The 68,247-nt window shown below is 52.8% G+C and overlaps 2 protein-coding genes and 2 long non-coding RNA genes across 9 annotated transcripts in view; 3 read left to right on the top strand and 1 right to left on the bottom strand.

The window, feature by feature from the left end:
• Positions 1-10,444, top strand: part of LOC121673699 — an 11,248-nt gene extending 804 nt beyond the window's left edge. Inside the window, exons 1-3 of the long non-coding RNA XR_006019287.1 lie at positions 1-434; positions 5,622-5,809; positions 9,586-10,444. The exon at positions 1-434 is cut by the window's left edge and continues 804 nt beyond it. This is a non-coding gene — a long non-coding RNA (uncharacterized LOC121673699). The remainder of the gene's footprint in view (positions 435-5,621; positions 5,810-9,585) is intronic.
• Positions 10,445-13,092: 2,648 nt separating this feature from the next.
• TCEA2 (transcription elongation factor A2) lies at positions 13,093-28,401 on the top strand. Of its 4 annotated transcripts, XM_042047274.1 has the most exons (11): positions 14,404-14,495; positions 14,585-14,758; positions 15,700-15,762; positions 16,385-16,490; positions 17,582-17,672; positions 22,734-22,867; positions 24,281-24,337; positions 25,025-25,179; positions 25,525-25,671; positions 27,498-27,569; positions 28,103-28,401. In XM_042047274.1, the coding sequence occupies exons 3-11, from the start codon at positions 15,709-15,711 to the stop codon at positions 28,109-28,111; spliced, it is 825 nt and encodes a 274-aa protein (XP_041903208.1). In that variant the 5' UTR covers positions 14,404-14,495; positions 14,585-14,758; positions 15,700-15,708; the 3' UTR covers positions 28,112-28,401. The 4 variants fall into 4 exon arrangements, with proteins under 4 accessions (XP_041903181.1, XP_041903191.1, XP_041903199.1 ...); XM_042047257.1 differs by lacking the exons at positions 14,404-14,495; positions 14,585-14,758 and adding an exon at positions 13,095-13,295; XM_042047265.1 differs by lacking the exons at positions 14,404-14,495; positions 14,585-14,758 and adding an exon at positions 13,909-14,120.
• Positions 28,402-30,477: 2,076 nt separating this feature from the next.
• RGS19 (regulator of G protein signaling 19) lies at positions 30,478-46,701 on the bottom strand. 2 transcript variants are annotated; one of them, XM_042047294.1, is made up of 6 exons: positions 46,603-46,701; positions 35,401-35,537; positions 35,102-35,238; positions 33,128-33,202; positions 32,441-32,675; positions 30,478-31,881 (listed from the first exon to the last, which is right to left on the bottom strand). In XM_042047294.1, exons 3-6 carry the CDS (start codon positions 35,200-35,202, stop codon positions 31,693-31,695), a joined length of 600 nt encoding a protein of 199 aa, XP_041903228.1. In that variant the 5' UTR covers positions 35,203-35,238; positions 35,401-35,537; positions 46,603-46,701; the 3' UTR covers positions 30,478-31,692. The 2 variants fall into 2 exon arrangements, with proteins under 2 accessions (XP_041903228.1, XP_041903222.1); XM_042047288.1 differs by lacking the exon at positions 46,603-46,701 and adding an exon at positions 38,005-45,837.
• Positions 46,702-60,506: 13,805 nt separating this feature from the next.
• Positions 60,507-65,151, top strand: LOC121673663. 2 transcript variants are annotated; one of them, XR_006019271.1, is made up of 4 exons: positions 60,507-60,741; positions 60,897-61,096; positions 61,507-61,973; positions 64,421-65,151. It is a non-coding gene; the product is annotated as an uncharacterized LOC121673663 (long non-coding RNA). The 2 variants fall into 2 exon arrangements; XR_006019270.1 differs by lacking the exon at positions 61,507-61,973.
• The last annotated feature ends 3,096 nt before the right edge of the window (positions 65,152-68,247 follow it).

Raw genomic sequence — 68,247 nt, 5'->3', positions numbered from 1 at the left:
ACTGGGTTGCGGAAGAGCCCAGCTCCAGCCTCTCACAGCCGTGCGGTATTGCATGCCATGGTTTCTGTGTGTCTGGAAGTGATTTGGACAAGCCAATCTGCTGTTAACCCTAAACAAAACAAAGGCCTCCAAAAAAAAAAAATTAAAAAAAATCATGTCTCACTTATTCTTCAATCATCAGCCAGGAGCGACAGAGGTTTCGGGCGAGATTTCCTTCACGTTCCTGGAGCTTCTTATTAAAATTCTGAAAGTGCAAATCAGCACCAGTCCACAGGAGAGCCCACACAGCTGCAAGGAGTCTCCTCTCCTCTCTCCCCCATCCAGAGGGAGCCAGAGCACTGCTCTGCCGGAGAAGCAGTCCCTGCCGCCATCCGCCATCCGGAGCAGAGCCCCTGGAGGCTTTGGCTCTTTGCCCCTGCCCTGGGAGAAGCAAGGTGGGTGCTGGGAGAACTGGGGACCCTCAAGCCAGGGCCTGTGGCTGCGTGTGGAGTGAAGTGAGCAGCCTTTGGGGCAGACAGTCTGGGCAGCTGGTGGGGACATCCCCCTTCTCCCAGGCTTCAGCCAAGCATGCGGTGCTTTCCCTGATCACATCCTCTCTGTGGCCTCCTCCATGGCCCTGGCAGAATTCATGGCCTCCAGGTGGGCTCAGAGTTGTCCTGGAGCTGGGGTTGGACTTGGTGCCACCAGCTGGCATTGGGGATGTGGTGGGTATGAGCTGCAGCAGGGTGGGAGTGGGGGCAACTCTGATTTTCCTAGCCCTGGAATGATGTTAAGTGCTGGGGCAAACCTTCCCCAGGGGAGGCAGAGCCTCGTGTCCTCCACGCTTGCTCTGTGCAGCCACTCCAGCCCTGGGCCTCCTCCACATGGCATGACCATGGGCTCAGGATGCTCTCCCTGTTGCAGGGGGCAGAGATCAGGATGGTGCTGCTGTCCCTGCTACAGTGGGATAGTTTGGGAACTCCTGACCATGGAGCACAGCTGGGCACTTTGACCCTCAAGTTCACATGAAACCCAGCCTCACACTGGGTCTGCAAACCTGGTCTCACAGTGCATTTGCTGTTGGTTCTGCATCATTATGAAATCATTAAGAAAATAAAAAGGAAAAAAAAAAGGAAAAAGATAGATAAAAGGGAGCAAATAGAAAGGAAAAAAAGGAATGGGGGGAAGAGCCATGGAGTGTGGCATGGTTTTTGGAGGAGACAGAGCAGAGAGGTGAAGGAGAGCTGCGAGGAGGATGGAGCAGTATGCAAAGCACTCAAAAATGCCTGGATGCAGAAATGCCTGGGTGCAAAGCACCCAACATATCCCTGGGCCAGCCTGGGAGGAGCCTGACTTCAAGCACAGTGCCACCCCACTGTGCTGCCCTCCCCCTCCCCACAGCCAGCACTGCAGAGCTTCACTCCAGAGAGCGAAAGCCCCCTCACCCAGGGGTGGGGTGAAGTTAGAGGGTCTGTGCCCGGCTCAGCTCTCCTGGGAGGTGGAAAAAGCACTCCTTCCGCCCTGCTGCCCACAGGGCTGGAACGTGTGGTGCTGGTGACCCACTGGCTCCTCACCAGCCACATCTGCAGCCACACGCAGGGAAGAAGCTCTGGGCATCCCTGGGCAGAGCCAGGATTGGTGCATGCCAGCTGAATGACCTCTCCCCATGCCCTCCTCGATGGCCTTGTAATCAGGCAAGCTGGACCCCAGTCCAGCAGACAGCCTCGGGAGTTGTGTATTTTTTAATTTATTTTTTTTCATTCCCTCCCCAGTTTTATTGAGCTGGCAGCTGGCTGACCCCACCTCGGCCCCTCGTTTCCCTTCCTAGCATCCCGCGCAGCCCAGCACCACACCTAGCAGAGGAAGCGTGGCGGGACGGCCGCCTCTGCTCCCCAGCACAAAGGCATTTTCCCTCCCCGCCCCCAGCCCGCCCGCTCCCAATTATTTCTCCCAACCAGGTCCAATGCCGAGCTCCCATCCAGCTAAAAATAGATGTGGCACCACCTGGATCATCCCAAGGGGCGTTGGGGATTTGAGGGCTCGAAGAGGGGCTGGTGGGGATGGGAAGAAGGGAAGACCGTGTTGTCAGCTGAGCTTGATGGTTATTGCTGCTGCTGCTGGCTGCGGGTTGGAGCAGTAGCCCCAGGCTGAGGCTGTGTGACCAAATCCAAGGGACTTGCCCCCAAAATTTGCATCCAGGTGACAGAGGTGGCGGGTGGATGCTGGCAGGACCCTTCAGCACAGCAGAAGCCAGGCTCCAAGCTGTGGTGGGAAAATTGCTTTGTATCCTCATTTTGCAGAGGGTGCAGGGCAGGGGCAGGGCCAGGATGGGTCTTTGGGCCTGGGTGCAAGTGCTGCACCCTCCTCTGGTGCCCAGCACTGCCCTCCCTCGCTCACACAGACCAGCCTTGCCTCTAGATGTGTTCACACCACTAACTGATTAATCACCATACAATTACCAGCAGTGTGTGGCTGGTGCCGTTGTGTGTCCAACTGGATGAATGAGGTATTTCACAGGAAGGGATTTGTTATTAATTATAGCGAATAATTATCATTAGGCCACACCGGACATGCCCCCGGAGCAGTGCAGCCAGGTGGGATGTATGTGACCTACACCCACACCTGCCAAAGGAGATGGGGATCCTCGGGGTGGCCACGGGGAGTAGGGATGTTCCTCACACAGTTTGGGGGGACCTGTGGGGCATGGCCCAGGCTGGTGGCTCCCCCAGTGCCTTGAGAGGTGCCCCTGCACTGGCGGGTCCCGTGGGCTCCCTTGGGACTGGGGCTGCTCCAGCCTTGCTGGAACAAAGGCTTCCCAAAGAAAGGCGCTTCCTGGAGAGCAAAGGACTCAGGGTTGGGGCTGTCTGTGAGACCTGCTGGGAGGCTGAAGTCATCAGCTGGGAAATGCTGTGTTCTCCGGAGCCTCCCTTTCTCCAGGGTCCAACTCAGTGCTCAGTTTCCTCAGGCACAAATAGTTCAGTGGGTCAGGCAGAGCTGGAAAGTGCCGAGCAAGGCTGCTGGGGTTCAGCATCCGTGTCAGGAGCATCCTGGCTGCAGCCATGTGCCTGTACAAGGGTGGCAAATCCCCCGTGTCCCCAGGCAGGGACCAGACTCCCACCCAAGTGGGGGAGAGTGGGAGGTTGTGCCACTCCCAGTCCAGGGAATGCCCAGCTCAGCTGTTTTCTGCTCATGTGCTTTTTTTTTTGGCTACCAGCTCCCTCTGACAAGTGAAGGGCACTGGGGACAGCAGGAAGGTGTCCTGGGCTACAGTGGCTCTCTGTCTGGGTGCTCACTACCACTCTGCCTCGCTGCCAACTGCACCAGCAGGTCCCCAACAGCTGCGGGAGCTGAGCTGGGATTGCGGTGTGGGCTCAGTTGGCCGAGCCTGGCAATCAGACACCGCATCTGAGGAAGCAGAGAAAGTTGTCTTTATTTTCAGCTCTTTTCAATAACCAGAGGTCAGCCTTGTTTATACAGGATTATAACTGGAATGACAACAGCGATATCCATTGTGCGAGCAGCAAAACCCACAGCTAACCTGAAAAAGCTGTTTGCTCTGCATGGGTGCAGCCACTGCAGCCTCCTGGGCAATGGCCAGAGACCTTGGGCCTCCCCAGGGCTGTCCTGCCTCACCTTCCTCTGCTTTTGCTCTGCCACAGCTCCTTCTGGCCCAGCCGACTCCCTGGTGATGCTCTCGCCATCAGCTCGGGGTGCTGCAGTTCCAGCCACATCACCCTGTGTTTGCTCCCCAGGCTGCTCTCTGTGAAACCCCAGGTGAAGCCCTCACATCCCAAACATGAGTCGAACTGTTGCAAATCCCACCCATGGTGCTTATGGACACTAAATCCAGGGAAAGGCTTCGGCACAAGGAGATCAGAGCATGCTGGAATGCGCAGGGCACACGCTGCCCGGGGTCGCTTCCCTGGCAGCTGATTGCAGGAGCACTCGTCGCTTTAATACTGAGTTCCCATCACAGAGAGAGCCCATGCTTTTAGGAAGGAAAGTCTTACACTTCTACCAACTATTTCAAGACTCCCATAAACACATTTTTGGTTGAGCATTAATGAATTACCTCAATGCAGAGCTACTCATGCCAAATACATGAATACAGAGTGTAGAAAAGCCGCTGAGAAGCAGATTTGGCTGCCATTCAGCTGCTCCGATCGGCACAATTTCTCTTCTTGATTATAGCAAGAAAATGCTCCCTGCCTGTGGCACTGCATCCTCCCAGGAACAGGCAGCTGGCTGACAGTTGGGCTGTGCAGAGCGTGGGCATGCGGGGGTTATTCGCTGCTTCCATCGCTTGAGTTGGCAGAAAACACTGCTTGCTGGTGTCTGTGCAGGAGATGCAGCCAAGAACCGGGATCCTGCTCCCTCTGCATGCCCAGGCTGGCTGCCTCGGGATGCCTGACCTCTTTTCGGGTGCTGAGGAAAGGAAAACTGCAATTAGAAGGATTTCTGAGCCTGGATTTTTTGGGAGGTAGGTTGGAGCTGCCCATCTGTGGCCCTGCAGCATCACCACAACCAGGCCTGGAGGAGGAGGAGCCCTTTGCAGCATCCCTGGAAGTGACAACCTTCGCCAAAGCTTGCAGCCCACCCCATTGCACACAGGATCTTGTGGCCACTCCTGTGCTTCACCAAGGCTTTTGCCGCCCAGCAGAAAGAATGAGGATGTTGCTGAGAGAACCTCACCTCACACAGACAGGGAAATGCATGTGGAAGAGAGGAATTTTTGCTCAGAGTGGGGTAGATGCTGCTGTGGCTCCATGCCTCAGTTTCCCCATGTGTTGCACAGGGCATGGGGTGACCCAGCTTCTCCTTGGGCCCTTTAGAGACAACAATCTTCCCAGCAATGGGCAGGATGTATCTCTGATTGAGTGCTTCTATCTTCGGAGAGAATTATAATAATAATTACAATAATAATAATAATAATAACAACAACAATAACAACTAATAATAATTACAATAGTAACATTAAGAATAAAGAGAAGGACCTGAGAGCTTTCCCTCCTTGCCAGCAGAGGAACAACTTTTGCTTTTAGGTGCTGCATTGGGGACATTAAGGGAAGGGAAAAGGGATGTGCTGCATTTGCAGCTGAAAACCCCAAGAACAGTGACATCCCTCCCATAAATTGGCCTAAAAATGAGATTTTAAAGCTTGCCACAGGCAGCATCGTTTTCTTTGCTTTCTGATTTCAGAGCATCCTTTGTGCTGCAGCTCGGAAAGTGGCAGTGAAATCCCCCAGCAGCAGAGCTGGGGCTCAGGGATGCTGGGAGCAGTCATGGAGGGGTTCGGCACAGGGATGCAGGCTGGGATGGGGAGGACGGTGCAGACCCCCACGGCTGTGCCGATGCTGGGGATCCCCGCGGCTGGCGGAGCGCAGGGGGCCGGGGCAGGAGGGAGGCGGCAGGGAAGGGCTCCAAGGGAAAGGCTTTGTTCGCGGGCCAGCCGGGAGCGTGCGAGGGCCTCCGGGCTCCAGCGTTTCTCCTCCACTTCGCTCCTGCTGTGTGCGGGAGCCGAGCCAAGGTGGAGCACGGCGGGGTGGAGCGGGTCCCTGAGGAAGGCAGGGGACAAGGGATGGCCGTGCATTTGGCCCTTAAATTGCCTGGGAAAACAGCTCTGTCTTTCCATCTCCCCGCAGGGCTCTTCTCTCACCCAAGCTGAGGCTGTTTCCCAGGCTGCTTGCCCTGAACACCTCCACCTCTGCCCTTTGCCAACGACCCCTCTTCTTGGCCCATGGAGCCTGCGGATCTGGAAGCTCAGGGGAAGGATAAGGAAAGGCTCACGACAGAATGGCCCTTCGTGGAGCGCTCGAGCTGGAGAAATAAGGTTAAAGGCTCTTATCTGATGGAGCTGCAGCCTTGCCAAAGCCTGTTGCTATCAGCTCGGGACACATGTACTATTGGCAAAGCTTCGGGGACACAATAATACAAACAGTTTTCATTGTCGAGTCAACAATGATGGGAGAAGGAGCCTGGTGCTATTACCGGTATAAAAGGCACTGTAGGAAAGCTCAGGACAGGAGGATGCAGTCAGGATCAACAGCAGGGTTTAGCAGATTACAGTTATATTTGTATTCGGGAATGAGAAACCTTCCATCCCCAGTGGGCTGGAGCCAGAAGGATGGAGCCAGCGGTGGGGGTTTAGGCTGCAAGGAAAAACTCTTAGAGCAGCACTGGAAGCAGCTGCAGCAAAGTGCTGATGGCAGCGGGTTTGGACAAGGGCAGGTTTGCAGCTCCTCAGCCCAAGGTTGTGCTCTACTCGTGAAGAGTCACTCAGGGAAAAAACTCACGGCTGCAAGGCAAGGGAGGCGGGGCAGCAACAGCCCGAGGCTTGCACGATCCTCCACATATTCACTACAAAGTCTGTTTATTTGGAAAAGCCAGAGTGTGCAGGGTGTATGGGTGACATGGCACACACTGTACCCAGACCCTGCTGTCGCTTGGGTAGATTTGAGGATGGTGAGGAGAAGGTTGGTGCCTCCACAGGGCTGGTGCATGGAGGCCAGGCAGTACCTGTGTGTTTCACAGCCATCCTTCCAGTACCTGTGTTGCTTCCCTCCACATTCATTCTCCTCAGCCTTCCTGGCCCCTGTCAATCTAAATAGGGCATTTTTGGAGAACACACACTCCCATGCCATCCCATACCCTCAGATGTGGATGGCGAGGTGATGGGGAGCATGACCTCTGTTGTGCCCATGGTAGTGAGGAAGAGGATGCAGGTTTGCCACCTGTTGTGCCATGGTGGCAGGAGTCAAGCATCTATCTATCTATCTATCTATCTATCTATCTATCTATCTATCTCAGGCACAAAAGTCTCCCCACCATGGGGGGCCGTGGGAGGCTGAAAAGCTGGACAGGAGGTCAGGAAATTGTTGGCTAATGTCAGGGACCGAGTGGGGCCAGGGTGGTCATTCCCACCGGGAGCAATGATGTCAGGCGGTGGCCAGGGCCAGGAGGCAGGAAGCCCAACGCAGCCAGCGAGTCTGTCCTCCTTGGACTTCCCCATGTGTTTTCATGAACAATGCACCTCGTGTCAGGGACACTGTGAGGCAGGTCCTCCGTCACTTGGGTCACTGCAAGGCTCATCCTCTTGCACTGGGGACACCGTTGTGCTGTTCCAGGTGCTGCTCTTCGCTCATGTGGGCTCTGGGATGGTGCTGGCATTGCACCTTTTGCACAGGGATTTGGTGTGTCTGCTGCATCGCTGTGAGGTCTGGAGGTGATAGCTCTGCTGCTGTGCCCCGCTGCTTCCCTGGATGGCACATCTGGCCTTATGTGAAGGGCAGACAGGCTGGTGAGATCCAGAGGACGTGCTTGGAGAGAGAATGGCCATGCCAGCTGCTGGCCTTCTCCCACTTCCAGCTCAGCTGGGACAGGTTACATACGCTGCTTCAAGCATCCAGCCATGCCTGCTTGGGTGTCCAGATATTCCATCTGGAAGTTGAAAGAGCAATTACCCAAATGTGACAGGAAAGGCTCTGGCAGACTGAGACACTTAGGCAAGCTGTGAGATGTGGAAAAGCCTCTCCAGGCTGTGGGTCCCCACTGAGGTGAGGAGTATCCATGGCCCTGTCTCTACCCTCCCAGCCCAGGCAGCTGGGACTCAGTTTTGCATCTTGGCCCCTTTGTGAACTGAGAGGGCATTTAGAGCAGACAGGGGCTGCAAACAGGGTGGCTGGGACAGGGCATGACACCTGGTCACAAACACCAAGAGGGAGAGGGACTTCCTGAGAACAGCGACCTCATGGGTGGCCCCAAGGACTCGAGCTCGGCCTCTCCCTCCACCCCACCCAGCACAGGCTTGTTTTCACAGAGGTGCCTTCGCGCTGGGGCTGCCGCAGGCTGCGTTTGCCAGCGGCTGGCAGCGATGGCTGTGCTGGTGCCGACAGGCCGGCTGGCATGCTTTCCCCCAGGGAGGCTTTAGCAGAAGGCTGTGCATTTCTGGGAATTGTGTTGGTTATTGTTCGAGCTGCAAGTGTGCGGCGTGCTGATGAGATCAGGGCTCGGTGCTCAGCGCTGGGGCAGTGGAGCCGCTGCAGAGCCGCTGATGGGGCGATAAGCGGGAGAAGGTTCTTTTCTGTGCTCCCATCGCTGCGGGGAGCAGAGGGCACGGCACAGCCCCGTGACCTGGCTCTGCTCGATGAAGGCAGTGAGGATGAAGGCAGTGAGGAGGGAACACGCTGCCTTCGCCCTCCGGCAAACCACGACTGAACTGCTGAGGTTATTTCAGAGAAAAGGCCCCAGCCCTCCTCGCTGAGCCTCTCCTTCCTCCCTCTCTACCCATCAATCCGTGTCTCCAGCCCCTCTGAGGTCTAGACCCCAATCCTGTCTGCTCTGCCGCATGCTTACTCCTTTGCTGACAGGACACAGGTCCTGTTGATCCCGAACTCTGTGGGAGAAAGTATCAGAGCTCTGCTTGCAAAAGCACTGAGAGGAAGGGGCTGGGGGTTCGAATCCTTTGCAATCCTTTGCTGTGGCTGAGCTGAGAGGTGCCATGTTTGCCCATGAGAAGCCAACCATCCTCCTCCTCCTCAGGAGGATGTCTCCTTCCACACACAGTGGCTTTTGACACAGAGCAAGTCACGAGATCCCAAGGAGGTCAGACCTGCTGCCACAGAGGGGCACTGCCATCTGGAGAGCTTCCCACTGCCTGGGTCTGGAGATCGCACGGGTGAGCAGGGACAGCATAGGAAATGCTACATGGGAAAGCCCTGTGTGGGAGCCCAGGAGCCCCTGCCTTCCCACAGCAGACTTATCAAGGCACCAGTTCAGCGTGGTGCTTTCCATGGGCCAAAAGGGAAGTGCATACACACCAGACTTCTCGGGGTCAAGGATGCTGGGCAAGCAGTGAGAGGAGAGGCTGCAGGGGGCAAGGGAGGGAACCAGGGCGTGGGGAAGGAGACACAAATAGCAAAATGAATGGCTTGAACTTCCTATGTTTTATGGAGGTGAATAAAAGGAGACAGAGAGGGGGAGAGAAAGGAGACCCGAGTGCCTGCACAGACTCTCACGCTCACACATGCCAGCCCAGACCCCAGAAACTGCTGGTGGCTAGTGTGGGGTGGCAGCCTGCACCCACTTGGCTGGCACAGCTCTGGGCTGGCTGCTTGTCTGGCCCAGTGTCCCCTGGGGGCATCTCATGAAGCGTGACAGACTGCAGCTTAGCATTTATTCCTCTCCCTGTCATTATTATTTTGAACAGCTGCCAGTATAATTAAAATTGTTAGGAGGAAGAGGTTTAGGGAAAATCCAAAGTGTCTCAGAAGAGCATCTGCAAAGCTGGAGGTCCAAACTCCACCCTGGCACTCGCGATGAGCAGGGCTCATGGGAGCCATCATCTCCTCCGCATCCTCCCTTCCATGCTCCCCGCTTCTCAGGGTGGCAGAGGCTGGGCTACCACACAGGGTGGTCCTAGCCACATTCCCCTTGCAGCTGCTGCCTACTGTAGCCAAATCCTGCAGCCTTTCCTGGTGTAGGACTTGTCCCGGGAGGTCCAGATGGCAGTGTCCCCAGGCACGGGTGCTCACCTGCAGCTCCAGGACAGATGCAGTGGGGGGATGTAGGGAGTAAAGGACACGGAGCGTCTGTGGGCTGCTCTTCCAGAATGGCACGGATGGATCCTGCAGTATCTCCTGGGAACCATGATGCTTTCTGCTGCGTTAGGAAGGCCTGTGCCACAAGACGAGGTACGGAGAGGCCCCTTGGCTCCTCAAAGGAGAAAACAGGATGGTGTGGAAGACAGAAATGTAAGTCACCATTCATGCCACATTCCCCAGGTTTCCTAAGTGTTTGAATGGAGGATTTGACTGCTTCAGGGTCAAATGTCCCCAGTGCTAGGGCTAGGAGATTAAGGACATCAGACAGCTGCAGCAAGGAGGGGAAGAAAAGGCAGATCCCTGCCTCCATTGCAGGGCTGGCGCAAGTGCATAGTTAGAGGATCCAAGTCAGGAGACCTCCAGCCAAGGCAGGCTCATGAGGGTGAAAAGGAGGGGAGACACATCAAAACCCCTCCCCCAAATTAGTGCTGCTCTGGCAAAGCCTATGGCAGCTGCTCCCACCTCCTGCCTCAGGGTCTTCCAGCTACTGATTGTTCTTCTCTGGATAGGGTCACTCATTACCAGCTCAGAGTCCAGTGTGTCACCCAGGACAGCCAGTCGTCCAAGCAGTCACCCAAGACTGAAGTCCTGGAGACCTGAGCACCCCTGAAGTTATGGGGTGTCTCAGGACAGAGCTTCCCTGGGGGTTTTGTGGTGGGTGGATGGACAAGGCAGGCCCAGGAGGGCCTCTCATCTCTGCTTTTTCCAAAAGTGGACCAGACCAAGCCTCTGGTGGTTGGGAGCAGAGAAAGGGTGGGGTTTGGTGGCTGATCTCCAAATGACTTGAACTTACTGGGGATACTGGAAGCAGGGAAAGCTCATCCAACTTGATCCAGCCCATTTGCTGTGTACAAATCTGCTGAGAGGCCCTTGGGAAATACAGTAGCCCAGTGGAAAAAACAGGTGAGATTTTGTAGGGTTTTATTTTGCAGGAAACTTCTCCTGGCTCTCCCAGCTCTGCCTGCCAAGGGCAGCTGCCAGCAAGGCACCACATACAGAGACTTTCAGGGTGTCTCTTGGTGTGCAGGGGTCAGCAAAAGCCCCCTCCCAGCCTCTCCCTGATGGACTCGCCCCTGCTCTGTTTTTAGCACATTCAAGTAGCTGCTTTCACAAGAGGTAAAAGAAAGTTCATGGATCCGTTGACAGATCACCCCAAGCGGGAATTTCTCTGGGAATTCCTGCAATAGCAGGTTGGCTCCCGCGGAGGTGGAGTTTCCTCTGGATCTACCTCCACCCAGGCTTGGGGAGCGCTCCGGCCACCGGCTCCACACTCGGAGGGCTGGGCTGAGCGACGCCACCGCTGCTTCCCAGCCAAGGTCAGCCAGAAACCCTCCCTGCTCTGCAAATGCCTGGCCTGTTGTGTCCTGTTAACCCTTGGGAAGAGCGGAGCCGCAGGCCAGCAGGGCACACAGGGGCAGGGGACATGCCTGGCAGGCACATGGGGCTGCAGGCGTGAGGATTTCGTGCCATTCTGTCCCTCGGGGACCCCCTGCCAAGCAGGCAGTGGTGGGGCCTGGGCGAGGCTGGTTGCCACCACAGGAGGCCAGGGCTGGCGGGGTGATGGCTCCTGCTCGAGGCAGGGAGCGACGGGGTGACGGCGCTCGGCATCAGTGACTCTGTGCTCTGGAATCTGAGACACGTCCTCGGCCATACTTGTGGTCAGGAACCATCTTTGCATTGCAGCGACACAAACCACACTCACAGTGGCAGCAGTGCTGCTCGAGCGTGTCTCTGACGCCAAGGACTGGCGGGACCCGACCCCACACACAGGACAGGCAGCTTCCCACTTCCAAGGACCTTCAGAAGGTCCCCTTGTTGGGACTTGTTTCCTCCTCCCTCACAGAGGTGGGCCTCTCCAAAATGGCACCCCCTGACTCCACAGCCAGACCCTGCCAAGGGCTGGAGGATTTCCAGGTGCTGCACAGACTCCAGACTGTGGGGTGGAGGGAACTCGCGTTGGCAAACATGGAGCCAAGCCAAAAAGTTTCAAGGTATCATGCCAGGGAGAGGGCCTGCGGCTCACATTTGGTCTGCGGCCACTTCTGCTGATTCAGGGATGAACTGATGCGTCTCACACATCCAGGGAGCAGCTCTTGCTCAAAGGGATCCCAGAGTTCCACGGTACTGCTATACAGAACAGCAAGCTGGCAGCTGTAGGTACCTAGTGGGCAGATTCAGGGGTCAGCCACCCTTCAGAACTTTAGCACTGATCTTTTCGATACTTCTCTCTCTCAAAACCCATCTGGACGAGTTCCTGTGTCACCTGCCTTAGGTGACCCTGACTTTGAAGGGGGGTTGCATGAGCTCCAAGCCCTTCAGTCCTACCAATTCTGTGATTCTGTGATTATGCCCTCAGTGACCCAGCTGCCCTAGGACAGAGCGCAGTTGGAGACGAGTGCTGTGAATTCTGGTTCCCAAGACCTGCTTGTGCATCCCGAGGCCACACGTAGCATATCCCCGTGCTTCCACATGATCTGCAGCCCCAACGGGGCAGGACGTGGCCGCTCTTTGCCAGCACAGTCAGGGCCCTCTCTGAAACATCAGCGCTTGGCGAGGGCTGTGCAGGCGGCTGTGCAGGAGGAGGCATGGAAGTTCTCCCTCTGCCAGGAACCAGCTGGAGGGAGCGTCAGCGCTCAGCAGCAGCTCCCGAGGGATGCGCTGCCCTCGCACAGTGTACGAGTGCCATCTACAGGGGGTCCAGCCTGGGCCCCCCCAAGCCATCCAGCCCCTCGCCACTGGTAACTGCTGTCCAGTCTGCAAGGCCGTACGAGGGGCACAGCCTCGGTTTATCCAGGGAGCGGGGTCAGCATTGCCCCGAGGGCTCAGCACAGCCATGGACAATGTCACAGAGTCACAAAATGGTTTGGGTTGGAAGGGGCCTGTAAAGCTCATCCTGTTCCAACCCATGGGCAGGGACACCTTTCACAACCCCAGGTTGCTTCAAGCCCCGTCCAGCCTGGCCATGAACACTTCCAGGGATGGAGCAGCCACAGCATCTCTGGGCACCCTGTGCCAGGGCCCCACCACCCTCACAGGGAAGAACTCCTTTCCAATAACCCTTCTAACCCTCCCCTCTGTCAGTGTCATTCCCCTTTGCTTTGTCACTCCAGGCCCTTGTCCATACCCCCCCTCTCCACTCTTTGAACCCCTTTAGGCAAGGGAAGAGGCTTTAAGGTCTCCCCGGAGCATTCTCCTGGCTGAATCCCGCAGCTCTCAGCCTGTCTCCACTGCAGAGGTGCTCATGATCGCCGTGGCCTCCTCCGGACCCGCTGCAGCAGTTTGGGACACGGCTGTTCCTGCCGTGTCCGGGCACAGCCCCGCGGGCGGGGACCGGGGGTCCCTCAGCCCCGGCACCGCTCCGAGCCCCCTCCGCGGGGTGAACCGCAGCCCCCACAGCGCCCCCGGCGGCCAGGCGGCACTGCGCGGGATGGGCGCGGGGCACGCTGGGAGATGAAGTCCCGCCCGTGGGCTGCGCTCCGGCAGGCGGCAGGTGGCGCCGGCGCCCCGAGGACTACAACTCCCGTCGTGTCCCGTGCTCGCCCGCCCTGACTGCGGCACCGGGGGCTGAGGTGGGCACCGGGCACCGACCGCAGCTCCCCCCGCCCGGACCCCCGTCCGGCCCCGGCACCGATCCCGGGGAGCGGCGCGATGGGCGGGGAGGACGAGATCGTGCGCATCGCCAGGCGCCTGGACAAGATGGTGGCCAAGAAGAACGCGGTGAGTGGCGGCGGCAGGGCCCCCGCAGCCCGGTTGGAGTGGGGGGCCGCCCCCTGCCCCGGGCTCTTGTCTGGCGGATGCGGCCCCCCCTCTCCGCAGGGCCCCTCCTCGCTGCCGTGCTGGTGGACCTCCACCTCTCCCTCGGTGCCCGTTGTGAGGGGCCTCCCCCTCCCCAGTCCCCATTTTGGGGGCCTCTCTTTCAGCGTCTCCCCGGTCATTACATCGTGCTGGAGCAGAGGCTCTTCCCATTAAAGTGGGTTTCCCTCCCCCAGACCCAGACCCTTCTCCCTTCCCCATCCTTTGCGGAGGTGTGCGATCCACCCACGGCCAGTTATTGGGCGGGCAGCCCCATGTGCCCCTTGGGTGCTGTGGGAACCCCCAGTCCCCATACTGAGCTCCCCCGGCGCACATCTCAGCACTCCCGGGCTCGCCCTGTGCTGCCTGCACGGTGTTCTCCTCCTGGAGAGCATCCTCAGCCCTTCTCTCCTGTCCCGTTGGGAGCCCTTTGGAAGGGGAGTGCCCACCAGCCCCGGCCTGGGACTCCAGTTTGCCCTCGGAAAAGACCCCGGTGCTGATGGATTTGCTTCCTGCATCTCCATCCCATACCGGCACTACTGCTCACTCCCGTGGCCTCTGGAGTGTGGAGGGCTGGCCAAGCTGCTGTCGGCACTCGGGGAGTCTCGCAGGGTGTGCTGTGACCCGTGTGACAGCCTGCGGGGACAGTAGCCGGTATTTTCCAGCTTAATGGGATATATCAGTGCTTGTAGGAACACAGTGTCATATGCAAGTGCAGAGGCAGAAAGCTGACAAGGATTTGTGATGGAGGTAGGCTGTTCATCTGTGTTTGGGGTGGGGGAGAGGGATTTTGGGGCTGGGAAGGGCTGTGGGGAGTGGGAGATGATGGGCGAGGAGGGGAAGGGATTAGAGGAGTGTGATATTCGTGTGGTGGAATGCTGGGCGCTGTTATCACATGAACTTTTGGATGTTGGACTGGCCCTGCCAGCTGTGGGTAGGGCGAGCACTGTCACTCGTGTCACTGTTGAAACAACCCAGGGAAGCGTGTTTGGGCTAAAGCGCAGCCTGTGATGCCTGTTCTCGTTGGCGGCAGGTTTTCTGCACCAGTGTTGAAATAGGAAAGGAACAACTTTGCAGAATTTGCTTCCAGCTTCATTGGGAAAGAGGCAGCTTCTTACATGAGGGGTATGCAACGTTTCCTCTTGGCTGGCGTTTGAGATGGTGCTGAACAGCAGCATGTTGTGTGTTGGCTAATCTGAGAACTCTTCCTGCAGGACAGTTTCCTGGAGTACCTGTTTGTTGCTCTAGTTTTTTCGTGGATCCTCATTTGCTGCCATTGTGCTAAATGACTCCATTTGGAGTCAGGAATCACCGGGTCACTTTGTGTGTTCAGGGCTGGAGGAACGGAAAGGTGTGAAACTGCCTGAGGGGGAAGTCAGTCGTTCTGGGTACGGTAAATGTGTGTGGTTTATGCTGGTGTGTGTTGCTTGTGTGCACGCTGAAAGCTTTGACTCTGCTTTGGTTTTGGCATCTGTTCTGTAGGGTGGTTTGCAGCTGGATTGCTTCCTGGGATGAGTCGGAAGCAGCCCTTCTGCATAGGGAGGACGGGATGTGAGGACAGGGCTGTCAGTGCAGGCGGCTTCGCTTCCCTACAGTGGTGGCTGTGCGGGCCTTGAGCTGCAACTGGGCTTGGAGTGGTCGGTGTTGTAAATGAGCTGCTAAATGTGAACAGTGGAAGCCTTGTTTGAGGGAAGGGGGTTGGGAGGAAAGAGCCAGCTGAATGGAGACAGGCCTACGCCAGGCTGGGATCTGCTAGAGGGAGACAAGTAATTTCCAATTCTGTGAGTGACTGCCAGTTTTAGGTATCTACAGATTCCTAGTCAGATTTTCTCTGGTCCTAGGTTCATGGATGGGGTAAGGAAACTTCACAGAACAAGTTTCAAGTGATCAGCTCTTCAGCATCACAGCTTGCTGGCTTTGCTCCTGGTCTCTTGTCCTGAGCAGAGTGGGGTATTAATATGAAAACTAGGAAACAGCTACATGGAGTCACTGACAGTTGTGATTCAGAGTGTGTTTTTCAGGTGTTAAAAATGTTCAGCTTGCCAGGTGAGAATAATAAACTGATGCTGCACTTGTACCATACATGAGCAAAGACCTGTAGCACTCCAGTGGTCTTCTGTTTTGGCCATTCCAATAATTCAGGTGCCTTCAGGTTGCAGGATCTACTGTCTTTCTGGAACAGCAACACCAGCAGTGAGCTTGCTGATATTTCAGGGAATGCTTGTTGGTGTTTTTCCCTCTGAATTCAACTTTCTGTGTCTATCCCCAAGCTGTTGAATTTCTTTACTAAAAGCTGAGGCACTCATTCTCTTTCTCTTTTCTGCCCCAGGAAGGTGCAATGGATTTACTGAAGGAACTGAAAAGCATGCCTATGACTTTGGATTTACTGCAGGTGAGTTGCACAGTTATGGTAAAAAGCTGAAGTCTGCATCTGGATGAGTTCAAAATGTTATCTAAAAAACCTTAATAGATTTCCTCACACTTCTTCCCTCATGCAAAGCGTCAAAATAAACATTAAATCAAATAAAATAGTGCTGAAGTTGGGTTTTGGACTGGCAATTAAACAGCTCTGGGTCACCATGTGTGTAACTGCTCAAATCTTGTTTTTAGGCTGCAAAAAGAGGAAAGACTGGGTTAAAATAGCAAACACAGAGGGCAGCTGTAGGGGAAGTTCTTTGTAATGGTGATGTTCAGGACACTGGGGAGGAGTGAGCAGAATTACAATTTGGAGGTTGTGATGCATCTTGGAGTTTTTCACTCTAAGCTTGAATGTCACTTTTAAGTGTGTAGGGAGGGGATTTGTGGGTGATTGGATGTGTCTTCTGTTCAGTTGTGGAAGCTGGAGAGTGTCATCTCTCTCTTCCAAAGTTGTAAGGGTCAGAGAATCGTTCTGCAAGCCCTTGGATACTCCCATCCTGGTCATGGCTTGGACTTTGTCGTGGTTATTTGGGATTTCAGTGAGTAACTAATAATGAATCTGTTCTGGAGTGATTCACTGGGGTGTTCCTTTGCAGTCCACCCGCATTGGGATGTCAGTGAATGCACTGAGGAAGCAGAGCACAGATGAAGAAGTGATATCACTTGCCAAATCCCTCATCAAATCTTGGAAGAAACTTCTAGGTAAGGAAATCAGTGTGTTCCTGTCAGATTCAGCTTGTGAAGAAGCTGGCTTCAGTGGGAGGCTGAGTTTTTTGGGAGAGCTTATCTCTTGATCTGAATAAAACATTCTAGCAGATCAGCCTTTACAATTCCACCCTCTGTCTTTCGAGTTTTGTGTCCTGTCATGCATCCCCCTAGATTTAGCTCCTGTTTAGCCAGCTGATCCTTGGAAGAGCACTGAAAGCTTCAGGACTATTAACTTGTACCTCATCACATAATAATTAGTGATGTTATTTGTAGAAACAATATCTGTGCTCTGAACCCTCTGCTCCCACTTGTGCTCTGTGTGGCATTGACACCATGTGTGCTGTCAGCCTCGTGCAACAGCTCGGAAAGTGCTGGAATGCATTTTGGGTGGTGAGTTGGAGAAGGATCTTAATTCACCACCTTGTAGATAAACTCACATGGACTGTTTCCAGCTGGAGAGGCTTTCCTGGTTATGGGCTCCCATTTCTTGCTAGGCTGGATGAGTGCTAAAAGGGCTCTTTTCCTGTCCTGCCTGGATTGTCACCTCCTCATTAGATTGGGTGTGTCATTGGCTAGGCTCAGACAGTTTACCTCTGGGTCAGACTTGTTCTACAGTGTCATGAAAGTCCTGTTCAGGGTTGTGCTGTTGACTTTCAGCAGCACTTGGGAATCAGAAGAAGCTGTACTCCCACAAGGACCAGCCTGTACTGGCCCTTCAGCTGGTGTTGGCTGGAAATTCTGCTTTTAGTGGTGCTTGAGAGAACTTGATCTAATCCCTGCTCAGCAGCCTCTGAAAGAAACTTTTGTGATGAGGCATGTCTTGTGAGAAGCTTATCTCCCAGGCAGGGAAGGTGATTGCTCTCTAGTTTGGTGAGGAAAGCTTTTGTTTGAATCAGCTTCTACTTGGAGGCAAGGAGAAGGTCTGTTGGAAAGCTTGAAAGCCATAAAGGCATTTTCTCCTGATTCTTTTTGGGAGAATAATGACTTGCTTTAGGCCAACAGTGGGTAGTGTGACAACATTGAGGAATATAGGCAGGGCTGTAGCATAAAAACCAGTTCTGAACTGATTCCTCTTTTGAACATAGATGCTTCTGAGGAAAAAAATGAGGAGAAAAAGAAAAGCCTGTCCTTGCCAACATCTTCCTCCAAGGAGACTGGTAACTCAAGAGACCAAAGGTAATACTTCCCTTTTACCAAAGATGACACTGTTAGAGAATTTAAATTTTCCTAAGGCACCTTACTTTAATTTTTAAGTGTCTGAGTCGAATTTTGGGTAGTCAAATTCCTGGTCAGAGACACTGGAAGTGTTTCTTCTTCAAGGTTGATCTGTGTGGTGTTATTAATTAACTGTAATGCAGTTAACACATCTAAGAAATACAGTGGCTTTAGTGAGTTTTAAAATTTTATTCATATTTTATTTCATTTTTTTACTCTTGGTTATGTGTTGTTTCTTCTAGTAGTAGAACATTCCTCTGTTCTTTTTTATGTTGCATTTTTATGCATTTTTGTTCATTTCTAACTTTGAACACCTTAGAATGAAGATTATTTTTGGCCTTTGCAGTATCAAGTGATGGATGGGATTGATTGATACATTACTAAAGTAAAACTTCCATTTCTTTGTCCTTGACAAATCCCAGCAGAAGTCCCCTTTTCCCTGTGGTTGGTGTCCCCCAGCTGGCAGGTCAGCTGCATGCTTGCTCCTTGCCATGCCTTCAGTGCTGCATCCTGTTTCCACTGCCTGTGACTGCAGCTGTTGAGTGCAGATAGTGATCAAAGGGGAGGGGGAAAAATGGGATTTAAAGCTTTATTATAGAGACTTCTCTCGGCCTTAGATCCCAAGAGGGTGTGTGCTTCCTAGATTTGGCTCTTAAGTGATGTAGCCAATTTCCCAAGTTTGACAGAAGATTTAGAGTATTCAGGCTGTAGTCCTGCTGGCTTGCAGGATTTTCTGTGTTTGTAGCCTTTGTTGGTCACTTTCTTGTCACTTCTTTATTTTTGCTCAGCTCTCTCAAGGCTTGGCACTTCAGGGTGAGCTTTTGCAGCTCGATACAGAGCTGCTGATGGAGAGAAGGCTGCTGATGCTGAGCTCCATGACTTTAAATGATCAGTATCTTTGGTTATCTCGCTTCCATAAAATGGGAAAAAGAATCGGCTAAATATTGCAATGAAGGGACTTGGGAGACTTCACAGCCAGGATGGAGTTCAGTGATGCAGTGCAGAATGGGAGCCAGGGCTGTCCAGATCTAAGTATATCTGTGTGGGATTTCACTCAGAAGACGATCTTGGCTCTAGGCACAGAGGCAAAACCCCTCCTTGCTGCCTTCTTGCTTTGTCACTTACGGGCTATGTGGAGTGGAGCTGTCTGGCTTGTGCTGCTGATGTTCCCTTGTGCCTCAGTGTGCTGCAGATACTGCAGTTTTGTGGGGTTTTTTAATCCTTGATGCTTTTTACGTGTATTCAGCCTCCATCTTCTGACTAGCAAAGCATCCCCTTGGCTGTGAAGGATGAACAGAAGCCAATGGATTAGTGTAGCCTAGACCAGGAGCAGGGGCCAGCTCCTAGTGTCAGTCTGTTGAGCCAGGCTCTCTTCCAGAGACAGGAATGCTTTTTATCCAGTCCTGCAAAATGAGCTACTAATCTGCCTTTAAAAAAATAATAATTTATTAGAAGAGAAGAGTCTCTGTTCTCTGAAGCAGAGGCTGCAGTAGAGTTAGACTGGTTGCTCAGTGTGTGATACCTGGTTCAGATGAGGCTGTTGTCAAGATACCAAAGAGATCAGTTTGTATTCAGGTATTTCAGCCTCTTAGCCTGATAGATTTTGGCTACGCCTTCCATTTTGGTCAGGGAGAAATATTTGACTAAGTCTTGGCCTGAAACTCGTCTTACTTTATGGAGCACAGATGTAGCAATCCCTGTCTAGTGACTGGAGCTATCAGTGCAAGACCTGAAGGCTCTGAGCCAGCCAGTGTGGAGCTGGCACCTGTGAATTTAGATGCTGCGTTACTCTAATCCAAAGCATATTCTGTTGTTCTGTAGAATTTCAGACCCATAGTGTAGTACATTTTCATGGGCTGTGTCTAATGTTTCTGTCTCTGGCAGCATGAGGTTTTTCTTTTCCAGGATTCTCTAAACTGCCTTTATTAGGAGGTTTTGGATCTGTTACCTGAATTTAGCTCTTCTGTGGGATTTTCTTCCAGTGCAGCCCTGAGTTCTGCTTGCAGTCCCTGACTGCTGCTTTGCTACCATTTTGTTCCAGCATAGCCTTGTTTTATGTATAAACTTTTGCTGCCTGGATAGATTTACAAGCTCTTTCTCCTGTTCAACAGGAACAGTGTGAACCACAAGGATTTCCTGAAATAAGTCTTCTAGGTGTGTTTGAGCTCTATTTCCCAACTATTCTATTTATAAACTAACCTCTAAACCTTAATAAATAATTTTCTGTCTTTGGAATGGCTGAGAAGTCTGTTTCATCTAATTCTTGAGGGATCAGCTCTCATCTCAGGGCGTGGATGATGTCTGTGTGTGCAGGCACATGTATCTTTCCTCATCAGCTAACAGAAATGGGACTACCATGCATCTTGTTGAGCTTTTTTCCACCCCCAAGGAATAAACATCTAAATATTTGAGTCAATAGCGTTTGCAGATAGAACCATCCTGAAAATCAAGTATTACCTCTGCAAATACAGGTTTGAAGACCTGTGTTTAAGGAGTCATTGTAGTGAAGGTCAGGGTTCTGAGTTCACACTGAGGTCACTGACTTCACACTCACGGTTTTGCTCTGGGAGACCTTTGTTTGTTGCTTGCAAAATGACACAAAATTTAACTCTGGAAGAGTTCTCAGGGAAACTTCTCCTGCAGCCCCTTCCAAGCACAGCACAACCTCTGCCCAAGCTATCCCTGACAGGCTTTTTTCAAGCTCTTGACAGCCCTAGAAGACCTCAGGGCAAGGTATTTCCACAGCTGCCCTTGGCAGTATTTCCAATTCGTAACTCACCTTTACAGTTTAAAACTTACTCTCAATCAAAACCTGTCTTACTAAACCCATTTCTACATCCTTCTGTGGATTTTTTTTTCCTACCATCTGCCTTTGTAAGGAGTTTCAGGACTTGTCTCCTTTAAGTTTCCCTTGCCACAAGCCACCCATATTCCTTCAGTCCTTCCTTTCACTGTAAGTATGTTCTCTCGGCCTTTTGCCTTTGTCCTTTGGGAAGTCTAATTTTTCCAAACTATTTTATGCAACATGAGAAGCTATGATGTTTTAGATGGGTTATTCCTGAATTATGGGTTATTCCTTAGTGTATGCTCTGGTATATACACCCCCATGAGTGCTGCCTGTGATTTGTATGTAGCTTCTTAAGCACAAAAGTACCTGATGGCAGTTTCTACGTTCCAGATGGGAGAAAATCATCATCTAATGGATTATTTACAGGCTAAATTGTTTCTTCTTTTTGTAACATGTGCAGTGTAAATCCTATTGAAGTTTTTGAGCTGCTTGGACACAAATCTGTTCCTTGATAGGCTCCTGCAGTGCTGACCAGTAAAACCAGCTGGGAAAAAGGGGTTTTACTCAGCTACTGGTGAAAGAGAAACACAGTGGGCTCACAGTACAATCTCCCTCACAGGGTGCATCATCTCCTTCATCTGAGCAAGAAATCAAAGTTCTGCTTTGGTTTGACCTGAACAATTTGCTGAAGTTTCACTGGTGGATGCTTCTGAAAAGGGCTTGGCGAGGTTCTGAACCGTGGAAATCCAGTAGCCCCAATGGTGATCTGTGGGATTTGAGCCAGACTGGATATGACCTTAGTCACAGGAGCTCCCAGGATAAGTCCCTAAAGTTGTCTGGCTCAGTTCGTGCAGCAGCAGATTCAGAAGATTTCCAGCTTAGTGCTGTTTTTTTTGTGGGCTGACTAATCCCTTCCAGGACAGCGTAGTGGAAGTGCTTGTTCATAACAAATTTATTTTTGATGGCAAAGAACTGGCAGTAGTGACCCAGCTTAACAAAAATTGTCAAGCCACTTGGATCTTCAAGGAGATATTGCCAGCATGGCATGGGTGAAATACGGAGATTTCTCTTTTTTTCTCTTTCTGTCTCTTTGTGCAATAATGGTACCAGGCATTGGCCGTAAATACAGGGAATTTTACAGCCCAATCACCAAAGCCAGAGCAATCTCTTCTGAAGAAATATTGCTGTTCTGCTGCCTAGATTTAGGGGGGAGAACAAAGCTCTAGAAAATCATCTGTGAATCATACTAGCCCAGATCTTTTAGCAGCAGTATTTGCAGGGCTGACTAACTCTGTGTGCAGATGTTAGGCTTTCTGGGTGCACAGCCAGCTGAACTGCTCAGTGAGGTTCCTTCTCTGCATGCAGACCCCGCAGCAGTGACTCAGCCTGCCCACATCATGTGCTGGTTGTGCAGGCAGGTCTCCATCCAGCTCCCCTGGCAGGTGACTTGACTGAGTCAGCCACAGCAGGCAGGTGTTTGCATTCCCATGCCTGTGATTGCTTGCAGGTGGAAATGGAGTTATTTTTGGGAGCAAAGCAGTATTTCTTAGTCCTTTGCTAGCCTGGCACCTCTGTGAGCTGTGTGCGAGCTGTGTAGAGGTGCTTTTCTGTGAGATGAGTAATCAGAGTCTTGCTCAGATTACAGGAAAAAAGGAAGAACCTTTTATGTGCTACGCTTTGTTGGTGGTGTTTTTTAAATATCAAAGCTGAGGGAGCCATTTTCTGTCTTTTTCTTTCTTTTCCTTAGCACAGCAGCTCCTTCTTCTGGAGCTTTCTGCTTGCTTTCTGCTGAGAGCAGTTATGGGCTTGGTGTCCTGCAAAGTTAAAGAGGAAAGAAGCACCATGAATCTGCATTGCCAAAGTGAGAGTGCTGATGGTCTCAGATGTCCCGAGTGTATTTGGGTTGCTGGTGGTGTCCAACAGTAATGTTTTCACTTGATGCCCAGTGGTGCAGCAGCTGATACGTGTTGAATAACACAGGATGGTTGGCAGGGTTGTTCATGAATTAAACCTCTGCTGGCAGCCTGCAGTGTCCACAGGAGAGCTCGTGTCTGGGCTGAGGGCGTTGGCCGCTGTGTTGTGCTCTGTGCTGATTTGGGACAATGACTTTGCACTGTGTTCTGACTGGTTCTGTATTACGATTAACAGGATGCTTGGCCACATACCTGCTGCTCCCTTCTCTGCTCTCAGTGGCCCAAACTGAGACATTCTGACAGGTGAAGTTTTTCTTTTAGCTCCAACAAAAGGCAGGAGCCTCCAAAGACTCCGACCACCCCCAAAATCACCACCTTCCCTCCGGCCCCCATCACCTGCGACGCTGTGCGCAACAAATGCAGGGAGATGCTGACAGCAGCTCTGCAGGCTGATGGTAAGTGCTGGGGGAAGCCCTGCATTGCCTCAAGTGCTTCACAGCTCCTGGAGCATTCTGACAGAGACTGTCAATGCAAGCTCAGCTTAGGCACAGTGTTCAGGAGCAGCCTTGTCAAATGATTATTGCCAGCAGCTCAGTCTAGCCACTGGTCACCCCTTTGATGAACTGGCTGCTGTTGCAGCGTTTTCAGACACTTACACAGGGACCTGGCTTGAGCTGGAGGTATGATAATGTGTCAGGCAATGGCTGATAAGAACATGGGATAACTTGGGGTCTTCTGCTCTGCAACACAGGGTGGTCTGTGCAGAAGTTTAATCTTTCAGGTGTGCAGGGATTTGCTTCACTTTCTAGGTCTTTTCTGATTGTTGTCTTCCCTGTCACTCTTGGGGCACAAAGTGAAGCTGTAACTTGGTGCATGGACTTTGTAGGAATGGTGCTTATTCCAGTCAGCATCTGCTGTCAGACTCTGCTGCCTTTGTAGACAGGAGCTCCTTAAATATCGTGGTCCTCTGGATCTGGGGTGGAACAGGTCCCTCTTACATTCAGACTGTGCCATCTCAAGTGAGAGGCAACTGCAGGTGTTCAGCATCTCTGGAAGTTTGAGCATCTGGTTGTGTCCACATTGCAGATCCCTTTAAAAAATTGGGGTCTAAGCACTGCAGTCTCTTATTAATTTGGAGCCAAGGAATGTAGATGACAGATGGAGAAGTTCATGAGGTCTTTATTTCTAGCCTTCCTGTGCATGTGTTTATGTGCTGCATTAAATGCTCTGCACAGCTCTTACAAAAACCCTTTCCGTATGAAATCTTGGAAAGAGTTCCCTTGAGCCTTTCCCTAAGCTCAGCTGTGCCCTACCTTCCCTGCTTTATGGTGTTGGTTACCATACTGGCTGTCCAAATCTGTGGCAGCTATGCACTCTATATGATGCTGTTTAACTGGTGTGTAGGAGAGGAGGGGAGGAACAGACAGTCCTGAGGTGAGATGAGAAAGGAAGGCTTGATCCTCATGCTGCACACCTCCAGACAGTCCCAGATGGCTGGTCTGAGTTACTTCTCATTGAGGTGAATGTCTGATGAAACTCAATTCCTGCCTATATATGTTGGATTTCAATTATATTAAGAATATATTGGAAAACTAAGTTCTTGGGCCAAGGCTGTTGTTAGCTTTGTCTCATGGAGTCCGTATCTCAGAGAGGCACAGGGCACAGACTGCCTGGATTAATCTGTTTTCATCACTGCCCTTTTCCAAAGGGTCAGAGAATAGCAAGAGCAAAGGCCAAGATGCCATTTGATGGGAAGAGCATGTGAATCAGAACAGCAAACTGTCCAGGTTTGTAGCTCAGAAATACTGAGCCTGGGGAGCCCTGGCCTGGTTGGAAGCCACTGAGCTCCTGTTTCTGCTGTCTTACAGACGACTACATCGCCATCGGCGCTGACTGCGAGCACATAGCGGCCCAGATTGAAGAGTATATCCTTGCTGTACAGTGCTTCCTCGAGGGCCTGCATGCCTCCAGCAGTGAAATCCATGTGCTCAAAGGAAAAATGGGACTGTCTGTGCATAAATGTTCTGCTGCAGCTTGTCAGGGTTCTGGATCTGGTTCCAGCTCTGATTGGCTGAGTCCTGGGTCACTAAGGAGCTACCAGTGTGGAGTTGGGAGCTATAATCCCTAGCTTTTCCCTCCCATCAGAGTGCTGTTTCCTGTTTTTGATTCTGCACTTCCTGTGGTCCCTGTTGGAGGAGAGTGTGTGGATCTAGACAAAAGCAATGGAAGGGATGGAGCAATGAGGATCAAGTTCCATGTTGATGTGAGATAAACCAGGAGTTTGCTTGGTTTGGGAACTGTGGGGTTGGAGGTGCAGCTGGGTTTTCCCAGTGGAGGGGTTAGTGGCTGCCTTGCTGAGAGAAAGGGCAGATTGTAGAACCTGAGCATAGCTGAATATTTCCAGCACAGTGAAAAAGCCCAAGCTGGAAGCCCCTGGACTTTGGGATTGTATAAACCTGCTTTTAAATCCAGCACTGACCTCTCAGAGCAGATGCTGCTGTTGGGTCCCAGCATCTCCATCCTGGCAGTGGATGACACTCCCTGCTCTTCATGGGTGGCTGGGAAGTGCTTGATGCCTCTGGGTTGGTTGCAGGCTCCTTGACTGCCCTTACGCATCTACCAGGATGTCAAGAACACTGACATGAAATACAAAAACCGCGTGAGGAGCCGCATCTCCAACCTGAAGGACTCCAAAAATCCTGAGCTGAAAAAGAACGTGCTGTGTGGGGCCATCACCCCTGAGCAGATCGCGGTGATGACCTCGGAGGTGAGGGAGCCTGAGGAGCAGGGTTTGCTTCTCAGAGGGGATGTGTCCTGAGGCTTAGCTGCAGGAAAAGGGCTGGACTGCTGCCAGGGTTGCAGATTTCTCAGTAGCTGCTGCCAGAGTGCATGGAGTATGCTAGTGATGGCATTTGCAGTGTGGAGAGTGGTTTGTTGGGCCTTCACGTCATCTTGAGGCCCTGGGTATAAAGCAGAAACCAGAATTGGAACAGGCTTTCTGTCTTAATACTCATCTGTCTGGCTGCCCTGTCCTGTTGGCTGTTTCCACTGTAGTGGGTGTGGTAGTAAAACTGGGCAGATGTGATTTTATTGCCTTTTTTTTTTTTGAAAGGAAATGGCCAGTAATGAGCTGAAAGAGATCAGGAAAGCCATGACAAAAGAAGCAATCCGGGAGCATCAGATGGCCAAGACAGGAGGGACACAGACTGACCTCTTCACCTGTGGAAAATGCAAGAAGAAGAACTGCACCTACACCCAGGTTGGTTTTCCTGCTCCTGTCTTGGCCTCTGCACAGGACACGATCCGTCACGGTTGTGAGCTCGGACTGCTCCGTGACAGGCCCTACAGCACAGCACAAATTTTGCTACTGGTGGACAGAAAACACTCGAGGCTGTCTAAAATGTACTTTTGCATGTTTCCGTGAGCTTGTGTAACTCTTTGGCTCAGTTGTACAAGAGCAGGAGTTGTGCAGCACTAAGGAAGCTTTCAAAAGTGCAGCAGTGCTCTACACTGAAAGCAGGTGCTGGGAATGCTGGGATTCAGACAAGAAAGGAGTGGGTAGTATAGAGGAGAGGCTGCAGAAACTGAGTCAGATATGTTGATGGTACTAAAAGTACAAATTAAGAATATAGATAACCTGCAGCTGGATAAGTCCCAACTTATTTAAATTCAAATAGCATGAAATGGGTGAAACAAAAGGAATAAATAAAGCTGTGATGTGAGCAGACAGAGGATTTTTTTCCCCCATGGCCAGCTGCTGGAAGCCTTGTGCATTACCAGTGCTTTTTAGCTCACATGTTCATGCCAGGCATCTGGAGATAAATGTGCCTTTGCTGTGAGTCACTGGTTTAGAATGTGCAGATACCCAAAAATGCACCAGCAGCCACCAGATTGCTGCTGAGTGACTGCGCACAAACTGCGTGTGCAAGTGCCGGGTGAGACTGCTGCATCTGCTTGGACTTGACATACAAACACATGGAAAGAGGAGGAGATCCAGGAATCTGACCAGGGAGTTTCCTTTGGCTCAGCAGCAGCCTTGCATCCCACAGTGCTCCCTGTAAGCATTCCTGGGCTGTCCCAGCACATGGGACTGTCTCCACCTATAGTGGACTGGAGTTTGACTGCCTGGAATTTGAGCAGGAGACAACAGTGTCTTCTAAATAGAAATATCAGGAGGTTTTCTGTATTTTGATTTGTTTTCTAGTGAAATCACTAGTGGGTGATGAGATGTTGTAAGTTCATCCCAAGTAGATGAACTGGCATTTATGAGCATGCTGGAAGCAGGCAGTAAAAGGGGAGAATTACAGACTTTAGCTATCCACCATTCTTGCAAAAATGGTTAATTTGCATCATGCAAATACTGTGACTCTTGCACATTGGGTAATTACACATGTAGATCATCATAATCACCCCTCGGCACAGTTCTGCCTGACTAGTGTAGGGAGTACCAGTGTTTTCAGTCTAGATCTGCCTTGTGGTATTCAAATGCCACGAAAATCTGGTTTTTAGTGAAGTATGTGTTTCTGGCAAGAGCCAGTCAGAGGCAGCAATCACATCTGGGTTAAATATCAGAGTTCCTTAATGGCTCAAACACAAACCAGACTGGAACTGTGCAGAACCTGGTAACCCAGAGTGTGTTCCTGTGAGGCCAGGATGTAGGACTGGTCTGTAAATGGGAATGGCTTGAGTGCTTTTTTATGCATTGCTGTGGAGCATGGGCTTGGGACTGAGGGGTTTGTCATGGCACTGCTGGCCACATCCCTTCCTGGGGACAGTTTGGGGAGGGATTGGGTATGTCCACTGCCAGAGTCACCTGCAAGGAATGGGCAGCAGATTGGGTGAGGAGGGAAATATACTGCCCCAAAACTTGTCACTCAGGTAATGTCAGGCTGGAGAGGGTCATGATGTGTGTACAGATGTGTATCTGTGTGTAGCACAACCACCAGACTTACTTTACTGGAAAGCTCCTTTTGCTGTCCCAAGCCTCAGTCTCGTTGATTTTGTGAACCCAGCATGAATCCCTGGAGGCCAGAGGGACAGGGCCATGTGTGGTGCTCAGCTCTCACCTCCCTTCTGTCCCCCCAGGTGCAGACCCGCAGCTCCGATGAGCCCATGACCACCTTTGTCGTGTGCAACGAGTGTGGGAATCGCTGGAAGGTAGTGCACCAGGGCTATTGCTGGCACTGAGGGGTGTTGGGGTGGCTGCACCCACCATGCTTCAGGCACTTGGCTGCTGCTCAGACGTGCTTGCCAAACCCTCACTGGCTCTAGAGAGCGATCTTTCCTCTCAGCACAGAGGCAAGAGCTCCTGGGTTCATCCCATCTCTGCAGATCAGCTGGGGTCAAGTCTCACTTCCACATACCCTGCTCTGTCCTCATATCCTTCTTCCATAACCTGCTTCACAGTGCTTTCCATGCTGCCTCTGCTCTCTGAGGGATAGTGGTGATGATCAGGATTTCAAAACTGGTCTTTCATGCTGTGCACAGAGCTCAGGGTTGAGCAGAAGTCTCTGGTCAGTGGTGAGCAGAAATGGTGCCAAAGCCGAGAGATTCACATGGGAGCTCCCTTTGGCCCCTGCTTCTGAGAAACCCCAAGCCCTTGCCAGCTTTTGAAACAAGCCCACACCTGGATCCTTACCTTCTTCTGCAGTGAAGTTTCTAATTGGGGTTTAAACTCCTTTCTCTTGCAGTTCTGCTGACATGTGCCATGGCCCAAGAGCGGCAGCCAAATGCAGACCCGAGCGCAGCCTCCACATGCCGGCTCCCACGGCAATTGTGTTTTGTGTCCCAGTGAGTTTGCATTGTCACACTCTGAGAGCAGCAGCGGGGAGGCCTGGGCCTCGCAGAGAGCCACAGCCCTGGGCTGACAGGTTGGCAGGAGAGCTCACTAAACACACCCAGTCATTACTTTCTCATCTAAGCGAGTACGGTCACTTTCTCTTCAAAACTAATATTAAACATTTTTGTCAGTTTCTGACTTTTATTTCAACTGTGTGTGCATCCCTTTGTTTTTCCAGCATGGGAACTTGACAGGCGGTCCGTGTCCCAGGTGGATGAGGACTGAATAATGCCTGGAGCAGCAGAAAGTGAGATACGTCTTGTAGGCACACCCTCGGTGCGTGAAGGCTTGTTCCTGTCACCTCATGGAATCTCAACCTCTGGGCCAAGCCCTGGGGCAGCTGGGTGGGCAGTACTGTTGACAGGACACAACTTTTGGGGTACAGATCAGATGTTGCTTTCCATCTTGGCACCATTCACTGGATTTTGCACTGATTCCTTGGCATTTTGAGCTTTTAAATGCCAACAGCATTGGCTGCTGCAAAGATAAGAATGTGCTGCCCAGGTTGTAAGAGATTGAAAGCAGGGTGACATCAGCCACAGAAATTGCACCCCAAACTGTTCAAAGGGAGTCCCAGGCACTTTCCTGTTTGTGCTCTGCTTGTAGCTTGACAGCTGAAAAACAGCCTGGAGTTTCAGAGGGGCTTGCTGGAGAGGTTCAGGAGGAGGGAAAATGCTGCAAATACAGGACATTTTCCAGAGGCTTGGATCTGGAGAAGGTAAGGGCTAGAGGGATGGGTGGGGGCTGTTAGCACTTAGCTGTAGAAGTGGAGGGGGTTTGAAGTGAGCTCAGAGCTGGTGCTTGGAAGGGGTCAGGTAAGGAAAGGATCCTGTAGCAAAGCCAGCCCCAGGTGCCACATCTGCAGATGTGACCCTGTGAAGGAGATCTGCAGAATCAGGCTCCTTCTGGGAGTTAATTAAAACCTGGTGGGGAAATTCCATCTGAGCTCACAACAGCTTTCAGTTAGACTTAAAATCCCTGTTCTTTCCTGTTCATAGCCTATAACTGGGGTGATGCAGCATTTGGGGGAGCCCAGCCAGGCCTCTGGGTCTGAGGTTGCCCAGGAGCAGTGCTGTGCCCTGCAGCTCTTGTGCTGACGATCAGGGCAGGAGCATTTGCAGTCACATCTCTCATGGCATCGCTTCCCTCTTCCAGAGTGAAAAACAAGTATTTCCACTGGCTTCCCAGCATGCCAGACAGCAGACATTGAGCAGAGACCTCGGAGATGTTTGGAGAGGAGTTAGCAGCCACATGAAAGCAGCGGAAAACGTGCTCCCAGCCCCTTTGAGGGCTTTGCAGCTCCGGAGGCAGGGATCCCACCAGCATCCTTTGCTCAGGGCTTTCACTTCACAGGGTGCAGCCAAGTCTCCCAAGAAGGAAAATATTCAAAGACGCTGACAACTCCTTTAAGCCTCACGAGTCTTGTGGTGAATGGGATTATTCAAACCAGGCTTAGTAGGGAGCAGTGTCCTCGCAGTGATGCCGAAAAAGCTTCAGGATCTGAAACCCACACTGACCATGGCACTGGCTCGTGCACTGGAAAGGGAGCCAGCTCTTTACCAGTGCCTCTTGCCTTTCTTCTTGTGTTCCTGTGAGGAGCAGAGCTGAGCTTGTGTACAGCCTTCTGACAATCCTGAATTAGGTACTGAGAGTCCCAAGCAGGAGTTTGGGAAAAGAACCATATCATTTTACAGTGCTATTTTCTGGGGTAAAACCAAGGAGAGCCAGGGAGGGGAAGCACCCTGGGTAAAGAGGTGTTTCAGAAGTAAAGATTTGCTTTGTAAGGTGTTTAAAAAGGACTGGGAGCAAGAGAAAAGCTAGATTATCTGGTGGCAGTGGGGTCTTCCCTGTGCTGAGGCCTCTGTGGTGTGTGGAAGGGCTCTGACCCCCTGTCATGCTCTTGAACAGCTTCAGGGATGTTCAACCTCCAACCCTCAGGCTGGGGCCACATTTGAGAGTATTTCCCTTACAGAATAAACCCAGAACTAAAACTTCCCCTGTGCAGGGTGGGGATGCTGTAAGGGTGCAGACTGGGGAGAAAACCTGCCAATAATAACAATACTGACATTCCTAATAAACCATTGCTGGTCTCTCTCAAAAATACATTTCTTGAACTGTATTTCCAGCTTGGCAAAGAAAACTAAATTTTCTGACAGGAATTTCCACACAGTCATGCCATGAGGAAGGAAGGAAACAAAAACAAAAAAAAAAAGCTGAAAGAATTAGTTTGTTTAAAAAATATGTTCAATAAAAAGCACTTTTTTTTCTTTGGAAGGGCTGAAGAGAGGAGGGGAAGGGGTGGATAAATAAGAAACTGCTGTGGTAGGCCAGGAAAAGCAAAGACTGGCAGCAAAACCCGTGTTGGCTTTGTTACAGTGTGAAGGGCAGGGACAGACATGTTTTAATCCTGGACACTGGGCCTTCAGTAAATCATTCCTTGTGCTGTGCAAAACCGCATGGGAATTCTGTATCCTCCCTGTGATACTTCCCATCCTGTGTGGAGCCCGGGTCCAGCTCAGTGAAGGACCAGGGCAGAGCCCTGTGCTTCTCCCCGCTGGCAGGGCAGGTCTGGGCCAGCTGGCAGCACTCTCGTTCAGGGGTCCTGGTGCCTGTGGGTTCTGCAGGAGGGCAAACAACACCTACGTAGGTGTTTTCCCCCTCTCCGAGGTCCATGAACCAAGGATGCAGGATGCTCTGGGTTTGGAGTGACTGTGTGTGGTGTCCTGGAACAGTGCTGATGTGTCATGGGGACTGACTGGAGGCACACCCCTGCACACCCCCCAAGCACATCCCCAAGGTCCCTTCTGGCCGCTCAGAGCTCTGCCCTCTGCTCCATCTGGATCCATTGGGAATACAAACAGGCTCTAGCACCACCCCCCTGCCCTTTGGGCCACCTCAAATAGCTGGAGCGAGGTAAACCTGACAAGTTTTTATATGTACAGAGATGCTCATCAATCCCCCATCCCGCACCTCAAGTCCCCCAGTAAAAGCCAACCAAAAGAGCATTTAAAATTAAAAAAAAAAAAACCAAACCAACAACAATTGACCTCCCCCCCACCTCAAAAAACCCCCAACCCAGTCCCCAACTGGGTCTCAGGTGGCAAACGGGGATGTGCCACGTCCCCAGGTGTGGTGGAGATGCGATAAAGTGACCTCTTCAAAACAGGGTGTGGGGGGAACCAGGCCCCAGGCACTGTCCTGTGCTCCTCCAGCTCGCTCCGGCCAGCGCTGGGGACAGGACAGGGAATCAGTAGTACGAGCTGGCCCAGGCTGTGCCCTGGGGACAGTCCTGGAGTGTGGCCCAGACACCGGGGTGACAGTTCATAGGTAAAAAGCTAAAAACTTGGTGGGGTCTGGCAAGGAGGGCAGCAGAGGGGAGGAGGCACTGACTCCCCCCGGTCACCATGTCCCCACTGGTGTCCCCACGGCCGGCGGGCGCCCTTAGGACTCCGAGGAGGAGTGGGAGACGCTCTGGAGCAGCGATTTGTAAATGGCAGAGTTCAGGAAGCGGGGGTAGGAGTCTCTGTGCATCAGCGTGTAGATCTGGAGCTGTGCGTCGTCGAAGGTATGCGAGGACGGCTCCTGCATCTTCCGGTTGATGACCTCCCGCACCCGCGAGTCCAGGCTCACCTGGGAGGCATGGAGAGAAACTGGGGCTGGGGGACACCCAAGGACAAACCCCCAGCCCCAGCACCCATCCCTGCACCCGCTCTCATGGGAAATTGGGTATCAATGCGGCACCAGATGTAGGGAGACCACAGTGTGCTCCATCCCAGAGGACATTGGCACTGGAGCCCTGGTGGTTGAGGAGGGTTGCAGGGAGAAGTGAGGAGCTCTCTGGGCGCCCTCTGTGTCCCCCGGCTGGGCACAGGGAGGTGGGTTGGGGTGGTCCCGCCCTGGGTACCCCCACTCCGAGGATGCTGCAGGCCGGGATGCAGCATTTCCTCGGCCCGCTGGTGCCCTCGTGAGGTCTCGGCCCCGCAGCACAACCCGGCCCGCGGTCCCACTGCCGGCAGCGTCCCGGGGGTTTTGAGAGCTGGATATCCCCTTCCCACCGCCGTTACCCTGCCAAACTCCTCCCAGGACTGTCACAGGGCTCTGGCGGCAGCTGGAACAGAGACTTCTCCCTAAGAGCCCTCCCCAGCTCCATTTTAGCCTGAGCCCTCCCCTCAAAGGCTCTGCCTCCTACCTCCTTGGGAGAGAGGATGGAGATGTAGTCCTCGTAGATCATCCTGGCCTTCTCGTCGATGGTGTGCTTGTTGCACTCGGTTTTGAGCTCCTCACATGCCAGCCAGAAGAGCATGTTCTCCTCGCTGTACTCAGTCCGCAAAAACTCCCGGAAGACGTTGCGCCCCGCCGGGCTCTTCATCAGCTTGTCAAAGGACTGTGCCCAGCCCTGCACCTCCTCTGGCGTGGGTTTGGCGCTGGCAGGTCCGGGGGAAAGCAAGAGGATGGCGTTACAGCCGGCCAGGGATCCCACTGTGTCCCTCCTGCTCATCCCTGGTCCCATCCCAGAGGAACTGTGCCCCAACACCTCTCCCTGTGGCTGCACGATGCTTTTGGCAGTGGATCTAAAGGGCAGGATGAGGTCTGAAATCTGCTGAGGTTTTTCCATGCCTCAGTTTCCCTTTGCAATGGGCCCAAGGGCAGAATCACAGTAGGATTCAGCCTGTGGCTCCAGGGTCTCTGTTTCTTGGTGAGAACTGGGGAGGAGCTGCTGGACACAACACCAGGAACCCCTGAGCCCTGGTGCCCTGACCCTCTGCCCTGTGTGTATCCCAGGGGCAGGACACAGCGCTGGCTGCCATGGAGGATGGCAGAGGGGACAGTGCCATGCTGTGCTCGTTCCCCTCCACTGCACTGCCCCTGCACTCACCACGCTTCACAGTTTGGGATGGTCTCCAGTTTGGTCTCCCGGGATGCTCTCCATGCTCGCTCCCGGTCCTCGTTCCTAACGGGGAGACAGAGAGGTAGTCAGGGGCACTGGGGACACGTGCAGACCCCACCTTGACCCCTGATCACTCAATCTCCTCCATGGGCACCAGCACCCCCCACCCATGCCTTCCCCATACTTGCTGCCCTGGTGGCACCCTGGTTCCCTCGTGCAGTTTTGCTGTCACCATGTGAGGGTGTCCCTGTGCTCAGGCACTGCTGTGGCCCTGGTCCCACTCCACCACCCGGGCCGTGTGCCAGGGCCATGTGCCAGGGATGTGTGCCAGGACTGAGCTGAGCTGGAGTGGCCACAGCAGCCGGCAGAGGTCAGTGCTGGATCGGCCCAAGGCGAAGCTGTCGTGAACTGTCACGAATAATCACCAATAAATAAATGAGGGCTTATTGGTGATGTGCCAGCACCAGTCCGGCCCGCAGGCAGATAGCAGGATAGAGGGGTTGGGGCTTGGGGATGTGGTGTTCCTGTCCCTGTGTCCCCTTGCCCCTGGGGGTGCTGGTGGCACAAGTGGAGAGCAGCCATCAGCCAACTTCCCCTGGGCCCTTGAATTTCGGTGCCCGGCACTGACCGCAGCCCTTCCTGCTTGCGACACCGTCCCTCGCTGCTCGCGCAAGACTGGCTGTGCAAACCTCTGCCCCAGCATGGGCAGCTGGCATGGGTGAAGCTGTGGGCATGTCCCTGGCTGTGACACCCCCAGGGCTCACTGCCTGCCATGCCTGAGCCCCACTCAGCAAGCAGCACCGCTTGCTCCAGGAACAGGATATAGGAGGGATATCTGTCGCATCTCTGAGATTTCTGCTCCATCTCTGCTCACAGGCTCTTGCCGAGATGAAGGAGAGACACAGGGAATGCCACCAAGCCAAGGGCAGTGTCTAGGAAGGAGATGCATGGGGCTCAGCTTCAGGGTTTGTTCCTCCTCCAAGCTCGCTGCTCTTGGTGGCTGTAAAGACCAAAGCTGCTGCAAAGCCCGGAGCCATCAGCAATCTCTGAGTGAGCAGATGCTGAGGAAGAAGAGCAGATGGGCTCTCCAAAATCTGGGATATCCAGAGAATAAGGAGCTGGAGATCCTCAGCAAGGACAGGAGATGCAGATGGAGGCAAGCAGCTGGTTCCATCCTTGGCTTTGGTCAGTGCTGGGAGGGCAGGGCTGGACTCTGCACCTGCTGCTCCAAGGCAGAGCTTCCCAGAGGGCTCGTATGGACCAGGGCCATCCCTCCCTGGAGACCATATGGGCAGCACTGGGGAGTCCCACTGCTGCTTTCTGCTCTATGTATTCTAAAAGATTTGGCCCATGAACAGGAGTCAGTGCATCCAGGCTCAGCTGGGGCTCACCAGGCTCTGTGCTGGGGGGAGCCTCACGCCACAGCACCACTGGTACCCATCTGCTCCAGTTCACACCTGTCTAGCCATGCACCTGTCCTGCTCTCAGCTCCCAACCCAACGAGCACACAAGGGGTTCAGAGGCTCAGCTCAGGGAGCAGGGCCATCTCCATTCTAGCTGCCCTCCAGCACCCACTGCCCATGGCTTGGGTGCCACAGCTGCACTGCAGGGCTGCAGGGAACCCAGCAGTGGGGGCAGCTGTGGGACCCCCCTCCTCAGACCTGGTCACCTGCTCAGGAAGCAGTTGCATCCAAGCACTTGGTGCTGCACAAAGCACAGAGGAACAACACCACACATGCGATCCCTGCACCCCTGGCAGTGTCCAAGACCAGGGCTTGGAGCAACCTGGTCTAGTGTAAGCTGTCCCTGCCCATGGCAGGGGGTTGGGACGAGATGATCTTTATGATCCCTTCCAACCCAAGGCTTTCTACAATTCTATGACCTCCCTGTCTATGGGCTGACGAGGTGGGCGATGCTCACTGACCCCACAGGAGCCAGGGCCAGGCGGGCAGTGGGACATACCATGAGCAGCTGCAGCAGCAGCACCAGCAGAAGCAGCAGGCGTTGGGGCGGTGGTTGCTGGCGGGTTGCACCGTTGTCGGAGAAGTCTCATGCCGGGACATCGGAAGGGGTGACTCTGCGGACGCCGGTCCTGCGTACTGAAAGGCAGGAGGGTGGAGAGGGTCAGGGAGCTGCCAATGATCATTCCCTACCTTGTGCAAGCACACAGAGGTACAGGAGGGACCCCTGCGCAGTGACTTGCTGTGATTTAGTTTTGGCTCCTGCTTGCCACCCTGGCTCCCCGCCCGGTCACCCCTCACCTGCGTCCCAGCCTCATACACGGTGCACGGGGTTGGGTCGTGCTTCAGGGGCTGTTCTGCCGCTCTCAGCTCCTCCCAGCCTGCAGGTGAGCCGTGAGACCCCCTGGCTAATGTCCCTGCCGCCTCCTGGATGGAGCCTGTGGGGAGGGAGAGGAGCAGCACCACGTTACTGCACAGAACCCCCAGCTTCGAGCAGCTCTGGGGGCTGCTTGACACTGGGGAAAGCCCTGGGCAGGAGGCAAGTGAGGGCAGGGCAGCAGGCAGAAAGTGCAAGAAAAGGAAGTGAGAAGGAAAGTAAAGAGGAAATACATCAGGACATGCTCTTCCAGCCCCATGCTTTGCCTGGGATTCCATCCCACACTTCGGGGATGCTGTGGGGCTCGCTGCAGGCAGCAGATGGGCTTGGCAGGGTGAGGGGCTCAGTACTGGCCCTGCACATCCCTGGCCATGCCCTGTGCCATGAGGAAGGGTGGCTGAAATCCCAGTTGTCTTCAGGCACAGGATGGGGAAGTCAGAGCTGCTCCATGGCATCATGTGAGTGGAAGGAAACAGGGTGGTGGGGGTGAGTTTTCACAGCTCCTGGCATTAAGCCAAACCTTGTCCCATGCCACCTGCCTGTCCCTGCCTGTACCACTGGCTCAGCCTGGAGCAGGGATGCTCCTGGGCAGGAGTGATGGTGGGTGCTGGGCTCAGCATGGGCAGGGGTTATGTCATGGCCACAGCTGGCTCTACCTCCCTGTGCCTTGCCAAGGGTGATTGGGCAGCAATCGTGGTCCCTCCCCTGCCAGAAGGAAGGAATGGGAGCAGTGGCAGCAGGCAGGGAGAGCCCCCAGACATCTCAGCCTCAGCATCCCCACCTTGAGCAGCCCCAGGTCTCATCACCTTGGGTCTGAGTCTTGCTGTGGACACAGCAAGGGGACAGAGCCAGGGTATGGGATGCAGCTGGAGACACAGCTGTCCCCAGAGCCCTCCGTGAGCCCTGGGGTCAGAGCTCCCCTGTTCCCAGCATAGCCATCACCCAGCAGTGCTTTCCTGGGCCCTCACAAACCCTCCCACAGTCCCAGTGCTCCCACAGGAACGAAAAAGGAGAGTCTGTGTTTCACTCCCAATTGTCCCTATTTATAGCCCCGAGTGCTGGCAGGACGGCTGTGACTTTGTCACCCGGTTCAGCAGCAGCTCCGCTCCCTCTCGCACTGTGCTGCCTTCGGATCCATTGAACCCCCGACTTTTTCCCTTTCCTTTGCTTCCCCTGGCCCAACCATCTTCCACTCCCAGCATCCTTCCTCCTGCTGCCCACCCACATCCCACTGCTCATCCCAGCACTGCCGCGGGCTGTGGCACCAACAACAGGAACTGGTGCTGAGGCTGTGGGAACGGCGTGAGCAGGAGGACAACCTGAAGACTACGAAAACCCTGCTCCCTCCCAGCTCACCCTGGCTCTGCCACAGCCCTGGGCTATGGAAAGGTTGGATTGGGGGTGACTGAGGAACCGGGATGTGGGGACATCCAGGTACTTTGCTTCGCTCCTTGGCAAGAGCTGACCCGCATGCGGCTGAGCCAACACACCCTGGAGAGGCAGCAGGAGGGGGTGGCATCCCCTGGCAGGAGCATCCCCTTCCCATGCCAAGGGCTGTGCTCAGCACCCGGCCAGGAGCAGGATCAGGTCGCTGCCCACGCTGGGTGCTGTGGGACACACCCCAGGGCCATTCCAGAGGAGTGAGCTGTGCCCCGGGGAACTGTGGGGCTGCACAGGGACCTTGTCTGACGGCACCAAGAGGTGATGCTGAGGTCATCCTTTCGAGCACCAAAAGGCAATGCCAGCACATCTGGATTGGCAGCAAAAGGCAATGCCAGCACACTCTGATGGGCACTGAAGGGTGCTGCCATCATGCTCTGGATTTGCAGGGATGATTTCCCAGCACTGTGCACCCCTTAATGCCCCTGCCACCCCCACCTCACCATGCTGGCAGGGGCTGGGTGCCATGGGGCTCTCACCAGCTGCCCCAGTGCCAGGCCCCGCCATGGGGCTGCTGAGGCTGGCGGATAGGGAAGTGCCGGAGGGAAGGCAAGGGCGTGCGCTTGAGGCTGCAGAAAGAGGAAGGATGACAAAAAGGGGACATTTCCCCACAAAGAGAAGAGATGCCCCAAAAGTCACCCTCCCTGAGCTCCCCAAGCCCCCTGTGAGTCTGGGAGTCCCCGTGTGCCGGGTGTCCCTGGGCCATGCCAGGTCACATCCCCGTGATGTCCCCATGAGTCTGGCACCACACTGTCCTCTTGCTGAATGGAGAGGGGGCCCTCCATGCAACCGGTCAAGACAAGCTCTCCCCAAAATCGCTTTCAAAGGGGAACCTCCCCTTCTAGCAGGCCTTGCTGAGATGTTGGCCCCATCCCACACACCTGCACATGAAGCTCCTTGTGCCCTGCTCACCCTGGGCAAAGCAGCCTCCCCCAGTTCTGCAGCGGGGGGCGCAAATCAGCGCCTACCCCAATGCAGGGGCACCCCCAGCACAGTCTGTGCTGACCCCCGACATGCCCACCAACCCTGTGCCGTGGGTCCTGGGAGGACTGGGGGGTGTGGGAGCAGCTCTTGTGGCGTGTCCGTACCTGCAGCCTGGCCATCGTGCCAGCCAGGGTGACCCCGGCCGGCTCAGGGGGTGCGTGGCATCGCCAGGACCGCCGGCTCTGCGGGCAGGGACGTGGGGGAGAAAAGAAGAGAGAAAGAGAAAAGAAAAGCGGCTGAACACATCCTCTCACAGGAAAGGGAGTGGTAAGGGAAGTGGCAAACTCAACCGAAGAGTTCAGGCCTTTTTTGGGAAAGCCCCCGCCCGGCCCAGACGCTCTCCTTGCTGTTCCATCAGGGGGCCAGCTGCCTCGACGGGGCAGGAGAGGCGCACAGTGGGTCCCACCAGGGGCTGAGCCAGCTCAGCCTCCTGCTTCCAGCTTAGCCGCCTGCTTCCCAGGAGGGCTGGATCCGGCAGGCACGAGGGCAACCAACATGGGGCTCCCCAGCCAGGACTGGCACTGATGGCAGCTTCTCAGAGATAGCCCGGCCACGCTGGCGCTGGAACAACCCCATGGCCAAGGAAGCGGCTCTGCTGAGAGTGACAGGCAGGATATGTCCCCAGGGTGCGTGCAGGCTGCACCTCGGTCCTCAGTGACCAGCCGAGGCCACTTCAAAGCGACAGTGCTTTCTGCCACGCTGTCCTTCCGATGTCCCCAGGCTTCCAGCACTGCCCGCAGGGCACAGACACCGGCAGCGAGGTGGGCAGTGAGGGAAAGGGGCTGTGCTGAGGGTGAGCTGAGTCAGAGCCGCCGGCGGTGCCTCCCGGCAGCATCGTCCGTGCGAGGTGGGATGTGCCAGCCTAATGCACAGAGCGCAGCCCTGCTCCCTCGGCCAAGAGTGACTCACAAACAAAGTTGTTTGGTTTTTTTCCTCTTCAGGAAAAAAAGAAACAGGAGAGAGAGAGAGGGAGAGAAATCAGCCGCCAACCTCCGTTTTCTTGATTAAATTCACCCTCGGCACTGCTGTGGGCGGAGGAGGCTCCAGCCCAAAAGCGACCAGCACCGCTTGTGGTCTCTGCTGGCGGCTGCCCCTCAGTGGTATGGTCTCACCGCAGGTGAAAAAGGGCGGAAAGGGGAGAAAGAGGAAGGAGGGATGCTGGCACCCACCCCCGCTCCCCTGGGGCAGCGCCATGTGCTTGTTATCAGCTCATCCCAGCGCCCGGCTCAGCGCAGCTGCTTCCCTCGCCTTCCCCGGGACACGAGTTGTTATCTCCTCTCCTCCCGAGCCCAAACACCCCGGCACGAAAAACCCAACGCGGTTGTGCTGCTGCTGCTGTCCTCAGCGCCACTCCATCCGGATGGAAACCTCCCCGTCACCCAAAAGTCACCACCGGCGTCGGCAGCTCCTTCCTCTGCCGTCACCCTCTGGTGCTCCAGGGGCTCAGCCGGGCTCTGCTTCTCTGGGCACCTGAACCTCATTTTTTTCCCAGATGGTTTTCCAGGATTCCCTTTGCTGCTACCAGGCAGGGAGAGAGCTGGGGGCTGTCAGGATACAGCCATGGTCCCACGGCCTCTGGCACCCCCAGCTCATTGGCACCGAGAGTATTTTTATTCTCTGGCCACCTCTTGCCACTCTCCACCCCATGAAGGACCTTCCCTTCGTATCTTACGGGTCAAAGCCGGGACAGCAGCTTTGCTGCTCATCACAGAACCCTGCAGGGATCATTTGGGTGGTGGCAATGAACAAACCCAGTGGCAACGGAGACACCATCCCAGGCCGAGTCCCTGTCACAGGCCAGTGATGCCTCAGCGAGGAGCAGCACTGGGTCTGACCCCTCTCCATGCCTTGGAGGAGCTGCAAACACCCATCACCTGCTCGACCAGCCACGCTGGATCAGCACAAGGAGAGCTTGGCAGCCCTGGCTGCCCGCGTGCTGCTGGACTCTCCAGTGTCTAATAAGGGCTCAGCACAGCCTGCAGCTTCCCCACCCCCTCCCTGGCATTCTCCCAGGAGGTCCCAGCACCTCTGATCTATGCCAAATTTGGCTGGAACCAGCCACTGAGTGCAACCAGAGGCGAGGCGGCCCAGCAGGCAGCTGGGGTGGGTGACAGGGGGCTGGCACTCCCCGGGACCCCTCTGCCGGGGTTACCCCATGGAAACCGCCGGGGCACCGCCACCGAGCCCCACAGCTGCCTCCCGCCCCCGCAGCCTGTCCCAGCCACCTGCCAGCAGCACAGGAAGTTTTAGGAGTTATTTTTAGACTCGGTTTTCAATCCCCCCCCTTAGCAATCTTTTAGAAAAAGATGAAAGAGGTTGAGGGCTTGAGCCCCCTGGCTCTGCGGGATGGGGCTGGGCTGACTCCAATCCTCCCAGCACGGAGGTGCCGATGATCTCTGGCAGTGGCTGGGTGGGTTCCCTGGGTCCTGCTGAGATGAGGGGGTGGTTGTGCCCATGTGGCAGCACCCTGCCCATGGCACTGATAACGCCGCAGGTGTGCCCGCACACGTGGCTGAGGCGGCGGTGGCCAGCGGGTACCTTTGGGGAGATCCTCTGCAGCCACTGCAGATGCCCTGCAGTGATTTTTCTGCCGTTCCCAGAGGCTGGGGAGGCAGGTCCTGCTGATGGGAACTGAGATGCTTCAGTGTGTCCAAACACCTCCCCAGTCCCTTGCACCACGAGAGCTGACAGCCCCTGTCCTGCCAGGATGAGGACAATGCCAGGGTCCTTCTCCAGACCAGCCATCTCCTCTGCTCCCAGTGTATTTCTGCTTGAGCATCCTCCAAGCCAAATCCCACCATGAGCCCTCCCAAAAGGACCACATGAACCCCTCCAGCACCTGCTGGGAAGAGGAGAACAGACCCATGGCTCTGGCCTGGCACCATGGCTTCTGGGCAGCATGACAGGCACAGCTCTGACAGCACCCATCCCCCTGACCCCAGCTTTTGCACTGAAACAGAGTTAATTATTTTACAGCATAAAAATAGCCCCCATGCCAATCAGATGGGGGATTTAGTACGGCAAGCCCTAACAGTTATGTTTCTACTACCAGAGGTATCGTGGTGTTAGGGCAGGCGCCTGTTCCGCCTTCGGTAATGATCCATGGGAAAGGAGAAGAGAGATCAGTGATCAATACTCAGCAGGGGCTAAACGGATGGAGGAGCCTGGTGGTTGATGGGAGGGAAGAGCAGGGGAAAGGGAGGGATATGGCACTGGCATGGCCAGGGTAGGAGCTGAGCTGGGCGGGTGGCGGGGTGCTCCTCGTTTATGGGATGCTGCCAGGCCCCTGGGACCACAGGACAGTGGTAATTTGAGGGATGAAGAATGGCGCCTTTCAAGGAAATGAGCACCCAGATGGAGAATCAAGGCAGGATTGGGATGAAAAGGAAGGACATTGCATCACAGGGCAATGCTGGATCAAAGGGCCGGCTTAGCATGGCTCCGAGAGCTCCCAACACAACTGAGGGATGATTTGTCCCCCAGCCCCGGCACGAGACCAAACCCCACTGGCTGCATCCAGAGCCCTGCACGGGAGGCTCCAGGAAGTGCATGAGGAGGTCTGGGAGCCTCTGCTGGCACGGGCAGGAGGTGAGTCTGATCATGCTGAGGACAGGTCTGGCCCTGCTCTCCAGCCACACTTCCTGCCCAAAGCATGGCCCCATGTGGCATTTATGTGGTCAGGGCAGGGCCGTGCCCGGCTGAACGGGCAATGGGACTGGCCAGGCCAGGGCCACACCAGCAGGACAGATGGGGACAAGGGGAGCACGTCCCAAATGCTACAGCCAGGGGCATTTGCCCACCATGGTTTATTCAGCTGTGGGTGCTCCTGCCTGCATGCTGCCAGCCCTGACAGATGCCTTTGGAAGCCTGGCTTCAGGCAGATGTCACTTAGTGCTGGTGAGCACCCAGGGCTGGGACTTGTCCCCATCACCAGGTCCCTGGACTACAGCTTGCAGAGCTGGGCTTTCACTTGTACAAGCAAAACTTCCTCCCACATCAGACTTTTGTCCTACATTAAACCACTGGGGGGCTGAGGAACGAGCCCCCCAGGAGACCATCCTGCAGGCAAACACCCAGGGAAAGGGGGATCTGGTGACCTAATGCCCTGCCCAAGTTCTGGAGCATCCCAAGGGGCACAGGTGACCCCTGTGCTGTGGTCGTGGCACCAGGGCAGCAGTGAGGCTCTGCCCTGCCCCAGCCACAAGAGGCAACAGGGATCAGGGTGAGCAATTCTTGTCCTCCAAGTAGAGCTGCCCTGGTGATTTAAACCCCAACCAAAGGGGAAGATTGATGGTGGGATTCAGCTCCATCACCCCAGGGAGGAGCTGGCAGTGTGGGGAGGAAGGAAGCACTGTCACCCTGCGTGGCCCCATGCCACAGAGGTGGCCCTGGCCCTGGGGCAGCGCCCAACAGTGCAGCAACTGCAGCCCACTGCTGCCAGCCAGGGTGCAGGACCCTGGCCATGGTGGGTGCCCATTGCAGGCCTTCTGGGCTCAGATGGTGGGCCATGCAGGGGATCTCAGACCCTTGGTGATGCCCCTTGCTGAGCCCCCAGGATGCTGCAGGGTGAAGGTCCCATCAGCAGATACAAGTTGCCATCACAGCAATACATTTCTCCAGCCCCAAATCTGCTTTGCCAGCTCTCTCCTCCTGGTGAAACCCACACCAGGCTCTCAGGCAGCATCTTCCCTTGGTTTTTGTTGGTTTTTTTTCCAGTCAAGCTTGAAGCTTTCTGTTCCTTTTCCAGGGCTCCTGCCCGTTAATGCCAATATGTACCTGTTTGTTCTTCGCCTGCCCTTTGCCCTGGAACGCTGCTTGGGCATTTGCCTTCTGTCAGAGGAAGCTACAGCCCCGCTTGGGTTCAAACCTGCAGGAGGGGGAGCAATTGGAAAACCCAAGCCCTTACCTCGAACCCTTCTGCTGAGCACCTTTAGGCTGAACCAGCAGTGCTTCCAGCGCTGGGAGTGGGCTGCCAGTGCACCCACAGCCTGTCCCCTGCACGCAGAGCCACAGCCACACGCAGGAATGACACGGGCTCCGCTCCTGCCATGCCCATCCCATTGTTGCCCCAGAGGCTTTGCAGCATTTCTGCCTCCAGAGCAGGCAAGTGCTGACAAGTGAGTCTGGAGTGTGGCAAACCTGGGCCCCTGAGCCCAGCGTGTCTCCACAGCTGGAGCAAAGAGCCCTCAAAAGGTCAACCGAGGCTGGTTCCAAGTGGTTGGAGAACTGGAAGGGCGGCTTGTTCTAAAACTCGACCATACATTTTCCTGCTGTCAGGAAACCCCCTTTTTTCCATGTCTAAGATGAATGGTGAAGCTGAACCCCAAAGGACTTTGTTGTTGTTTTCATTGCTGCTCCACCCTTCTCCTGGTTAAATTTTGCTTCCACAAAATGGCCAAGGGCAGGAGGTTTTGCAGGATGGGTGAGTGGCAGAGCACTCCCTGCCTCTCCTGGACACTGACCCAGGACTGCTGATATCCCATGAACCCAGAGGAGATGATGGGATGGGCTGAGGCATCACCCTCTATGCGCAGCACAGTGTCTGGGGAGGGGGAAAATCACATGCAGGAGGTTTCTGTTACTGGTCCACTCTGAAGAAGGAACCCAGTGGATTTCCAGCCAAAAATAATAGAAATAAAATAATTCTCCATGCTCCCAGAGAGCGCTTTTGCAGAAGGGTGAAAGGTCGATCAAAACTCTGGGGTTGCTGCTTTGTCTTACACTGTGCTCAGGACCTGGATGGAGCCAGGATTCTGCCTTCACTACAGTTTTACCCCAAAGTCACCAGTTCTTGTGTCCCCAGGCCCTGAGGAAGGCTGGGGAGCTGCACAGGGAAGTCACCCCATGGCTTGTGAGCCAGCACAGCCAACAGCTCCTGCAGAGCACACATAACTGGATTTAAGATGTTCAATCCCTGTGAAAAGTTCTGCATGTCCTGAAACCTGTGGGAGCAGAGGGGAGAGCTGGCCAGTGGTGTTACTGGAGTTACCATCACACCCATCGGATGGCCAAGGCAGAGAGGATTCCAGACTTTCTGCAGGTCCCCCTCCCTGTGCTGCATGGGGCAACCCATGGAGAGGCAGCTGGGAAAGGAAATGGGCTAGCTGAGCCCAGCAGTGACGGGAATGAGCTGGAGGAGGCAGGGCAGTGAATAGGGAGATGCCTGTGGGGCTGGATGCCTATTCCCTGAGCCGCTGGAGCTGGGGCAGTGATGGCACCACAGAGCTGCTTCCCAGTCTGTGACAGGGTGGTTGGAGTCCCTGTGAGTTCAGTTCCTTCCCCTCTCACACCACAGAAGATGTCGGACACTTCCCCTATCCTGTTGTCCCCATGGGCAAAACCCAGATTGTAACACATGAGGGGATGCAAAAAATCACTGCTAAGGTCCAGGATCTTTTCTTCTCTCCAAAATAAGAGACAACTATGAAACAATGTATATAAACAGCTGGCTTTAGATCCACCCCCCCTCTCTGAACAGCTTCTGTAAGGGAAATGCAGAGAGAGATGTGCAGATGAATAAGGAACTGAGCAATAGGAAGTCTCGGGTGAAGGCCGTGGGCACCGGATCACTCGGAACCTGCTGTTATTCCACGCAAGAGCCCGGAGTGCTGAACCCTGAGAGTGTGGCATGGCAGTGGTGATGCCTGCTGGCCTTGCTGTCCCCTGGCTGTTCTTTTTTGGGGTGCTCAGGCATGGACAGGGGTTGGTGCAGGAACTGATCTGAGGAGCAGGAGGAGCTGGAGGGGAAAGGCAGAGTGGCTCTTACCTCCTCCTGAGCTTTCCAAAATTATTTTATCCAGAGGATAAAAGTTGGGAAAAAAAGAAAGAGGAAAAGCCACAGCAACTCGAGCTCACACTCTGCAGAGGTTGAGGACTGACACAGTGTCTGCTTTGCCACTCCTGACCTGTTGCTCGCAGGGAAGAGCTCTGAGCACTGAGCTCAACCACCCACTCTGCATCAGTCCAGCTGAAACCCAAGATGCTGGAGCCCAAGTCCAGTCTAAAAGCAAAGACTAAAACCAAAGCTCAGCAAAGATGGGAGAGGATGCACTTCAGGAGGTGGCTGACATGTGCTGCTCCAGCACCTTGGGCAGATTCAGAACCAACCACCCTGCCAAGGTATTTTTCTCCCTTACCCTCTCTGGGTTTCATTTGAATTATTTATCTGCCTTCAGTTCCTTCTTTTTTTAAACAATAATATCAAAACCAGTGCCTGCACCCTGACTGAGATATATTTGTGTCACTGAACTCCTGCTTCTCCACTACAATCCTGTGAGGTGGAGGTTGTTTAATGGCTGAAGAACATGACTGTATTTTGATTAGTGGCTTGAGTCATTTGTGGGGAAGGGCTGATGCGGAGCAGCTAAAATCCTTGTAGGGAAATCTGATGTGGTGCTCTCCCTTGGGAGATACTCTGAAATATGTGCCCACTGGGGCGACCCGTTTTCCCAAAGAAAAGGACGAGCACCAGGCCATCAAATGCCATGGCTCTGCTCAGCCAGCGTGACACGGGACAAGCGTCTCCATCGACAGGGATGGAGATGCATCCAGAGGGGAATGAACTCCCCTCGCAGCAGGGGAATCCCTCCCACTCGCTTAACACTTCTTGTTTAGTTTCTTAAATAAGGCCATGGATCCGTGCCAGAGCAGCCTCATGGAAGCGGCGGGGAGAGGGAGCTTCCCGGGGGAACCTCTCGGTGCGCGGGGGCACACGGCGCGGCGGCCGCTCCTGGCCCTCTCCATCCCTTGGCCACGGGGACGCAGCGCCAAGTGCCGGCATCCCGCGACGCCGCCCACGTGATGGGCTCGTGTTGGGCCACCGTCGCATGTCACGTCCCTTCGGGGGACAGCCGCGTCCCCGACACCACCGAGGCAGATCCCTCTGGCCAACCCTTGGCCGTGCCGCTGCTGGAGCACCCCGCGGGGACCGGAACTTGCGGCTGCCCTGACCTCAGGCAACCTTCCCGAGCCCCGGTGCTCCCCGAGCCCCGGCCGGCCGGGTCAGGGCTGCCCATCGCCCTGGCGAGGCTCAGCGCCCTCTGCACGGTGCCCGGGCAGCTGCACGGCCAGGGAGCTCTGCCCGGCCGAGCCGCTGCGTGGATGCTCCGGCGCCGCCCTGGCACCCACCTGTGGGTGCTAAAGAACCGGGGAGGCCTCCGGGGGGGGATCCTCCCTGCAACCCCCGCCCCGAGCTGGGCAAACCCCGGCGCAGCCGGCCCTGCGGCTGGAGGGTGCCCCCCTCCTTCCCCCTCTCCATCCTCCTCCTCCTCCTCCTGGCAGGAGCCCTGCCCTCCCCTGGGGGGATGCGGCGGGGAGTTCCCCCTCCCTGCTCGGTGCTCGGGGTCCCCCCGCGCCGCCGGCCCGTCCCCACAGAGCATCCCCCCGCCCCAGCGCTCGCACATGGGGCCGGTGACAGGCAGCAGCCGGACACACGGACGCACGGACAGACAGGCACGGGCAGGGCTCTCCATCCTCCGCGGGGCTCAGCGCGTGTGGGGGGAGCCGTGTAGGAGGGAGGATGCCCGGGGCAGGGGTCCATGCAGGGGGAGCGTGCAAAGGGGCTGGGGGAGGGAGAGGGGGTGGGCAAAGCGGGATCCGCCGGGGGAGCGAGGCTGGGCTGGGCACCGGGCGAGGGAGCGGAGCGATGGGCGCGCGTCCCCCCCCATCCGCGGCACCCCCGGGCCGGGGCGCGGGGTACTCACGGGCCGGGCATCCGCGCCGCCGCCGCCGCCCCCGGCCGCCGCCGCTGCGCTGCCGCCGGGCTGGGCACCGGAGGGAGAGGGAGCGGCAGCGGGAGCCGAGCGGCGGCGGCGGCACTGCGCAGGCTCCGGCCCGGCCCCGCCGGCCACTTCCGAAAGCGATTGCAGCCCTGGCACTTCCTCACGGCACACACGCGCACGCACACACAGACACCCACCCGCACCACCCACGGCCCTAGCCCCCTGCACCCGGCACAGCGCCAGGCACCCACTGCTGTGCCTCAGCACCAGCATCACAGAACCAGTACTGGTACCCAGCACCAGCACCGTGTACCCAGTACTCGCACCCTCACCAGCACCCAGTGTCAAATACTGGCACACGGGACCAGCACCATGCAGCCACTATTGATAACCAGGCCCAGCACCATGCAGCCAGTATTGGCACCAAGCGTCAGCATCACAAACCCAGTACTGGCGCCCAGAACCAGCACCATGCACCCAGTACTCACACCCTGCAGCAGCATCACATACCCAGTACTGGCTCCCAGTACTCACAGCCTGCACCCAGTACTTACACCCAGCACCAGCATCATGCACCCAATACTGGCACCCTGCACCAACACTGGGAGTCCCTCTGCCCCTCTGGGGTGTTCTCCCATCCCCAGGGGGTGTGGACAGGCTGGCTGTGAAGCTGCCCCCAGACTGCTTCCCGCCTAAGGATCCCTGCCCAGGAGTGGCTTTCCCTGTGTCACTGGTTTCTCTGCTTTTTTTTCTCAAAAGCGGGGATTATACATCACTAAAAATAAAGGGTGATAAAACTTTGGGAGAGAAAGGAGGCATAAAAATTTCATGATCTTGCCAGCCAGGGAAATTATCCCACTTTATTATTTAAAACCTCATTAAAAACCATTTCCCTGGGAGACACAATGATCAAACCGCCATCTATTTCAATCCTCGAGACGTACACTCGGCGACGTGGGGGACGTTTAAAATAGGCCCCAAATGTGACTCCTGCAGTGAAAACACCACCCCGACCCCCACCCATGCCAGCAGCATCTCTGAGCTGAATCCCTCTGCCTCTGCATTGGGGGGATCAGGAAGACCCAATGTGCCTCCCACATTTTCAACCTGCCCTGTCCAGTACTCTGGATTTTCCTCTTTTCACCCATCCAGCTCACGACAGTGGGATCTACACGGCTCTCACCCAGGGCAGTCCTGCCCCAGGAGCTCTGCGGACAAAGCAGGGTCCGTCCTCTGACTGCAACTTTTCCAAATCCTCAGAGCAGCTCCAGTGTGGAGTTGTGACTGCCGGTCTGCTCCCTCCTGCTGTGTGACCGGGCCACCAGCCCTCACGATTTTCTTTAGCAATTCATTTAACTGGAAGCTCACAAATGCCCATAAAGGCTCCCCACGTCTTCAGGAACTGCTTTGCAGTGTGTGTTTGGGATTTTTAGAAATTCCCATGAACATTTGCCCCATCCCTGGAATTGTTCAAGGCCAGGTTGGATGGGCTTGGAGCAACCTGGTCTAGTGGAAGGTGTCCCTGCCCATGGCAGGAGGTTGGAATGAGATGAGCTTTAAGGTCCCTTCCAACTCATTCCTTTCCAGGATTCCATGATTTGGGCTTGATTTGATGATTTCTTGTGATTCTCCAACCAGTCTGTCCCTTCAGATGATGACGAGAAATCACATTCTGTTTTTTTTTAAAGCATGGATTGGGAGGAAACGCTTGGAGCTTCCAAACCCCCTGCACAATGGGGCTGTCAGTGAACAGCCAGCCTCGCAGCACTGGGTGCTCAGGGTGCAGCAGCTCGGCCTCGCATCTTTTCCAGCAATAGGAAATGCTGCCATCAATAGCCAGGAACACTGCTGCGGGTCTGGAAAGCTGCTATCCCCCCGTGCCAGCGTGGAGAGCTCCTGGGGAAGGACCGGCAGCATCCTGCCGCGCCCGGAGGCACCGGCGGAGAGAGCGGCAGCCTCGGTCGAGCCGTGTCTGTGCTGAGCGCTGACAGCCGGGGGCGGAGGCGCTGCCCGGAGCCCCCCGTGCCGGTGCCCCCTCGCCGTTCCCGCGGCCGCTCCGCACCGGAGCCGTCCCGGCGGGGCCGGCCCCGCGCCCGCCGCTGCAGTAGCGGGACCTGCCCGCAGGTGCCGCCCGACTCCGCCGGGAGCGCGGCCGGCGGCGGCTCGGGGGGGGCCCGGGAGGTCCCGGCCGTGGGGGCATCCCCGGCGGCTCGGGGGGTCCCCATGGCTTGGGGACGTACCGCCGGTGCAGGGGTCTCCGGTGGCTCGGCGGGGCTCTGGTGGCTCCCTGCCCCCGCCGGTCGCCGGGAGAAGGAGCTTGTGCGGAGCGGGGAGCAGGGAGCGGACCCACGGCACTGCGGGGCGGCTCCAGCCCAGGAGCGCGGGGCAGGCGCTGCCGCGTTCCTCGGGTACCCGACGGACACCTCGGAAGGAAGTCCTGATAGCAAAAGCTGGGCACTCCATCGGTGTTTTCCCTAATTTTCTGCTGGTGTTGCTGGGTGGGCTCAGACCTGGCCAGCAGGACCAGGACAGCGACTGACCTCCCTGTGCTGGGCACTGCTGAGGTCACACCTCAAAACCGGTGTTCGGTTGACAAGAATGACATTGAGGTGCTGGAGTGTGTCCAGAGAAGGGAATGGGGCTGAGGAAGGGTCTGGAACACAAGGAGCTGTTGAGGGAGCTGGGGGAGCTCAGCCTGGAGAACAGGAGGCTCAGGGAGGAGCTTCTCACTCTCTACATCTACCTGAAAGGAGATTGTAGCCAGATGGGCACTGATCTCTTCTCCCAGGGGACAAGCAGCAGGACAAGAGGAAATAGGCTCAGGCTGCACCATGGGAGGTTTAGGTTGGATATAAGGGAAATTTTCTTCACAGAAAGGGTTGTCCAGCATTGGAACAAGCTGCCCAGGGCAGTGGTGGAGTCACCATCCCTGAAGGTATTTAAAAGCCACGTGAATGTGGCACTTGGGGACATGGTTTAGTGGTGGGCTTGGCAGTCGTGGGGTAATGGTTGGACTCAATGATCGTAGAGGGCTTTTCCAACCCAAACAATTCTGTTTCGTTCTGATTCTGTGATTCTAAGAAGGTGCTGGGTGAGCGGAGGAAAGCTCTGCCATGGGCTGCAGGGAGCTGTGAGTACAGCACAATGCCAGCACCTGCAGAACTGGAAGAAGATCTCCTGTAACTCCGGGCAGGATGCTCAGGAGCAGGAAGCCTCTTTTGATAAATATCTGAGACGAGTCAGCCTGTGTCAGGACTGAGATACAGCAAGGTTCCCAATGGGTCTGCAAAGCACAATTTGATGGAGAAATCCTGTCAACAGCTGCTCAATCCCATCTCCAAAATGCTCTGCAGTATCAGCCTGGCTGCAACAGCAGAATGGGCTGATCCCTTCCAGGGTGTTTCCAGCTTGTGTGTTCCTTGAGAGGTTGGCAGGTGATGAAGCTGGATGGATGAGGGCTTCAGAGATGTTTTGCTTTAGGAAAGCCTCTCCCCCAGCAGCCACCTGGGCTTCTTAAAGCTTTCCAAGCAGCAGAGCATATTCAGACTGGAGTGACCAAAAGAGATGCTCCTGGCATGGGACTCTGAGGAAGCAACAGTCCTTGAGCTACTACAGCCCACGCGAGAGGCAGAGGAGAAGAAACTCTGCACTGTCACCCTGCAGGAAGTGCTTGTCAGAGCTGAGATTGTAAAGGTCACGTTCACCCTGTCCCTGAATATGCAGCTCCTCTGCAGAGGGCAGCTGAGGACATGTCGAGGTGATGCTCCTGTGTGTGCACAGAGCTGGCACGTGAGGGTGCAGGAAGCAGAGCTGCTCTGGAGACCAGCCCTGCTCCAGGGCATAAATCCGCCCTGTGTATCTCAGTGGTGGAGCTGTCTCTGCAGAATACCTGAGCTGTGCAGTCTCATCACAGCTGATTTATTTCCTTGTGAGAAGTACCTGTGCACCCTTTACAGCCTTTTTACTCTTTTAAGGCCTCAGAGGTTCCTGTGGAATGCCAGAGATGCATTTCCAATCCCAATTTCTGCCTTAGCTATCAGGTGTGCTACAAGCCTGCCTATCTCCGTGGCTCCCCAGGACTGACTCAAGAGTCATTCTGGTTGGGGTTACGTTTTTTCCACAGGGACCTGAAGTGCAAAGATTGCCTTTCCTGTACTCAAGCTTGAAGATAAAGCAGCAACTTGAAGTTCTGGAGTGTGTCTGGAGGTCGTGGAGCAAAGTTTAAAAGAGGATTTTGCACTACCAGGCTCAGCATTTAGTCTTTAAATTCTATCACATTTAGAGGGAAAAGGGTCGATTATTTTGATTTCCTAATGTAACAGAGCTTATGCAATCACACTGTATATCAGCCCACTCTTGTTCTTCCAAATTATTCTCTTCAAAAACTTTTTAACCCTTTGGCCAGTTCTATCAAAAACTGAGAGTGGTTAGAGCTCAGTTCCTGCCATTACAAACAGCTGGGCAAAGAATGACCCTGCCAGGGCTGCATGCTGTCAGACCTTATTAGACACTGGAGAATCCACTGGAGCTGACATTTGATTGATGCCCAAACCGTGGGAAAAGCTTCAGTCAGGGCTTGTGCCCTCGCAGGCACCCAGGTCAGTGGCCCAAGAGACGCCAGCCTGCTGAAAGCCAGACTCTGCAGATTCTGCAGCTCCCAGAGCTGTTTATTTGCTTTCTGGTGCCAAGCTGGGAGGGGATGGGCAGGGAGAAGGGGCTTAGCAGGAGTCTTGGCCAAAAGGGCCAGTGCTGGTGTTCCAGGATGGAACTAGATCTCCCAGAGCCTGCCTGTGGTGGTGTAAAGATGCTGCCCTCGAAGGAGGCACTGCAAATTGTCAGCTCTGCTGCTGGGTGGCACAAACTGATAGTGCCTTGGAGGGCGCTAAAATCCATATTACCCCTACAGTTGTCGCCTGAGCCTCTCAGTGACCTACAGACAGACTTTCTCTCAAACTCTCGTCAGTGTTTCAGAGGTGGCTGAACAGTCATTAGGAGGTACAATAGAGAGAAGTGACAACAGTAAGGACAAAACTGAGGTGGTTGGACTCCTCTGATCACTTTTGGCTGAAATCGAGTCAAGCAGGGGAGATCTGGGCAGATGTGCCCTTTCCTTGGCTACAAGATGCACAGTGGAAAAAGCTGGATCACGTTTTAAAAAGTCAGAGATGTTTTTGAACTGTCACAGCAGATTGGAGCAGACAGGAATTGAGAGACACTTTGGAGACCCTCCAGCTGTAAAAATGAGCACAGTTTGATCTGATCCCTGTACAAAAGTTCCCAGGCAGGTCCTGCAGATGTGTGGAGAGCTCATGGGAAGTCTCCACTCTTTGGCTGCAGGGGAAAGGTGATGCTGATGCTTAGAGATGGGAAGAGCGTATTTGAGAGGAAGGTTTGAGAAGTCAAGTGTCTATCATGAAAAGAAAATACTTTGCCCAAAAGGGGAAGATACTCTCAGCTGTATAATCTACCCCAAGAACTACATCCTCCCTTTCTTATTCTACTTGCATGAAGAGCATCTCTCCATTGCTTCCTCATCTCTCAATCATTTGGTACACAGAGCTCATTAGAAATCTGCTCTGTTGAGCAATGTCAGGAATCTCAGCGCTTTCCATTTCCTCCATCTGAACTGGAAAGTGTTTTTCTCACACGATCAGTCTTGAGCAGTAATAACAAAACCACAGCTTCTGTTGCAGTTCTTTGTTTGCAGGTGGCTTCTTCTGTGGACACATCTAAACATCAGCGTACAGGGCCTGCTGGCTACAAGACAGCAGACAAAGCAGATGATGGTTATGGGTGTGTGAACAAGTATCACCCTGATATTTCCTTTTTAACACAGCAACATCCAGGAATCATTGTCAGGAAAAGCAGGGTCATGATTTTGAGGTTTCTCACTTATATGCTAAGCCGAGAACAACTTTGACATGCAGAACAATGATGTTTGTATGTGGTTTTTGGTTTAACACCATACAATGCTTATTTCTCATTGATTTCATTGACACTGAAATGGGTAAAGCTTTGATTACAGCCTGATTCACACGGCTGCAATTCCAGAGCAGACAAAATTGTGCTGCAGGATTTATATTGGCATCTTACATCACTAAGATCTGGTGAGATGGTGGAGTAAAGGAGAGCAGGGTGCTGTGCCCTGAGAAAATATGTGAGTTCCCAAGCTATGATAGTAAATTTCCCTCAGTCCAGGGGAATAAAGACAGTAGGAATATAGCTTTGGTCTCACTTTCCCCTCTTCTTTCTGTAGTGGATGTGGGGCAGAGGCCAGGTATTATTTGACATCCCTGTGCTCTTAATGTATTTTCACTGTAGAATTAAATGTGTCAGAAGTAAGAGCCTTCCCTGTGCCTCACAAAGCCTGGTTCAGTGTGGGGAGAACAGTTTCTGAAGGGAAAGGGTTTATTTTTACTCAGTCTTGAATCAGTCTTGGCTTTCCCTGCTGTGAGAGCTGGAGGAGGAGGGGAGGGCAGGCAGCCTTGTGTGTGAGGATTCATTTCCTCCAGGTCACTAACAACCCTCAGATAAGGTGGCACTGGGGTTCAGCTGCCCTAAGCCCAAACCGAACTTGAACCAGAGGCCCCACTGGAAATCCCCAGGGTGTTTTGGGGAGGCACCCCTGCCCTGCTGCTTGTACCAATCTCCCCCTCTGCTTCTCCTGCTGGAAATGGGTGTTAGGAGAGGTCTGAGCCTGTCTGGCCTGAGCCCTGAAATCTCACTGTTTTCTAAGACCTGTCCTGGGGACAGACTTAAAAATATCCCAGGAGCAAATTGACTGCTGCATCCTCTTTCTGACATGCTCCGGGATAAGAGGAAGGGAGCTGTTTGCTCCTTCCCCGCCCCTTTTCTCGGTGAGACAGATGCGAGCCATGCCGCTCTCCCTCTGCTTTGGCGAAGGGAGGGGCAGTTTCCTGTTTTTGTACAGAAATGAGATAGATCCAGGATGCCTTTGGGCGCTGCTGGTCCCCGTGCACACAGAAGGGCTGCGGGTGTCCGTGGGCTCTCTAAGTTTTATTTCAGCTTTCCTGCTCGTGCCTGTGATCCTCCTGGCTGGGATAGACCCTCGCCACTGAGATGTATGGAGGGACATCCTTCCAACCAGCTGGTGCAGGAGGTTCCCAAGCACCACTGAAAAGCTTTTCCTGCAAAACCAGAGTCTGCTTTTCCAGTGGCCCATTCCAGGGTGTTTGCAGGTTCCCGGCGCAGCAGCGGCACAGCTCCATCCTGCCCCAACCATGGGACTGCTTGGCCCAGACCGGGGCTGTGTCTGGCATGAACATCCCAGGAATCTGCTCCAGGCGGGCAGGAACAAAGTGGAGAGACGTGTTTACACTGCTGGGGGGGAAGCACAGGCGGGGGAGCAGAAACAGCCCAGCGCAGCAGTCTCACGGTCCAGCTGTCAAGGAGTTGGTCTTGCGTAAGGAGAAACGGAGAGCAAGCAGCAAATTGGCTTTGCTGAGTGCTTTGGCCACAATTAATGAGGAGGGAACTGGGCAAAGGTACTGGATAATTAAATTGGCTGATAGCAGAGCTCTGTCCGGAGCAGGAATGTGTTGTATGCCGTCACGCCAAAATTAGAAACATTTTGTTATAGTGCTTTTCCTTCGCAAAAGGCACTCAGGTAAAGTTGCCAGCTCCCCTCTGGGAGGGAGGCACCACGTCCTGATCCTGCGTGGTGGAAGGGTCTGGGGCTGGCAGAGGGAGTAGGATGGAGCTTTTTTCAGCAAAAACACCCATCTGGAAGCCACAGGGTCCCTCTGCCTGGGGTGACCTGTGGGATGGGTGACTGTGCCTGTGAGAAAGATGGAGAATGGAGGGGTGAAGTGGCTTTCTAAGGTCACCAACTGAGTCATGGGTAAAGCCAGGAATAGAAGCCAGCAGTCAGGCTCCCAGCTGCTGTACCTATGGTTATTTCTGTTTATGCTCTTCACTTCTCTTGCCCATGGTTTACTGAGTGCATTCCAAGAGTAACTTGCCTGCCAAACTTCCTCCATTTTAAAACCAGAAATGGACAGATAAGATAGTAAAAGAAATAAGTTTAACTGCTGGTATGTGCACAAACATACCTGAACCCCGTCCAAGTTACCAGCCAGGTTTTTTTTTAATGCTCTTTTGGGGCAGGAGAAACTCCTCCAGTCTCAAAGTGCCTATGGCAGTTTGCTGGCACGATGTCAGATGATTTATTTGCTTTGCCTGTGGTCAAAAGGAGAAAAAATTTTAAAAGGAAAAAATAAAGAAACATGCTAGACATAGCAAAACTCGGTCAAGTGACTCCACTATAAATCCCATGAAGGCAATGGGAGAGTTGTGGCTCTGGGAACTGGAAGTTTAGACTGTAAACCAAAATAAAACTGAAACCCCAAATAAATGCTACATTCTCACCCAATAAATTTTCCCAGAATGCCTTATCTACTTCTCAGTGAAGGCCCTGAGACTTTCTTCCATCAACTTGTAAAACAGATTGGGCCCAAGGCCAGAGTATCTGGAAAGTCCTAAACTGGGGGTTAATGACTTGAATCCTCCTTATTCTTGGCATAAGCAGAATTAGACTGCTCTGTTAACTGCTGTTCAGAGGCAGCGTAAAAAGGTTAATCCAGGTAGCAGATCTGTCAGGAAGTCAGACTCTTGCATCAAATGGAAGCATGGTAGTGGCACGAGTGTCCAACAATGCTGTGCTGTATCCGTACCTCAGGCTGCTGTTCCAGAGCAGGCACTGAGGATGGGCACTTGCCTACATTGTGACCTGAGCTTAATGCACTCAAACTGCCTCTAGCTGTGGAGCAGAGGATGGGCTGCCTTTGCACCCCAGAGCAGGATCCCATCACGTTTTCATACTTCTTGGCTCTGTCTCTCCTTTCTTCTCTGTTTTCTTTTTCCTTTTTTTTTTTTCTTTTTTTCCTTTTGCATTTTGCCCTCTGTGTTTCTATTTCAGTACTTTTATTGCAGTTTTATTTTATGGTTGTCTTCTTTCCCTGACTGAGAGGTGATGCACTGTGTAAGGTATGCAGAAGCTACTGCTGCTGGCACGAGTCCCCTCCAAGAGCAGAGAGGTGCCTGGGTCCCCAGGCTGTCATCTGACCCTCAGGACATGGCCGTGAGTATTCCTGACAGGGATCTGCACTGTGGGAGCAGGGAGCTGCCTGATCTTTGACCAGGAGGGATTCAACATTGTGTGGTTTTCTGTGTTTCCTCTGTTCTACTTTGCTGGATTCTTCCCAACTTTCTCTGGGATTTCTTTGCAGAGGGGTCAGGCTGGAATAATGTTGGTTTGGTCCCCAAATATCTTGTATACACAGGCTATCCATTTCCAGGAGGTGACTTTCAGAGCATCCCAGGCATAAGAGCTGACCTCTCCTCCTCTTTGCCCTCGTGGTGATTTCCTGATGCTGGAGCTGATGAGCAGTGTCCAGCCGAGTTCTCCCTCCTCCTGCCAGCCCTGGCTCTGCGCACTGGAGTTCCAGGTCCTTTCACAGAAATTAACATTTACTTTAAGAACTAAAACAAACAAAACCCAAATAAATCTCCTCACAAAATAAGATCAATAAAAACATAGCCAAGTGCTTTGTTTTGCTTAGAAGACGCATCTTTGTACATATCCACTTGTGTGTTGCCAAGTTTTGGAAATCGGCAAAGGCTGACATTGTTTACTGCAAATTAAAGACCCTCTGGAGACACTCAGTCTTGCTTTCCAGTGTAGCCTCGGGCTGGGGGAGGGAAGCACTTGGACAGTAGCATAGAAGAAACCCTGTTCCAGTGTTGCTAACTATAGCATTAATTTCAGAGTCATAAATAACTTCAGTACCATGGTTACAGCACTAGCCAAGTATGATATCATTTAGTTTAGGATTAGGGGAAAATATCTTCCTTGAGGCTGTGGGTTCTAAAATAAGCAACTTTTCCAGTATAAGTTTTCTCCCGAAGACTACACAAACTCCAGCCTGTAGCTGTAAATTAGATGGATTACTCTGGTAAAACTGACTGCATGCGAAGTGTCAGCAGGTAAAACAGCTCGGAGAGCAGATTCTTCCAAGTTCCTCAGGGAATGACAGCCTGGCACTGGGTCAGTTTTCTTAGAAAACAGCACCTTCTGGGAACAAGAGCAAGCACAGCCTTTCCAACCCGAGTTCTGCAGCAGGGAGACGTGAGGAAGAAGGTCACTTCAGAAATCAGATGCTGCTAATGACCATTATAAAGATGGATTGAGAGGCCAGCACTGACAGATCCCATGGCTGCGTGGGCAGCATTAGAGGAACTGCACAAACCAGCGACAGCTCGTGGGCATCCATTGGCCCAGTCGAGCAAATAGCTGGGATGTTTGTTTTGCAAAATTTACACACAATTACATGCACACACAAATCTGCAGGAGCAACTGGGAAAGGCTGTTGTGAGGGAGATCCTGAATACATGTCATAGAGAATGCAGCACTATCATGGATTCTAAAAGGACTCAAATGGGATAAGGGTCTCCCAGAATAAGAGAAAATTTTGTGGAGAAACACAAGCACAGCAAAAATGGTCACAGTTTGATGAAACAGGAAACATGGCTCTAGGGCTCCTGGGTACAAAATCCTAGACCACACAACCTAAAGCACTGATGCCATTCAAAATTGTTCAAGAAGTTATGACATCAGGTCTGTATTGGTAGGCTTCATGCCAGATTAGATATTGTCTTTCTTCCTGCTGCCGGCATCAGCCAGCACAAGCGCCGTGTTGTGAGCCCTGGCTAACCCAACAGAAACACCGTTGTGTGCCCAGGCATGATCTGGATTGAATTTGTCCTGCTAAATGATCCACTCGTGCTCAAACCTGGCATAAGGGACCATAGCATTGTGGTACAAACTTCCACTGCAAATTTTGTTTCTTCTCTAACAGCAGGCAAGAGGATTTTCCCCCATGCAAACGTCTGTGATAATCACTGGAATGTTTTCCCTCAGTTTGGTGGGTTCGATTAGAGGGTGTCCTCCCATGAAAAGCAGTGCATAAACTTGAACACACCATGAAAAATGAAATGTCTTTTTTATTTCTGCTCTTCCTGGTTCTAACCATGCAGAGAACATCTGAAAAGTAATATTTTGGGATAGGCTGAACCAGTCTGATTGATACACTGCATTCATGAGCCCTGCCTCTCCCTGCTGCAGCTGGATCCCTGGTGAGAGATCCTCTGATGGTTAACCGAGTCTGAGATCCTGAGAGCAGAATCGCAGGTTTCAAGGAGATTTTGGGCTTCTGCAGCTCTGAGCAGCCTGACAACCCCAGCCTCTTTCTTTTGGTCTTTACCTGTGCTAGGCTTGACTCGGGAAGTAACTGTTCTCCATCACGAAGGTGTGGGAGGCCAGCATGGTTTTCATTTGCTCAGCAGTGGGCTCTGAGAACACCACATACCTCACCTTCTTTTGGGTTGGTTAGACAGAGGGATGCTTTTGGTTTAGGAATAGTCCTCTGTGTGTGTGAGTTTCTCTGTTCTCAAGTCACCTTTATTGCAGCTCTGAGCAGCAAAGCAGCCTAAAGGGGAAAGAGAGAGGAAGAAGATGGGAGAATGATATCTGTGTATGAGGACAGAGTTTTTTGAGTTACCTGGTATGAGTTACATGATAAAATAAAAGGTCATCTGGCCAAGGGAGGGGATAGAAGAGGTCAACTGACTTTAGTGCTAATTTAGGGTGTCAGTAGCTTCTGGAGTACAGCCAGTGAATAGAAGTATTGCTGTCAGGCTCAGAAGATGGACACCTTACTTGTGGCTTTGATGCTGATCTGTCCTTTAACCCTCACAAACTCAAATCTTTTTCATTTCTTGTGCCAAGCCTGTTTTCTCTGCAAGAACTGCAGGACATCCATTCACTGCCAAATAACACAGGACTCTGACCTACAGAATCCCTACACTGGGATTTCTACCACCACACAGGGCATCACTCTTATAGTGACCCAGTCTTATTTCATCAGGGTTATTTAGAACTTCACTGTTCTCTTCAAATCCTCTGCTGTCAGGGAAAAGAATCAGGTCTGGTCTACTTGGGATATTTTGCTGATAGTTGAGCTGCAATATGCCAGACAGCCAAGTCTGTACTTGGGATGGGGATTGAAGAGTCTAAGGGGCCCTCTCTCCTGCAAGGAGGAGCCATCTGGCAGAGCTGTGTGTGGACCTCTACTTGGAAGCTCCTGGAAGCTGCTCTTGAGTGTAGTTTAGAAATATGCAGGCAATTACATATCATTGCTGTTGTGCTGAGGCTGCCAGCTGCGGGGTCAGGTTGTCCCCTTTGTTTCCCAGTAATTACTATTTTTAGTTCAGGTTTCATGAGCCCAAAGGTCCTCCGGCTGTGCTCTGTGCAGCCTCAGAGAAGACAGATGGGGCATTACAGGCACAGTGTACTTAGTCCCTGCCACTCATGAGATTCAAAGTCCAATTCGGTTGGTTAAAGAACAATGTTTTCAATGTTTTTGCACAACAGTGTTCTGAGAAAAGCTCTCTCTGGGTGGAAGCAGCATATCTGCAGCAGAAGCACAATTAACAGGGAATAATTTCACCCACACAGTAAAACAGGAAGGTTGGAAATGTTCAGAGATCACAGGGAAAGTCTGTACCTCGGACCATGTCAGCTTGTCAAGTGCACCCTGAGAGATCCATATCCCTCCTCAGTTCCAAGGCAGGAATTGAAACCGACCCAAAATCTAAGGAAGGGACTGGGTGGACAGGTGCTGGGCAGAGCAAGTCAGCACAGCTCCCCAGTTCAGACCAGTGGGGAAGCTGGGCCAGGCAGCATTCCTGGAATTGTGGTTCAATCCCAGTCCAAGTGCTGAGGTCGCCAGGGGCTGTCCCAGCTGCAGACTGAGCTGAGGGCATGAGTCAAAGCCATGAGGGGCTGCCACGGTCTTGCCAAGTGTAAAAAGCACGGAGATGCTGCCTTGTGTGTGCTTTGCTTCTGTCTGAAAACAACAGAGAAGGTATGAGAAGGATATCAATCACTTGGGAGATCAAGAAATCCCAATATTGCTTTAATGGATCATAAAAAGCAAAAAAAAAAAGTTCATATATATATATAGCTCAAAAAAGCATCATACATATTCTAACCTTCCACAAACATTAACCAAGAGAGCGTTGTAAAAGGCCTGGGAAGATCCCAAGTAGCACAACCTTCATTTTACTGAGGGCACAAATAGTAATTAGCTGACTAAGGATTGCAAACTCAGCACCCACATTAAAACTGGGACTCAGGGAGTTCTTCTGTTCATCCCTTGCTCCTGCTGACACACACCTGCAGCAGACACAGCAGCTGGGGAGCACTGCCCGGAATCCCAGCACTGGGAAACCACAGCTCTCGAGCACAGCACTGGGACACAGACCCAGGGGTCTCACAGGCAGGGTGTCATCATGACAGAGAAGCCCAGACAGGCAGGGTGAGGTCAACAGCTTCTGAAAACAGTCTGTGTAAAACTGAAACTGCTGTTGAATTCAGCTGGTTGCTCCTGACGCAGGTTCCTTGGAGTCTCAGCAGTATCCCAGAATAAACCCTTCAGTTCAGCTCCTGGTTCCAACCCTCAGTGTAAAACAGCTGACTGCATGTTAAAACAAGGTGGCCACAGGTGAAAATTATACTCAAGGTGGATAAAACACAGATATTAGGGCTGAAATGTGGTGAGGTGAAAGACACAGGGAGAATCAGCACAAACTCATGGATGAACTCTGGGAGCTGAGGTTGTTTTCGCCACGTCATGTGAACCAAGCCTGTTGAGTTTCACACGTAGGGCAGCCTGAGGCACGCTCGTTTTGTTCTCAGAAAGTGGAGTTTGTAATAAATATGTGGCAGTCTGTGGTAACCAGAAACTATTATTATCACAGGAAATGCTGCTGGTCAGGAGGAACAAATGTATTTGATCCCCCTGGTGTGAACAAGCCTTGAATTTGTCTGTGCTGCACAAACCCTCGGGGTTATTACATGGGCAATGTTCTTAATAACAGGAGAGGCTCAGTAAATGGGTTTGACTCTGAGCAGAGAAGCCAACAAGCCATGGAGAATAACATGTTCTGAGCAGAGGAATATTGTGGAGTGTAAACAGTTGGCTTTTGCTTCACCTGGGTTCTCCTTAGAGCTGTACCATGATGAACGTGACTCGCAGGAAGGTAAATTGATTTAATTCATGTATTAGTAGACAAGAAGAAAGTTTGGGGTGTTTGGAGGGTTTGTAATGCACAATGGAAGGTGGGCGGTGGTTTAGCTGAGACTAAAATAAATTGAGTGTATAGGAGGTTAAATTTCTGCCAAAACTCGTTTTCAGATGCTGCCAGAAGATTCCAACTTATCTCAACTTAGGATCCATCAAAGCCGTGTTAAAGTTGGGTCTCGGGCATTGAGTCAGCAGTTTACGTTCCTGTGGGAGGGAATGTCGTCTCAACCACAGTGGGAGCGGTGCATGGTGCATGCAAATAACTCTGAACACATCAGCTCTTCAGGGTGGATTTTGGATGAAGATGGAAGGTAAATTAATTTCTATTTGAAATAAAGACAACAATGTTTGTGGTTATTAAGGTCAGTAAGTGATTTCAGTGAAAAATTTGTTCCTGTGCATGAACAAAAAACTTTGCTGTGCTGTAAACATGTTTTGTAACAGAAATAGTGAATCTTGGGGCTTCTATGTTAACAGTAATTGTATTTTTTTTAAATAAAACAAAAGAGCAAACAGTGAGGAAAATGATTTTGTCTGTAGACTCTGAATTTCAGGGGAAAAGAAAAGAAAGAAAAAGAAAATAAACAAGAAAACCTGGTAGAAAAATGCTTTAAAGAGGGTTTTTGTAAGTAGATTTGAAAGAAAAGCTGCTAAAGACAGAGAAAGGCTTTCTATAAATGAGGAATTCTTTCATTTGTGCTGCTCTTACAAAACAACGCAGGAAATCACACAGGATGTGCTGACGAGAAGAAGGAAGTGGTTTTGAGGATGACATTGAGCGCTGCAAGGGGGATGCCAGACGTGTTGGATTCACATGAAGAGTTGGTGTTCCTGCCAGTGAACACCCCCCGAGCTGCCCCTGCCTCCCGAGCCTCAGAGCAGCCGCGGGCACGAACAACTCGGGGAGCTCCGAGTGCGCCTCCGGAGCGAACACCCCCAAACAGCCCCGTCCCCTCTGGCTCCAGAGGGGTGTTATTGCAAAACCTGCTCAGGAACTGAAACTTTTGAAACCTTCCCGAGCTGATTGGTGAAGGCTTCACCTCCTGGGAGTCCTGTTCAACCCGGGACACATCATGTGGGAAGCAGGCAGCGCGTGGGGAGGTGTTATTATAGAAACAGGGCCAAGCACTTGACTCCTGGGGAACTGGAGGCTGCCTTGGCCATTTTGAAGTGATTACAGCAAGCAAGGTAATCCATGTTTATTGAGGTCCTTGGTGTGTTGTTTTCCTTTCCCTCTTGATGTGGTGTGCAGGTTCAAAGGCACCAGCACAGCTCTTTGCCCCAGAGGAGGTGCAGGGAGTGGTTTCTCAGCAGACGGCCTTGCGTGACTGCTGCCTTCGTGTGTGCTACTGCACATGAAAACAGTTTCTGTTCTAAACACTCATTTGCCACAGATTTGAATATGCTTAAAAATAACTGTGCACACAAATAATGCATAGGGGTGCACCTACAGAATTTGTGTGTATATATATCTGTGCATCTATTTGGCATATTTTCAATGAAGGTGCCTGTGTATTTTTGCACAGAGTCTAAGTTTGTGCTTCTTTTCCTGTGTAGCTAATGTAGCTCAGATTCTTTTCAGTTAATCTATACAGCTTTTAAGCAGTTGAGTTCAGGTCAGTAGCTGCATGAAGCTGAAAAATCTTAAATTTCTATCAGAGCCCTTAAATCCAAACCCCGAGTAAAATAGTTATTCATAAGGCTTGCTCATAAATGGTTCATTACAGCGTTAGATTGGTGAGCCTATAACAAAACGCAGGTTCCCACCTCCACACTGTTTGTTACTTGTGAACAGAAATTCAGGAGACTGACTCCACAGTATTTAATTTAATCAGAGCCAGTGCAGATCTAGCAGTGCCTGTTCATGTGTATTAAATCTCCAAATGCAGTAATGCATCAATTCTGTCAGTTCCTGCTACAAAACTGGAATATATTTTCCTGCTGTCACCTAAGCATCAGAGGAATGGATATAAGAAAAAGCAAGACCCCAGCTCTCAGCTGTGTGGCTCAAAGGGTCCCTGCTTCAGTGGCACCTGTCCTACCTGTCCTCATGAATGTGAAATGTGCTGTGTGCCTCTGTCTTCCAGGCAAAACATGGCATCAATCCCTGACTTCTGTAGCAAAGCAAGGAACAGCTTTTTCACCAGTGAGAAAACATTCTGGACAAGACAAGAAGGAATAAATGTAGTCACATTTTAAATTTGCAGTTTATAAAACACAACTGATTTCCAAATATGCCAGAGAAAAAAGTACCCTTGCCTAATGAACAAGGTCCACCTGCTGTGTGGCTCTTTTAGTTTCTTTTTGCTGCTGGAAGTGGCCTTTGTGAGAATTAAATTCTATAAATGGTTACACACTGAGGTTTAGTGTTTATTCAGTTTCCCAAGTGGATGTCAGCTCCTGGTAGTCCTGTGGTCCAAGGAGGAGCAGCATGGGTTTTCATGGTGGTAAAAATGAGACAAGTGAGATCCTTGTTCCACACCACCCTAGAGGTTATCAAAGAGCCCTGGGGCTGCGGTTATCCCCACAGGTGCATTCCTTGGGCAGAAGAGCGGAGAGCAAGGATTGGTTCAGTGCAGGGCACTGCTCTCCCAGATGGAAAACACCTTTGCAAATGAAGGAAAGATGGATTCCCCCCAAAACACTGCTTCCTAGGCTAGTGCAAAATACTTCCCAGGACAGCCTGGATTGCTGCTGCTTCAGTGTGGATGCAGCCACACACATTCAGCCTGAACACAGACTCCTGGTGTGAGCACCGTGGCTGCCTTGGCTCCCAGAGCTGGTGTCCCACCCCAGGTGGAAACTCCTTGCAGGCAGCCTGAGAGGCCCTGGGTGTTGCCTGGCTGGGTGGAAGAGCTGTGGCCTCCCAGCCTGGCCCTGCACAAGGGTGGATGATCAGCAGAGCTCAGCTGCTGTCTGAGTGCTCCCTTTAGCAGCCAGGCTTTGAGAACAGCTCAGCTCTTCAGAGACTGAACTGTTGAAAATCTGCTCAGTTGTGTAACAAAAGGAGCTGCCACACACTAATTCATAGTGATTCTATCTCTAAGAAAAACCACTTAGCAGATCTGGACAAGGGCTGAAGCTGATAAGGAAAGAACTCATTAAACTGATAGAATTAGAGATCTCTTTTAGCCTTCTCCCCATCTGTCTTTTGCTGCCTGTCACTCACTGTTGTTTCTGTAACTCAGAACAGTAGGTTTGGGGAACAGAGATTATTTCTTCTTACATCTTCTTCTTAAGGTTCTTTTAACATTACATAATTACCAATAACACAAAGGGAATAAGGTATGAGAACTCCAGAAAACCAATTTTTGTGAAGCTGCTGTTGACAGCAAAAAGCCCCTTCTATCTCACAAATCCTTTATAGTAAGTACATCTCCTAAATAAAACATGATAAGACTCAAAAAAATCAAACCCCAGCAAAGCTCTCTGGAAAACCTCTGTAACCAACACGTTGCTGGACCCAGCAGAGGGATCCTCACAGGCCCAGCTATTGATTGAGGCTCAGAACAACTCCAAGAGCAGGTGATTGTGTTGGAACACTGCCTTTCTCATGGATGCTGAAGAAACAGACCTTAAATATATTTGTGTAGATATAGATGTTTTAAATGATCTTTTGTAATTTTTTTCCCCAGGAAGGCTTGGGAGAAATCACAGATCGAGGAACACGGACTAACACCTCCTGGCCAGCCCAGCCCAGCACTGGATGGAGCAGGGCCGAGCTGCCCCAGTCCCAGAGGGGTCTTTTCTGTCGGAGTTATCCCTCTGCTCCCATCCTCACTCCCCCACTCCCCTCCTTTGCTTCAAGGCAGTGCAGGCAGCCCTCAGGGCCTCAGTGCCCGAGGCTGTTCACAGACATCTTGTTTTCTCTTTTCATGTCACAGTTTGTCTAGCAGAATCATTCCTTTTTTTTAATGTTTAAATGCCTTTTTATGTGAGAAAAAGGTGTACAGTGAAATCTCAGTAAACGGCTACGGAAGTGTGCTGCTTTATAAGTCTGTTTTTGTTTAGGTTTTTTTTTTTAAATTTATTATGAAGACAAACACTTTCAGGAACTCCATTTTTATTTCCCAGCATCTTTCATTTCTTTTGGCTGGACATCATCGGCCAAATAGGTGTAATAAAACCATGGAAGAAAAGCAAATGTACAACAAGGCACTTTACCTGAGCAGAGGTAAAATTGCACTCATTAAAGAAGCACATTTAGGCATAAAATGCAGCTCAAAAACCTCTATTAAGAGCTTCCACTAGGGAAAAAGATTGCTTTGACCTTCAGAGATTGACGCAATGTGTGATGTTTATTAATAGTTTTAGCAAGAAAGTATCTATACAGGGGGTTGTCTTGCCTTTTATTTGGTTGATTTTGAGAGCCCTCACTGTTTCTTGGCTTGCCTACTGAATAGGGTTGATGAAAAACTCCTTGCTCTTAGGTTAATGTCCATCAAAAGATTTCTCTGCTCCTCTGATGATGAAAATAACGCTGTGAATGCTGCAGGACCCCGGGCTTAATCCCATCCACCAGCTTTCCAGAAAGGGAATGACGGCTCCAAGGCTCCCAATAACTGTTCTGTGTGTCAGAAATGCTCTCTGAAGCATGAGGGGCTTGGGAGGACTCCTTGCAGAAGCATCTCCCTTGTTTCTCCTCGTGAGAGGCTTCCTACCCTTCAGGAGGTTTTCTATAATCAAGATTTTCAAGATCTGCTTTCATGTTTTTGCTCACAATTTGTGGTGGCTGTAATTACTTGTGCTGAGGGGCTTTGAACACCACAGCTCTAAACCATCAGCAGTACAAGCCAGTCTCTTTGCTGGCGTGACTTTCAAGTGTGAGAGTTTCTCTATCCTTAACAAAGATCAGCTGAATTTTATCAAACCACCCATTTCTCTTTGTTGACAAGACTCTGCTTACCCAGGCTATAAGGAGTAAAGCTGACACAAGAATGCCACTCTCAGGTCTTAACACTCGAATTTAAGGAGTCAGGGCCTGGGAAGGGTTTGTGCTGTGACATTTCACAGGCAGTTAGAGCAGGGGTTTGTTCTTTCCCTCCCCCTCCCCTTGAAGTTTTCAAGGCTGGGTTGGACAGGGCTTGGAGCAACCTGATATAGTGAAAGATGTCCTTGCCCATGGCAAGGAGCTGGAATGAGATGAGCTTTAAGGCCCCTTCCAACCCAAACCATTCTGGGATTCTAAGATTCCATGATTCCTTCCCCAGAGCCTCTCCCCAGCCCAAGTGAGCCAGCCAGCAGAGGGAGTGCAGCACATGAGCTCCCAAAAATAGGAGCCTGCTAAAAAAAGCCCGCCCCAAACAAACCCAAACAGCAGAATGATGATGGTCTTTAGCAGAATAAACAGAATAATCAGGAGGCAGAAGCTTTTCCCCTGGCAATGAGATCCAGCTGCGGGCTGGATGGGGAACAAGCAGCGCATCTGGCAGCGAGCGTGTTCCTCTGGTGGGGAAGTCCCCATGGTGAGGATGTTCCCGTGTGCCACCTCTGCTCCGGGGTGCGTCCCATCCCTTTTTTCACCCTCCTTGGGAGAGCCAGCTCCGTAGTTCCCCCTCAGAGCACGACAGTTCTGGAGCAGCCAGGATGGAGCTTCCTGTCCCAGAGGCAGCGGAGGGTGTGGGTGCAGGCGGTGGGCAGGGTGACAGCAGTGCCACAGCTGCTGTGCTCTCAGGCCTGCTCGTGTTCTGGCCATGCTGCAGTTTTTGGCTCGAAGCTGGGAAGTTTGGGGCTTGCCTGCGAGTGGGGCAGTTCTGCAAAGAGCGGGATGTGCTCAGCATGGGAAGGTGGAAGTTAACCCGTCTGTCTGCCTTAAAGAGGATCATAAATAAAGACTAACAGGAACCGGAGCTATTCTCTGAGACTTTATAATCTACAAAGGGCTTTTCCAAAGGTTTGGGAACCTGCCTCACCTGACACATCCTCCTTGTGTCTGGGTGTAGGGGAGCAGAGCTCATAGGATGTGTGGCTGGTTTGCTTGGGGGGGCTGCAGCAGCTGGTCCTGCTGGAAGCATTTAACTCTGGGACTTGCTGCTCTCTCACTGCACTCCCTGGGGTGAGAGGCAGCTAAATGAATTCTCCCGTATCCCTGCCAACATCTGGGCCCTCAATATCTCATTTACTGCTTGTGAGGTGTCTCAAAACAGGACAAACTGCACATCCAATACCTGATCCTTCACTCAGAAGGATGGGGGAGTTTGACGGACTCACTTCAGCCAGGATCTGAATCTGACAGCAAACCATTTTTACAGCAGGCTGGTCATTAGCTGGGGCTCAGTGTTTGCAGGGCATTTTCACAGGAGCTCTGTAGCCCTTCAAATCAAATGCACTGCTTTCATTGTAGATTAAAAGTGCAGTATCCAGCCAAGCTTTGTTAGTTTAGTTTTTAACAAGGATTTAAGCATTTTAAATTCTTTCAAAGCTGTAAGTAAGGCTCATAATTTAAACCCTTGCAGACAGATATCATGGCAAAAATATGAAGACTATTTAAGGGCAGTCAGTCTGCCTGCCTGTCCATCTATTTGTCACCTTCTAATCTGCCTGTCGTGTGCTTCTCTTTCCAAACAGAACGAGGCCAGGTCTGCACAGGCACGTGTGGAGTGACCTGAGCTTCCCCAGGGTCCTGCACGCTGCCTGCCAGCTGCAGCCTGGCAACAGGAAGGGGAATGGGAGTGGGAGTGGGCTGATGCTGACCATGGAATCACAGAATCTCACACTGATTTGTGTCGAACTCGTTCCACCCCCTGCTGTGGGCAGGGACACCTTCCACTATCCCAGGCTGCTCCAAGCCCTGTCCAACGTGGGCTTGAACATTTCCAGGGATGGGGCAGCCACAGCTTCTCTGAACAGATGCTGATGCTCAGCCTTGCTGCAGAGCAGCCTGGACCTGCCTAGACTGGAGTTTCAGGATTGCTGCATGGGGAGGGTATCTGCAGATTTGGTGGAGGAGTTTATCCATCCATGTCACTCTTCCCTCTGAAGTCAGCGGGAGGAGGAGGGCATTCAACTCACCAGCAGACACAGTTTCTTCTCTACTTGTTTGGGAACAAACACAACATTCACAGAAACGAAATCACTCTTTAGAAACAAGTGAGACATGATATTTCACTTTTTTAGGTGACCTGAGTGCATTTTGTCCCCCCTGTAGAGAATTAAATGATGCTCAGCCAAGTCAATCTCTTACTTGGTCAGGCCTTTCCAGCTGCCCTTCACTGGCCAGGGACCAGTTGCCTTGTATGGGAGCCACGGCTTCCAGAGAAGCCACTCACAGCCCTGCAGATGTTTTTTGGGGAGGCAGGAGAGGTCAGCAGTTTGGGCTGACACACACACATCTAATTCTGGCAGTACAGAGGAGGGCAAAGGTGATGAACGCCTCGGGGATGGCACATCTCACTTCTGAGGCTGGATTTAAAGAGTGGAAAAATGTTGTCTGGTTACTTGTCTGAAAATGTTTGAGAATATT

The sequence above is a fragment of the Corvus kubaryi genome, unplaced genomic scaffold (assembly GCF_017639235.1).
Source record: "Corvus kubaryi isolate FWS band 111438036 unplaced genomic scaffold, C.kubaryi_AGA036_p1.0 134, whole genome shotgun sequence".
In the NCBI taxonomy this organism is placed as follows: domain Eukaryota; kingdom Metazoa; phylum Chordata; class Aves; order Passeriformes; family Corvidae; genus Corvus; species Corvus kubaryi.
This window is presented reverse-complemented; position numbering and strand designations above follow the sequence as displayed.

Bases quoted from the DNA above. Each gene is read 5' to 3' on its own strand.
- TCEA2 (XM_042047247.1), top strand. From the start codon at position 13,227: ATGGGCGGGGAGGACGAGATCGTGCGCATCGCCAGGCGCCTGGACAAG. The intron at 13,296-15,699 runs GTGAGTGGCGGC...TTTCTGCCCCAG, and splicing joins TGGTGGCCAAGAAGAACGCG to GAAGGTGCAATGGATTTACT. The intron at 16,491-17,581 runs GTAAGGAAATCA...TTTTGAACATAG, and splicing joins ATCTTGGAAGAAACTTCTAG to ATGCTTCTGAGGAAAAAAAT.
- RGS19 (XM_042047294.1), bottom strand. From the start codon at position 35,202: ATGTCCCGGCATGAGACTTCTCCGACAACGGTGCAACCCGCCAGCAAC. The intron at 32,676-33,127 runs GTGAGTGCAGGG...CGGACCTGCCAG, and splicing joins ATCCCAAACTGTGAAGCGTG to CGCCAAACCCACGCCAGAGG. The intron at 31,882-32,440 runs GTAGGAGGCAGA...CATGCCTCCCAG, and splicing joins CCATCCTCTCTCCCAAGGAG to GTGAGCCTGGACTCGCGGGT.